The sequence below is a fragment of the Danio aesculapii genome, chromosome 23 (genome assembly GCF_903798145.1).
Source record: "Danio aesculapii chromosome 23, fDanAes4.1, whole genome shotgun sequence".
NCBI classification, from domain to species: Eukaryota; Metazoa; Chordata; class Actinopteri; order Cypriniformes; family Danionidae; genus Danio; species Danio aesculapii.
The window spans coordinates 36,642,035-36,714,123 of record NC_079457.1 but is presented as its reverse complement, the minus strand read 5'-3'; the positions used below and the strand labels follow the sequence as shown (position 1 = coordinate 36,714,123).

General features: G+C 35.1%; 1 long non-coding RNA gene across 1 annotated transcript; it reads left to right on the top strand.

The window, feature by feature from the left end:
- Window positions 1–18,256: 18,256 nt before the first annotated feature.
- Window positions 18,257–55,080, top strand: LOC130216957 (uncharacterized). The gene is made up of 2 exons (XR_008835846.1): window positions 18,257–19,005; window positions 54,479–55,080. It is a non-coding gene; the product is annotated as an uncharacterized LOC130216957 (long non-coding RNA).
- The last annotated feature ends 17,009 nt before the right edge of the window (window positions 55,081–72,089 follow it).

Here is a 72,089-nt window from a genome sequence, read left to right as displayed (position 1 = left end):
CTGGGGTTTTGTGCTCAAAGCACCCACTGACTGCCTGGAGCTCAGACACGCACATATGCTGCAGTGCATGCTAAAGTGTGTGTGGTCACGTGATGTGCGTTTTCAGCATTGTAGTGTGGACAGAGATCCATTCAGAAATGCTAGATGAAAAGCCAGTGTGGACGCGGATTGTTTTCATTTTAAAACGCTGTTTTAAAACTAAAACGTATTAGTGTAAACGGGGCGAATCTAATTCAAACATTAAAATTCAATTTTATTAAAATTTTTTGTAAAAAAAATAATAAATGATTTATAAGAAACCAATTAATTCGATTATGATTTGATTTCAAACTGTAAAACATTTTACAAAGGCAATTAATTGTTAAAATACTAAATGATGTTTATGTGAATATGTAAATATGTAAAAAGGTTTAATCCAGATCATTAAAAGAAATTACTATTTTTTTTCAGAATAAATAATATAAAAATGTATCAAAAGTGAGCTTAAATACATTTGTAATAAAAAAACTTTTGCTTTCTAAAATAATATTATCACTATTTATTATTTAAAAATAAAATAAAATAAAATAAAATAAAATAAAATAAAAATAATAATAATAAAAAAAATAACTCTAAAGCATGTATGAAAGATTTCTAAAGGATCATGTGATGCTTTATCATGACAGAAATTAGTTTTATAAATACATTGATATAAATGGTTTACAACACATTTTTAAAAGTGTGAAAATATTTCACAATATTGCAGTTTTACTGTATTTTTAAATAATTGGTGAGGACTTCTTTAAAAAAAATTAAAATATAAAAAATAAAACAATCTTACCAACTATAAAATATTGAACAGCAGTGTACAGTAAATTAATAAATGACCTTTTTGTCTGGATATTTTTAAACACAAAATAAAAAAAACACCCAAGGGTATTTATTTGTAGAGCACAAAAGAAGATATTTTGAAGAATGCTGAAAGTGATTGGGCTCTAAAACAACATTGAGCCCCACTTACTTCAATATCCCAAGTTCAATTGGTCAGCTGTTTTAAAATCTCTCTCTCTCTCTCTCTCTCTCTCTCTCTCTCTCTCTCTCTCTCTCTCTCTCTCTCTCTCTCTCTCTCTCTCACACACACACACACACACACACAAATCCATAGAGCAGTAGTAATTCCTTGCTTGGCCGTGTCCTCTGGTCCTGGATCATGCCCAGTTTGGAAAGGCACCTGCCAAACCTCACTAAAGGGCAGTGAGACAGTGTGACCGTGGGCTATTTAACCTCCACTGTACCCAATCGCTCCTGCTACACACACACCAGCTGTTTCCTCAGGATCACCCACTCTGACAGGAGTCTGGTGGATTCTTTAATTAAAGTTTGACTAAGAGAAAAAAGATCCAACCTGTCCCTGTTGCACAATACAAATTACAGCATATTCTCTTTGCGGACCCACTTCTGTCAAGTGACATCACATGTCACCTATTGAAACAGAAATTTTGGGTTGAATTTGTTCATTCTAGAATTTGATTGGTCAAAATCTGTGTGATGCACAACAAGGCCCAATCCCAATTACATTCTATACCCGTACGCCAATCCCTTCTACTTGGCTCTTGATTGTGAAGGGGTAGGGATAGAAATATTATCCTAAAAAATAAGACACCACTACTACTACGCACACACAAACGCCATCATGTTGTCACTATGGCATGCTGCATGTTATATTTTACGTTCTGTGTAAAGCACTTTGACAATTATAGTTGAAGGCTCTATTGAAAATTCATTCATTCATTTTCTTTTTGGCTCAGTCCCATACGCAGAATGAACCACCAACTTATCCAGCATATGTTTTACACAGCGGATGCCCTTCCAGCTGCAGCCTAGTACTGCAATATCCATACACCACCCATACACTCTCACATGCACACACATTCATTCATTCATTTTATTTTCAGCTTAGTTCCTTTATGGGGTCGCCACAGCGAAATGAACCCCCAACTTATCCAGCATATGTTTCATGCAGCGGAAGCCCTTCCAGCCCTTCTAGCTGTAAACCAACACATGCAACCTCCACACAGAACAAGGGTTCTACAAGGGTTACAGCTGCGGCTGGAAGTTAGCGAGAATTATTTATATTATTTATTGAATTACCCATTAATTGTATGTTATTAACATCGACCACCACCCCAACCCTCACAGTAAAGTAAAAACAGTAATTATACAGAGTATTATTCATATTATTTATTAAATTACCTATTAAAATTGTATTTTAACATTTACCCCAACACTCATAGTACTGTAAAAAATAATTCTAGTTGTACAGTTTCACAATAACTATGCTATATTGTTGTGAGTATCTGCAACTGTATCCCATCTAGACTTTACCCATTATACAACATGGAAGAGACCAGATCAAATTTTAAACTGCTCTGTGTTCATTTGAAAGAAGAAAGACATATACAGCGAGGACAACTTGAGGGTAAGTACAAAGTTTTTATTTATTTCAAATTTAAAACATTTTTGGGTGAACTACTCCTTTAAAGAGCCCCTATTATGGGTTTTTAAAAATGTGTAACACAGCACTAAGTAAATGAAAACATCCAGCTGAGTTTTAAATCTGAAAGTGCACAGTGTTTAAAACAACTGATTCTTTAGCGGAATAGTTCACTCAGAGTCGAATAAATGAATCAAATTGGGTTCGGATCTTTTGCTTGAACACATCGACACGAAACATCACCAAATATGTAGTTCCAGATCTGGTAAAATGTGAACACGCTTTCCATTCAGACACTAGCTGAGCGTGGGGGCAAGGGACTGATCATGACGCGAAGATGATGATCACTAACTGAGATTCGGCGGCAGGGAATAAAGGGTTAAAGTTAATTTTCACAACGATGACATAGTTTAGGCAACCCAGTGCTGTGTTTGCTCCTGTCATTTTTCTGATAATTGATACAATAACCTGAGCTGCAGCACAGGATTTGCTGGCTGTTTGCTATTGAAGGAAGAAGCAGCAGATACTATTATGCATGAGACTTTGGTCCAATCCCAATTCTATTTTTCTACCCCTACCCCTTCCCCTTGGCCCTTAAAACCGAGTGTGAAGGGGAAGGGCTTCAAAATTAACCCTAAGAAATGGGACAGCACTACAACACCTGCACGTCATCCTATGTCACCGCAATCTCTTGCTTCATATGAGATTAGACGATCGCGACTGCTGTAGTTATTCCAGTTGCGTTTTTTTTTTTAGTATTTATCTTCAGGAAATCACCGAAGGTAAATAATATGTTATCATAATGATCTAATGTGGCAATAAGATAGTAACTATCCTGCGCATTTACACAGTGGCCATTTTCATCTATGTAAACACACCAAAAACAACATTAACATTATAGCAGACACTGTAAAAAGCCCATTCCCAGCCACTAGACTATTCTGACAGGGTATTCGAATTTTATTGAGTGTCAGAATGTTGTGGGACTGCTGTAAAAGAGTTATTATTAGGGATTATAAATAGTGAAATTTAGCAGTTTTTATTTTAGCAGTTTTTTTTAAAGCATGACAGTAAAACACGAACGTGGTTATGTGAGTGCTTGTTTGTTGTAAAAATTCAAATAATGATAAAAAAATACTAATTTGTGGATCTCCTCACTTACAGGTGCAGCCAGGTGTATTCTGGGAAATGTTCTTACCCCTTGGTTTCGAGTGCGGTCCTGAAAAATCTCTCTTTCGAGGGATATCTACCCCTTGCCCTTAGCCGTACGCTAAGGGCAAGAGAATTGGGACACCCTACCCCTTGTTTTGCGCGTTCCCGTGAAGGGGTAGGGGTGTCCCAATTCTCCTTAGCTTGAAAGTGTAGGGCTTAGGGGTAGACTTGGGATTGGGCCTTTGTCAGACATTGACAGGGACTTTGTCAGTAACTGTTACAGTTCAAATGGACCAGTTTCTTCTTCCTCCGGATCATGTAAGTGTAATTAAAATTGTTGCCTCGTTTTGATTAGTTTGCAAAATATGTGTTTGTGTTTTATAAGTTGTAATAGCCCCACGTGGCTTGCAATCACTTATCTATTATAGATCAGTGCTTGTACTGTATCTCTCAGCTTAAATCTTAACAGGCTATTCACATATTGTGTCAAAAAAACACGTTGAAAACATGACGCGTGCTTCTTCCTTTACCGATTTAAATGCATTTCTGAACTCGTGATCATCTGCCATTTGTCTTTGCTATGGCCACCATCAGCTGTGTATACACACATGCGGCCCGGTCGATTTTCAAAATAGTTCAACTTTTGCCACTGTGTGAATTAATACTGAATGTGTGTTGTTGTTATTACTTGGGGTTAGGGTTAATAGTAGATTAATATGCTGCTGTTTAACTGCATCGCTTTATTGCATTCCTCTCACATACTTTCTGCTACTTCATACTGTGGCCATGGTGGGCATTTCTCTCTTTCTCGCACTGTCTCACACTGAACACAATCGGCCAATCACAACAGACTGGGTCATTGGTCCAATCAGCGCAGGTTAGCTTCGTGCTAAGGAGGGGTTTGGGAACAAATTAATCACTGAACAAATCATATGGCAGTCGATGGGATAATCAGGTAAAAATAAGACAATGAAAGTGTTTTTTGACCTTGCATATCAGCCTGTTGCTGGAGACCCCTAAAACTTATAGAATAATAAAAAATAGGGGCTCTTTAAGGAGAGTCCTAGACTATTTAGCAGGTTTGAGTTTTCTTAACTCAAATAATTTGTGGTGAGATATCTTAAACTATGTATGTAAGTGCCATTATTTTATGTTTCATGTGTTTTAATAAGACATTTTTAACTAAAAGCTGCTTAAAGCCTTTAAAGGGCACCTGTGATGAAAATCATCTTTGTTTGGTTAAAATAAGATCCAAACCCCTCCCATTTTGAGGCTCATAGTAATGCTTATAATCCTACTAACAAGACATTACATGCGCAAAGCAACTGGGGTTAAAAGATCTGTTCAGCTCTCTGTGATCATCAATCATCATCAAATGTGATCAAGGATGAGTTTTACAAGTTTAAAGCATTGTTAAAACAGTGCATGTTTTTAATAAATTACAATGATTTTACCATCTTTACTTTATCACCATTTCCGCATGTCAGTACAATTACAAAAGAAGATACTTCAATTCCAGTTTGCGGATTAATTCAGGGTTATTTTGTACATCAACATAACGGATGTCCATACAGCAGTGAATATTAACCTGTATCCTGTCACATTTGCCGTTCAAAAACAGTGCAAAGTTGAACGCATGTGCTGTATGTGTGTATGTCCGCTGTGTGTATGCGTAAACTTTGTAAAGACATTGTGTGTGACTCATTGCTGCTGAAAGGCTTGCATTAACTCCACTCCAAATACATCAAATAATCATTAAGAAAGTTCTTACTGTATCACAAACGTTACATATGATCTGTTTCCTTCATGTCTGTCACTGTGTGGTTTATCTGACACAGCCGGATTTGGAGGCACACTCTGACATGGAGGCATGTGAAAATAAGAGGGGAGGGGGGGCTAACATTAAAGGAACAGGCAACAAAAAAAGCTGTATTGTGTTCAGGAAGATGAGGTATGTGAATAACCTGTATGGCTTTCCTCTTTGAGTAAGGTCTTGCCGTTGATCGCAACTTGCCTGCGAAGTAACAAAACGTTCTGTAATGTACTGAACCATACTGTATTTAAAACAAGGCATTATGAAGCTAAACGTCTGACAGCATGCAGTTGCTTCACTGCCGCAACTAAGAAGGGTTTATTTAACAGAATGTGTCTGTAAAGATTCAGTTCAAAATTTCTCACAAATCATATAGGTGTACCATATGATGAAAATACAGTATTGTCATGTCTCTTTAAATGCAAATAAGTGGCTGGTCTCTCCTTACAGCTTGTGCCATTGCTACTCCAGCAAAACTGAACACCTGCATTTCTTTAAAAGTCTGGTTCGTTTAAACTCATACAGTATATGATGTTTAAAGTATGCAAAAAGAAAGCCAGCTGCCAGACGTGAGTTTTACTAAAGTTCTCTTTCACATCAACTGTCAAATACATGCAACATTGTTTACATTATGCTGGCTGTGTCTGTGAATTTTTCAACTAGGGAAGAAATCACATCAGTAAATTAGATCAGTGATACAGCATCTCTTGGACATGAAGACAGTGCTAATGCAACGTAACCAGGCTGAGTTCCATTGGTCATGACTTGATCAGAAATTCTTTAAATCAGAGAATAACTCCCACTGGGGTGGACTGACTGTGTGCTTTCTTACTTTGTAAGAAACAACATCATTCACTAAAGAAAATACACTAAAGATAATTGAAAGTGTAAAAAAAAATACTAAAATTGAACCCCTTCAAATGCTCAAAACATGATTTTTGGCAGAATAAAATCAACATAAAGTACACAACCACCCTGTAAATTTGCGAAGCCTGGGCTAATGACCCTCTTTGCATATTTATGAGGTCAATAACATTGATTGGACAAATCCAGCTTGTGACAGGCATGTGATCTGTTTGATTAACTGCTTGTTTATCTGTAAAATTGCACAATGTAAGCCCATATAACCTTTTCTTTTTACAAAAATGTACAAAAGCCCATGCATATAGTAACTCTTATTAATATATCTAAAAATTCAAACCAGAATACAACTGAATCCATGATGCCAGTATAAATCCGGCCTTCAAATCAACACACAGATTGATCTTTTTGGCACAGACAAGTAATGAAAGTGACAACTTATGAAATCTCTGCTGCAAAACACACAAACCCTCTCTCTGAGATTACCCCAGAGGTGTGTGTGTGTGTGTGTGTGTGTGTGTGTGTGTGTGTGTGTGTGTGTGTGTGTGTGTGTGTGCTCTGTAATGCAGAGAGAGCATTCATCTCTTAGACCATTACACACCGTCACTAAAGTGACATTCCCCTGGGAAAGTTAACTGCACCCTGTACACAAACACACACTCAAGCATGTTGGAAAACACTTTGTGTTTGCTTCCGTCTCTGTAGTTTGTCTCTTTCACTGCGAGAGGCTGCAGCTCTGAAGATTTGAGCATGTCTCACCCTTACACTCTCCTTCAGAGTTTTAAAGACATGCACACACACATGCACAGGCAGAGTCAAGTGCACCTCACATTCACACGCAAATACGAGCATGTCACACAGAAAATATAAGCGACGCTCCATTTATTTACACTTACTTTATTAGATACACCTGTCCAACTGCTCGTTAACACAAATTTCTAATTAGCCAATCACATGGCAGCAACTTAATGCAATTACTGTAGGCATGTAGACATGGTCAAGACGATCTGCTGCAGTTCAAACAGAGCATCAGAATGGGGAAGAAAGGTGATTTAAGTGACTTTGAACTGGCATGGATGTTGGTGTTTGAACGTGGTGCCAGATGTTGGTGCCAGACCGGCTGGTATGAGTATTTCAGAAACTGCTGATCTACTGAGATTTTCATGCACAACCATCACTTAGGCAGTTATGAAGGCAGGGGGTCCAACCCAGTACTAGTAAGGTATACCTAATAAAGTGGCTGGTAAGTGATCATTGCACATTCAAGACTTTGGAGCATTCCAGTGCTAACCTACATCAATTTGCCTAAAAATGGGTGGTAAAAACAGATATAAAATTTGATTTTACTGGTTAAAAACATTACTGAGAAACTGTTGCCATCAGTATGGGTAACAGTTCAATGATATACCTTCATTTACTCAACCTCCATTGATTCCAAAGCTGTTTTCACATTCTTCTGTTGAACACAAATGAAATATTTTGAAGAATGTTGGAAACATAGAAATTTTTCTTCCTATGGAAGTCAATGGCAACTAGTTTGCAACATTTTTCAAAATCTTTTATTTTGTGTTCAACAGAAAAAGAATCTCATAAAGGCTTGGATCCACTTGAGGCATAGGAAGTGAATGGGAAGTGAATTTGCATTTTTGATGGAACTAACCTTTTAAGCAAAAGCTTGTAGAAATGATCTAAAACATTTGGTAAAAAGTGTAATCGTTTTAAAAAGTTATAAAAGTTTTCAATGAAAAAGTAATATCGAACAGACTCTCTAATAAAAAGAAAAAACAAATATCCATGTTTTCCAAAAAGATGACACTGTCTACAAAACATTCATATTTTTTTACACTTCTTCTGAAATGTCCTATGAAGTCTTAAGGCTGGTTTATACATCCATGTTGAGCGATCACCGTGATCCACAGCGCATGCCTTGCATTTATACTTCTATGTGCTGTTTGTGTTGCTCTGCAATAACACTTCCGAAATGCTAGCTGGCAGTAGGTTATGTTATGCTCCTCTATATTGAGTTTCTTCACAGGTGTTTTGTTTCAGAACGCTCCCTTAATGCACAAGTAGTTAAAACTCGACGACATTAATAATTAGGTAAACACAAAACATCTGGAGCTCCTTCATGGGACTCAACACTCGTAAACACTCACGTCATTGGGCTTGCAGCTCTGAGCGCTGCCCACACTTGGAAAACTTGCGATGTGCATCGTTGCTACGTGTAGTTACACTTTTTGAGAGTTGCGCATCAGACCATACGCATGTGCTCGATGCAGAAGTATAAATCAGCCTTTAGTTACCAAGTAGTGAGTGGTGTTTAAAGGGTTAATTGTGATTCTACTGTACATCAACATTTAAAGATGAAATGACTCAAGCTACATTTATTTCTATAACACTTCAGACAATATAGAGTGTCAAAGCAGCAAAACCACACCATGTACTCATTTGATCCTGTCAGTCAATGTGATCATTTCAATCCACTGCTGAAAATAACTGACTTTCAGACCAAAATGAAATAAACCAGGCTTAGTTGGGGAATAGCTCTTCTTCAACCTATGTGTGTTTTACAACAGGTGGAACGTAAAACCAACCAGATGCAACATAATAAGATTAACATGACAAGTAATTTGACTGTCTGTATACAGTGGACACACACACACACACACACACACACACACACACACACACACACACACACACACACACACACACACACACACACACACACACACTCACACAAATCTAAATTCACAGCCAACCAGAAGAGTATGTGGGTGGATTCCCTAAGCAAGAGCTCACTCACAACAAAATGTTTTTAAAATCTTACTAATTTGTTACCTTATAACCCATCAAAGTTTACAAAACACAAGTCTTGCCATTTTCAACATAAAGTATAATAGACACACAAGATGACAGCAGCTGTTTATTGAAAAAACAGAGAGAATAAGAGCTCATAAAATAATTAAATAACTGTACATATGTTTTTTTCTTTTTAAATATGAGATATAAAGATTCTGCAAAGGAAACAAATTGTCCGTGTAAATGTACAGTGCTTGGTAATCACGTTTTACCAGTTGTTATCAGGGAATAAAACACATTCTAAAAGTTGTGATGGACCAATCAGAATCAAGTATTCCAGAGAACAGTGCAATATATGAGCAACATAACACAAGTAGCTGTACAATAAGATTCTATTCCCATAGGCTTCCCTAAAAATAAACGACATAATGTGTAAACATTATAAAGACATGCAAAAGAGTCAGTGGTAGATTGCAGAAAAGGCTGCTCTCTGTGGGTAGATGTGTTGTGATCGCTGGCGATCTGGCAGTTGCAGATCGCTGGACGGATGAACCGACGGATGGACGGACACACACACACCCACAAAACAGTTACAAACTACAGCTCCCAAATGCACTGCACACACACAACAGTTACAAACTACAACTCCCAAATGCACTGCACACACACCGGTTTCTGTTTCCCACTGAGTACACTCACACAGCTGGCAACTTATCACAGACTGATAACTGGACTTTATTTTCACCACACACACACACTTTACGGAGTCTTGTCTCTTGAGAACATTACATTGTCTAGTCTTCCTGTGTTTTGACCATTTTGTTTGAGTACCATTGTTTAATTCCTTGCCGCCAAGCCTGACCTTTTGCTTGTGCATTTTGATGACATTCTTTGGATTTCTCTTATGCTCTTGTTTGCTCCTGTTCCTGATCATTGCCCGAATGACTTTGCTTTATTTAACTGCATGTGAATCCCTCAACTCCGTTGTGCACCGTACTAATGTTACAAGATGGGTGCTAAACACCACTGTCGCCCAGGAGCTCAAATTTTCTAAAACTGTTGAAAAACATTTTGAAATACAGTAGGTGTCATTTTCACACACAAAAAAAAAATAAATCCGGCATATTTAAAGTCCGAACAACCACTTTCTCATGTTAAAACAATTAAAACTACAATATGTAACACAAATACAGCCATACTTGTAAACTTGAATGCTGAAAACTATAGTCTAAAATTCCTTTGATGCATATAGCCTTCATGGCTGGTTACAACAAAAACTTTTGATTAACAGCATCATGTCTGGTTAGGACATGTTGCAACAGTAGAGTATTCACCTTTATTTTTCACCATTTACAAACAATAAAAAAAGACTCTGTGATACACGGTCCAACAAAACAGCAGATAAAAGATCACTTGAAATACACTAACATTACCAGAGTCAAACTCAGTATAAATGTAACATACAATAACGACAGTGAATGTTTGGGATGTTTAGGGCACTTTCTTTAATAAACAATATTTATTCATCAATAATTTTTTCATCTCCTTTAATCTAAGACATTGGGAAAAACTGTAGGGGTTGGGATTATAATGGTATGAATTACTATTCTCTTAAATAAACTAATAATATAAAAAAGTTGGTTAATATATTACCTTATGCCTTAAACAAGTTCTCTCAAACTGTAGCAATTTGATCTTAACAGTAATGTATGGCTTTCCGATTATCTCTAGTCCACAGAGCACAAAGAACAAACACAGAGCTGTGAGCAAATCTTTGATGTACTGTATTATTATGGAAATGCTCAGAGTGAAAAAAAAAGGCATGCACAGAACATACACAAATTTCAGAGCTGCTGATTTGCTTACTCGTTTAGGAGAGCCTTTTATTCGATGTGACTAACAGGACACTAATTACATAGACAGTCACCCCAGAGCAAACCAGGATTGAACGCCTCGCTCAAGGGCACAACCGCAACAACAATTCTTTGGTAAAACTCCAATTCATGAGTCACTCACACCTAGAATCGAACATATGATATTTGCATTTGTAGCCCAGAGCTTTAACCACTACTTTATCGTTATCTAACACACTGGAGGGTTTGGGAGAGCTTAAGTAGTCTCAGAAGAACAGAATCAAGGAGATAAACTTGTGTGCACCTTTAACAACACTTGGTGTTGTAATTTAAGACTGGTGATTACAGAGGCTGGGAACAGAAGAGGCACGCTGTGTAATAACAAGAGCAGGAATAGATACTGGCATTGATGCACATCCATCCATCTCTCTCTTTCTCCGTCACTCTTCCTCTGCCTTGATTTTTTGTATGGTATTATTAGACGTTACTCTAAGTCTGAGTCATGCTATTGACAAAAAAAAAAAAAAAAGTCCCATGCACAAGAGGACAATTTTTGCTTGTACTTACCACCAACACAAAGATACGAGTGTAAAAATAAACAGGGAAAACACCACACTGTAAACCCCACTGTTGTCATTAATAAAGACATTAAGTTAATATAACTTGACATTATACAAAATACCAAGTTTTGGCATCAAACAACGCGTGTTATACTCATTAGGCACCAAAAAAACTTTTAATTAATATTCTCTGAATATTCTGAAAGTTCTCTGAACTTAACATTTTAATTTCTTTAAACGATTCACCACGTCTCTGTTTTCAAAATGATTGGTTGCGCTTGAAATTCTGCCTAGACAACTGCGCTGATTGGTCTATATATGTTATTTAACACAAGGTGGTCATTTCGCTTGTGATGCTGAATTTTGAGCACAGCAGGACAGAGGCACTACCTAAACCCATCTGACAAAAGAGAAAAGTTAAAATTACTGAGAAGATATTTAAATGCTTATATAAATTTTTCTTAATTTATATACACACAGTGGCGACATGGTGGCACAGTGGGACGGGACTCACAAAAAAAGGTTGCTGTTCTAGCCTCAGCTGGGTCAGCTGGCAAGTAAGTATTAAAATATAAAAGCTAAAAAAAAAATAATTGGAAGTTTAATCTATTAGCGATTTTAAGTTATCTGTACTAAAACATTTAAGTTAATTCAATGAAGAGACCACATTTGGTCAACTCAATTAATTGAGTTGTCGATTTCCCATTACTCAAACAAACTGAGGGAATCACTTTCCACAAATCATTTGAGTAGTCTCAACTTAGTAGAATTTCCAGCGCGGGCATTAAAAAATACTGGTTAACCAATCAGATTTGCAATTTGTTCACATACCTTGATTCTGAATTTACAGTAGCAGAAGGGCTAGATAGCCATTGAAACTGAGATTTTTCAGGTTCACACTCAAAACCAAGGGCTAAGAAAATTTCTTAGAATACACCATCTACAATGGCAAAAAGGCTGCACATGGAAGTAAGGAAATGCACTAATTAGTATTTTTGTCATTATTATGAATGTTTACAACAAACAAGCATATGTTTTAAAGGGCACCTAGTTTACCCCTTTTTTAAGATTTAATATTAATATTATGGTTCTTCTGAGTGTACTAGTTTAGGTTCAGTTCAAAACACAATTCAGATTTTTTTATTATAATGTGTTAAAAAGTGTCATTTTGGGGGTGTGTACACAGGTTGCTGTTTTAGGGGTGTGATGCATCACATGAAAATTAGTTTCGACTTCCCACCCAACGTAACAAGGGGGTGGAGCCAAGAGCTCCCCCACTTTGTGTTTGGCAACAGACAGGCAGATAGAGAGAAGCAACATGGGTGAGAGGACCAGCATTCAACCGTTCATGTACGACTCGGACACAGACCAAGCAGAGACTACAAAATCATTTTTGTTTAAAGTTCTGAGCTTGTACACCAAGCCTAATAACCACGCACACTGAATAACTTTGACTGAGGCACTGGATGCGCCACTCAGAGCCGCCACACGGTACACCAGATTCGCACATTCGCATGTTATTTAAAATGAAACTATTCAGATGGCGCTCTGTGGCACAGCAAAAATATGAACAGTGTTCTGAGTAATGGCTGGGCACCACGGATAGCCAACGACTTGAGGCGCCGTTGTCTGTACCCTGATAGAAACCTATGTTTAGAATTCTAAAATGCATTGTGCTGCCTGGCGTGACGTTGTTCGTTGCAGAGTGGCGCTTCTGGTGTGCGATCTGCAGGCTAGTTCGTTATTTTATTTCTAGCTGCACCTAGTTAAGATCACAGGGAGCTTCTGTGACCACAAGAAATGAAAACGGCTGATGTTTAAGACAGATGCGATGAAACCCACCTAAAGTTACCAAAAATGGCGCAGATGAGAGAGATCATGTGGTGAATGTTGATCTTGTGTTGAGCCCAATGAGCCTTACATCTAAAAAAAACTCACACACTGAAAATGGCGGACTTGAAACAACAAACTGAGGATGTAGTATTGCGCGCCTGTCAATCAATATTGGTGGGGGGGGGGGGGGACTGCATGCCTACGTCAAGTTGCGGTCGATCTAAAAACTTCTCCGGTTGGTCCACCATTGTTATGTTGTTAAATTGAAAAAAAGCAATGGGTGTGTTTATATCACCCCAATATGACGTTATACACACTATACCTACACACATGTCTGTCCAAACAGCTTGAAAAGTAGATTTTTCACCATAGGTGCCCTTTAATACATTTATAACGGCGTTTGTGTATTACCGTCATGCTTTTAAAAAATCTATAATCCATAATAACTCCTGTATAGTAGTCCCACAACATACTTTCACATCAGTCACTCGATGACACTCGAATACCCTGTCAGATAAGTCTAGTGGCTGGGAATGAGCTTTTTATGGTGTCTGGTATAACGTTAATGTGATGTTTATGTTGTTTTCATGTATCTAGATGAATAGGGTCACGATGTAAATGCACAGTATGTATGCCACATTAAATCATGATGATAACATTATATTATTTGCCTCCAGTGATTTCCTAAAGATAAATACAAAAAAAAAAAAACGTAACTGGAATAACTACAGCAGTCGACATCATCGATCTCATATGAAGTAAGACATGATGACTTATGATGACGTGTGCAGGTGTTGTAGTGCTGTCCCAATACTTAGGGGTAAAATTTGAAGCACTTCCCCTTCACACCCTGTTTCAAGGGCAAGGGGAAGGTGTAGGGGTAAAAAAATATATAGAACTGTGATGGGCCTTGGTAGTGCACAAGCACACAACTGTCTGGCTGAGCACACAGGATTAGCAGAATGAATAAGATTTAATGGTGAGTTTAATTTCACTTCATTTTCCTTTATGGCTAGCAACTTTTTCCCGCAAACTTTTGGTGTTTGTGTACTGTAGTTGAGGAGGTTATACAGAAGCGGAAAAGCTTATAAGATAAATACAGAAGAAAAAAAAAACATGAGTGCTGATAAACTCTTGAAAAACACTTAAAACTGAGTGAAAATCATCTCATTGTACTCGAGCCTACACAACAAAGGCAAAAAGACAGCAAACACTTGAAAAAACATGTGAATGAAAGTACATTATTTAGTATTTTAACTGCCAATTAATAGTGTTAACCAAAGCCAAATAATTCTTAAGAAACTGGGTGAAAGTTTCAATGAACAGTACAACGGAAACGGCAATAAGCCAGAAGATAAATGAAAATCAATATGAGCTTTTGATAAATAGAAGAAAAAAATGAAAGAAGGAAAGATAGAAAAAACAATTGAGCAAATGAACTAACAAATAAAAAAGACTTCAGAATTGTAGAATGACAGATAAAACGCTATAATGATTGCAAGAATGATAGCTAGAATGGATGGATGAATCGCACCTTCATAACACAGTCAAATACCCTAACACGCATTAAGTCACACAGATAGCAGTAGCTCATACACGGTGTTTCCCCAAGAGCACTTGTGTAGAGATTGCCTTTTTAAGGTGGAAATCAATAGTTTTCTTTTCTTTACCTCCTGCTGCTGTCCTCCTCAGTTGTGAGAGGATCATCCCTTTTGCTGTCTCCATTCATCTTCACCTTTCTCTTTCTAACACTGTAGAATTAATCAAATAAATATTGCATGATTTAATTTGTGTGTATAGTGTATACTGTATTCACAACAATTCATTCCTCATGCTCATACCCATTTTTTTTTTTCTGTTTGGATTTAACTTTGACCTGGTCACACAACCCAGCACATCCCTGCCAGTGGAACCGTGGACATACAATCATCGGCCACTTTATTAGGTACACTAGTTTACACTATTACTAGTACCCCCTTTTGCCTTCAGAACTGTCTTAATCCTTCGTGGCATAGATTCAACTAGGTACTGGAAATAATGTTCAGAGATTTTGGTCCATATTGACATGATGGCGTCATGCAGTTGCTTAAGATTTGTTACACCACATCCCAAAGGTGCTTTATTGGATTGAGATCTGAGGACTATTGAGGCCATTTGAGTAAAGTGAACTCATTGTCGTGTTCAAGAAACCAGTCTGAGATGATTCATGCTTTATGACAAGCACGTTATCCTGCTGGAAGTAGTCATCAGAAGATGGATACACTGTGGTCATAAAGGGATGGACATGGTCAGCAACAATACTCAGGTAGGCTGTGGCATTGACACGATGCTCAATTGGTACTAATGGGCCCAAAGTGTGCCAAGAAAATATCCCCGACACCATTACACCACCAGCCTGAACCGTTGATACAAGGCCGGATGGATCCATGTTTTCATGTTGTTGACACCAAATTCTCACTCTACTATCCTAATGACTCACCAGACCAGGCACAGTTTTTCTAATCTTCTACTGTCCAATTTTGGTGAGCCTGTGCGAATTGTAGCATCAGTTTCCTGTTCTTAGATGACAGGAATGGCCCCCGATGTGGTCTTCTGCTGCTGTAGCCCATCTGCCTCAAGGTTTGACGTGTTGTGTGTTCAGAGATGCTCTTCTGTATACCTCTGTTTTAGCGAGTGGTTATTTGAGTTACTGTTATCTTTCTGTCAGCTCAAACCAGTCTGGCCATTCTCCTCTGACCTCTGGCACCAACAAGGCATTTGGACCCACAGAGCTGCCGCTCACAGGATATTTTTTTCTTTTTCAGACCATTCTCTGTAAACCCCAGAGATGGTTGTGCGTGAAAATCCCAGTAGATCAGCAGTTTCTGAAATACTCAGACCAGCCCGTCTGGCACCAACAACCATGCCACGTTCAAAATCACCTTTCTTCCCCAGTCTAATGCTCGGTTTGAACTGCAGCAGATCGTCTTGACCATGTCTACATGCCTAAATGCATTGAGATGCTGCCATGTGATTGGCTAATAAGAAATTTGCGTTAATGAGCGGTTGGACAGGTGTACCTAATAAAGTGGCTGGTGAGTCTATATAGAAATCCTTATTAGCAGAACATCATGATCTGCAAGTGAAAGTTGCATAGTTAATATTTATGACTTTTCACTACCATTGAGTCTGAAACGTCTTTGTTGTTGATATCAGAATAATCTCCATTCTCAAAAACCAAAGATAACAAACCATTGATGTTCATTCTTTTCCAAAACACTCTTGGCATCTACAAAAGCTTTCTTTGCTATAACACCATCTCCTGCTTTAGTGCAACTGCAGCAGCTCTGCGTATTTCATCTAATGTAAAGATCAAACCTAACAAGGTGGCCCATTTCATTACAAAGCTATGGGGTTGGGGGGTCAACATACAGGTAAAAAAAAACACTTTGTCAAGCCGTGATTGAGTTTAGAGCAAGTCATACATTTGCACCATTAAATCATGACCTCAAAGGGCCTTTAAGGTGCGGTCACCTTCAAACTAAATTATGAATTTGTGCAACCAACTCAAAAAGAAACAAAATCAGAGTGGGAAAATCACATTCATAACAATTGACATGCCCACAAAATTCCATACAGTAATAGTAATTGTGATGACGAGTTCCTGCTTGGTTTGAGTGGTACATAATCCAATGTGACCTAGAGTCCTAAGACGATCCCATGAGACCAGCGTAGAGGAGTTGTGAATGCTAGTGGAGAGAGACAACTGAGGCTAGTAGGCCACATGACAATGACATCATGGGGAATGCACTAAGTCCAGAATACAATGTTTACTCCTACTCAAACATGGTACCTGTATAGACACAATTCTGAAAACAGTGATTTTTAAGTTCAGTAGCATTTAAGTAAGATTGCCATTAAAGCATTCAGGATAATAATACTGCACCGGAGCAGGACTGGACACTCTTGGCCTCAGTCTGGTATAAAAGACCATTTAAGTCATGTGATGAATCTCTAGAATCTTTCAGTATCATTCTGACCAGCAACAAGATAGAGACGTTTGATACTGTAGGTACACCGATATCACACAGTAAGCACACTGAGATTCGAGGCGCTAGGGAAAATTGAGCAAAACCCCTTGCGAGGAACCAAATCTTTACAAACACACATACACATCTTAACTCCTCTGTTACAATCAAAGCACACACTCCAGACTACAGAAAATCGCTGTGTAAATGATTCAACACTGCATCAATCAATTATTCAATGACTAAATTAATAAAGACCCAAACAAGATTCAGGGGGGGATGACTCTCGATGGATTATGTGAGTCTATTTGACTCACTTTTCCTAACATATCAACTAAGACAAATAAAGAATTCCATTCCATCAATGTGATGCACAAAAGCACTGCAGTGACTCTCTTTACGTCTGTGGCTCTCTCTTCAGTCTCAGTGACTCTGACCATAGATAGCAGAGAGCATGGAACTGCTGGGTGGTGCAGGGTAGGGCAAGGCTGGAACTTACACACCTCTTTATTTGGCCTGCCTAAAAATACCAGAGGCCAAGCTGTTGTAGGTGCGGGGAGGCAACATGGGGAATTTAAGGTGTGCTGACGAAAGGAGAGGGTTTTTTTTGGTAAGGACATGGTAGTTATAAAAAAGAATGGTAGGTAAGGAGGTATCTGGGTGACAAAGGAAGATACGCAATTCCCAATAGGCAATAAGCCCCTCCTTTAGCACAAGCCCCTCCCTCTACAGATCAGAGCAAGCCAGCAGCACTTGAGGGGCTATTTTTTACCCTGCTTCACTAAATAAGGCCAGGCAGTGTATGGGAGTGGGTGCAGAGCCAGGGGGGCTCCTCTTTGCCTTGACCCTCGGGGTATAAAAGCTTCGGAGCAGTGGGAGGCTCCTCCGACCAGCCTCTTCGCAAACTTCCCGTCAGTCCCGTCAACACGTTTGGCGTAAAATATGTCTGAATTCAACATTAAGTATTTTTTAAGCTAACATTTGTTGTTTTCGGTGACGTGGACGTGTATATCGGTGACGTCATTTTTGCCCTTAATGGCTACCGTTTCTCATGTGATAGGACAAGGACGTTTATTGGACAAAGTATGGACAGGATTGTCTGTGAGGATGGAGTATACAGTAAGGGTAAACGAGAAGAACAAGAAAAAGGCTGCATCATCTGCGGTGCTTCTGTTTAACAAATGATCCGATCTTTGGCTCTTTAACTCACATTGACTTCCTCCCTGCTCCGTCTTTCTCATTCCTTTTCCGTCTCTCATTTAGTCCTGTCAGCATACTGTCCATACTTTCTCCTACTCCTGTTTCAGCCGGTATTGGGGCGTAGCGCTATATGTAGCTCTCTTTTTTTTCTTAGGACAGGTGGGGAGGTGATAATCGTAGGTCTTTGGGGTCGTTTTATCTTACCTGGTCTCATTATTTTTGTAATAATTTGCTATCCTTTTTTTGCGCCATGAAGAACTGAGGACACTCTGGTATTGACAGCAATGCTCTGCATTTCTTTTCATCCCCATCTCTTTCTCATCTGTACACCCCCCCACCCTCTCTCGCTCCCTCTCTCTTTCCTCTCATCCTCAAATTCTCAAACGCTGAATCAGCTGCTTGGGAATGGACGCTCCCCCTGCATCTTGGATGCACAAGCTGCCTCTCCCCGGTGAGTATATATGTGTGTGTGTGTGTGTGTGTGTTTGTGAGTAAATACATATACATGCACGTACTGTAAGTGTGTTTCACACGTTTCAGTCTGTCCGCGCTTCTGCTTTTTCTGTTGATGTATTAGTGCGTGCGTGAGGATAAAAGAGGGAACAATCATAGACGGGATGTGCAGCCATCCGACTCCTGTCAAAGTAGTTTTAGCAGCAGTGTTAGCATGCAAAGCTAGCAACTCTACACTGCATCACCCTAAGAACTGCGACCTTAGCTAAAAGGTTCTTTATTAGATGACTTGAGAAATGTGAAATATCTTTAAATATTGTTTTTTACACCCTATCTTTTCTTAACTTTAAAGTGTGTACTGTAGCTTCCTCCACTTTTGGCCCCTGACATTGATATTTAGCCCTGTGGTGGGCCAGGGAGATGCTTACTTTTCTTTTTCTAATTTTACTCTGATGGCTGGAGGACAGACATGAGCCCCCGGGCTGTCAGTCATGTTTAAATGCGGAGCGGACAGAAGCTGAGATGGATCAGGTGACATCAGGATGGCAGCAGCTGTTGCTGGTGGCCGGAGCTTTGTGAAGCTCTGGATGTTCAGTTAGACACAGGAATGGTACACCTGCTTATGTGTATGTGCACCGATTGGTGTTCAAGCCCATTTCCTGGTAATGCTGCTATCTATGGCGTTGAGCTGCTAGGGCGACGACTTGTATGAGGAGCCGGCCATGACTCTGTGTGTGTGTGTCAGTGTGGGGTCATAGGGGTCGATTTACACAAACCACAGTCTGATATCCTATAAGGAAGGGATGATGGGAGAGGTGGGTTAAAACAGGAGGAGTGTGTTTGATTTATGATAGGGACTTTTAGTTTAATTACTCAGAAGGCAGTGCTGATGCAGAAAGAAGAGCCATAATTTGCTTAGCTATTAGCTGTTAGCAAGCAAGTGGTGCCTCTGTCAATGAGCTGTTAAGGCAGCTGGACAGAAAATTTAATTTGAAACAAAGATTTTTATTTTTTTTTTTACTACTGTAATTGTTTAAGATCCTCACCAACACATTTTGCTTAATTTAAAGTCTATCTAACAGTTTAAACGAAAATCAATTGTACTTTGAATGTGAAACAACAACATCTAATCAAGTGTATTAAAACGTGCTTATTTGTTCTGTTGTATTAAAATACAGTGAAAAGTGAATGTTCAAATATTGTTTAATTAGTCTAAACTATACATATTTTCTCAACTGGATCTAATTGTGTCTAATGTAAAAGAGCCACATGCTCTAAACTCATTTAAATTCAGCCTTAATTAAATCGAAATGAACAGAATTGAACGTAATGAACAAAACAAATGCTTGTTTCTATTGAAATCCCAGTCTTTAAAGCAGCTTAATTTAAACCGAACTGAGCTGAACTACACTGCAACACAAAATGATGTGTAATGAATAAAAACGAATGCTTTCAAATTTAATAAAATTTGAATTGTTTAAGTATATTAAAAGGTTTCTGTAGCTTCTATTAAACTCTGTGCTTTTAACAGTGTAAAAACTGCAGAGAAACCAATGTTATGCAATAAATAAGCATAAATATTCTATAATAATAATAATAATCATAATAATACTTATTATTATTATTATTATTTAATTCTAATAAATTATTTTTTACTGTCATCAACCAACTTTACTGATCATTTATTATTATGTTGCTCCTACTAAAATCAGACTTTCAGCAACAGCCTAAACTGGTTTCAGCTGACCATTGTTGTTTGAAAAGGCATTTCAATCCAACGACAGAGCAAATATACCATCAACACTCAAGCGGCGTATTGTGGTCTCATCGCGATGACTGTGTGAGCATAAAACAGACAGTGTTGGATTGTGGGACATGCGGAGTGTGATGGGAGAGGCTGCTCTGATCACATGCATAAATATGTCCTGCTCTGTATGCGCGCTAAGACTCGCCTTGCGCCTTTGAATTCTCATCTACAGCACGCGCAGCATGTAGGCTAGTGTGTTTAAGATAGTATCAGATCACTCACAATCCCCACCTCCTTTTTTTTATATAGAACTATTCATATTTTCACACTTTTGCTTATCTATCTATGGTCAAAAAGTAATTAACGCTCGTTCCATAAAGGAATCAGCCGTCTGGTGTTATAAACCACATGGTGGCTTTGGATCAGAGATGTGGTCTGTTCCTCCTCTGACTGCCCTCTGCTGTAATTATCAGTCACATATCATTCACACTATCACACACACACACACTATCACACACACAGAGAGAGAGAGAGAGAGAGAGAGAGAGAGAGAGAGAGAGAGAGAGTAAGACTGCTGCCATCATATATTCTTACTGTCTCGCTTCTTTTCATATTTTACTCAGGTTGGACTGGTAAAACCTTTTTTTTATACTTAAACAGTCACTCTGCCCCACATATGCAAAATAAACCTGGTAGATTTGCTTAACACTCATGAGAAGGGCTTCATTAGTAGAGTGGCATCAGCAATGGTTTAATTCATTAAAGGGACGATGTCAGCTGAGCAGCATTTGCTTATAAATTGGTATTGATCAGGGAAGGAAAGAGCAGAGGGGATTTTCAGGTGAAAGAAGCTCTCCGACACACAAAAAGACATACATTTCTATTTAACACTACATGGACATCTTTTTTATACACACATCATATACATATCCTTTATATATATATATATATATATATATATATATATATATATATATATATATATATATATATATATATATATATATATACAGTGTGTAAATATATGCAGTGCTCAGCATAATTGAGTACACCCCATTTTGAAAATGAATATTTTTATTCATTTCTCAGTGAATACAGTCAGTCAGTTTTGGTGTATTTAAACAAAACTGATTTATTAGACAGATATATTTATTAAAACCAAACACATTGGGAAATTGAAAGTTAATACTATTAAATTCAATCAAAATATTGCAAAAATAAATTACAACCTAGACAATTTCAACAAAATGTTTCCATTTTTGCTTCTCTTGATTTTTTCTCTTTTTTAAATTTGTATTTATTATTTTTCTCTAACATATACTTTTGGGTGTTCTAGTTTTTGGACTGTTCTTGTAAGTTATTTTGCTAGATTAGCTCCAGATTTGGCTTCAGTACTGACTAATCTAGTGTATATGCCCAAATATAATATTGTATAGCTTCCTAATAACAACTATGGATTTAAAAGATAGATTTGAGAGGGGTGTACTTACTGTACATATGCTGAGCGCTGTCTATACAGTATATCAAATCTTAGATATTCTAACTTCAGATCAAACCTTCAAGGTCAATTTGTGAGATTGTGAGAAATATTGGAAGCTTTTGTTTTATGTTTACTTATAAATTGTATATTTACAGTATATACAGTAAGAATATGCCATTGATGTCTACTGTTACACTAAGAAAAGTCTGAAAATATGTATTTATATGCATATTATTCATAATATATTATTCAATAAACTGAAGATAATTTAATTATAAAATAAATATTTTAGTGAAAAACATAGCTTATTTTTATTTACTTATGTGTTCATTTATAAGTATTTATACTTATACTATAATTTATTTATATTACATTTTAATTTGAAATTGTAGTAACATTTAGAAAATAATACAATTACCATAAACCAGACCCCAAAAACTTTTATTTTACTATTTTTTTTAATTCCCTCACTTTTATTATCAATTATACAGAATTAAAAAAAATTATTTTATTAAATTATTAAAATTGGGTTACACAAGATGTTAGGTGCTTGTGTTACGACTTTTTAGTTTATTTAAGTACAAAGGAATATAAATATTTTCATTCATTCATCTTCTTTTCAGCTTAGTCCCTTTATTATTCAGGGGTCGCCACAGCGGAATGAACCACCAACTTATCCAGCATATATTTTAGGCAGCGGATTTTACATTTTACATTCACACACATACACTACGGCCAATTTAGCTTATTCAATTCACCTATAGCACATGTCTTTGGACTGTGGGGGAAACCGGCCCACCCGGAGGAAACCTACGCCAACACGGGGAGAACATGCAAACTCCACCCAGAAATGCCAACTGATCCAGCCGGGACTCGAACTAACGACCTTCTTGTTGTGAGGCTATCGTGCTACCCACTGCTCCACCGTGCTTGTTTTTATACAATTATGGTTAAGAAAAAGACTTGGTTTTGATATATTGCATGTAACTACCATAACTAATGATCAATACTAATATCTAAGCAAAACTAATATCAACGCATAACAAGGACACCAGAAAATAAAGTGTTACCTTTAAACACACACCCTGCTGCATACACAGAAGACAAAACAAATGTAACCTGCAGTTTACACAAACACACCCTGGGGTCACCTATCAGAAATCGTCAAGTGCATTCATTCATTTTCGACTTGATTAATCTGGGGTCGCCACAGCGGAATGAAGCCCCAACTTATCCAGCATATGTTTTATGCAGTGGATGCCCTTCCAGCTGCAACCCAGCACTGGGAAACACCCATTCCCTCTCATTCACACACATACACTAAGGACAATTACTCAATTCACCTATAGCGCAAGTCTTTGGACATTTGGGGGAAACCAGAGCACCAGGAGGAAACCCACGCGAACACGGGCAGAACACGTAACCTCCACACAGAAATGCCAACTGATCCAACCGAGGCTCGAACCAGCGACCTTCTTGCTGTGAGACGATCATGCTACCCACTGCGCCACCACACCTCCCTCAAGTGCATTGTGCCTAAATTAAACAAGGCACATCACATGTGGTGTATTTAGCCCAAATAAATTCTCGTCGAAACTACACCTGGTGTTCTTCAGAGCCATCACACCCTTAAAGACACGTTTTCCACACACACATATATAATCCCCTCACAATTGTATATTTTTCTTGCACCCAATGCAACCTCAAATCACCCCCCAAGCAACACAAATCTGCATGAATCCCCCATGCCTATAAAGCACTTCAAACAGCGAGTGAATGCAGAGTAAGAGACAGAGAGTGTCAGGGGTCAGAGAGAGGGAGAGAGAGAGAGAGAAAGAGGGGAGGGATAAAGGTAGCCAGTGAATTAGGAGGAGGAGTGTACTGGCTCTATAGGCTGTGCATTATAGATGATGAGAGAGAGAGAGAAAGAGAGAGAGAGAAAGAGAGAGAGAGAGAGCTGGACAAGAGAAATGTAGAGAGGGCAGGTCAGGCACGTTTATTCCCCATTCATTTGCAGACCTAAGAAGATCATGGCACGCGACAGTCCATACTCTTAACTTGCATATGTGTGTGTGTGTGAGAAAGAGAGATGGGGCAGAAGAGAAGAGGAGGGAGGAGGAGGGACAGAAAGAGTGTAAGATAGAATGAGAGAATGTGAAGTAGAGAGAGAGAGAGAGAGAGAGAGAGAGAGAGAGACTGCAGAGGCAGCACCTGGGACACTGAGAGAGGAAAAGCTAGAGCACTTCTTCCTGGTTGCCCTTTATTGTTTTATTCCTCCTCCATGGTGCATTGGCCCATCTGAAGCAGGGGGTGATCTACCTGACAGCCACTTCACTATAGGTAAGCGCCAAAATCTCTCTGTGCTTCTCTCTGCACCTCTCGGGCTGACAGTCAAGGTGAATCGTGTGTGGCTGCGCTCGCCGTAGACTAAGTGAAAAACTGCTCTTCCTGTAAAACTAGCACATGCTGCCTTGTGTGTGTGAGTGAGCGTGTGGGTGTGTGTGCAGCAATGCAGTTTCTGCAGGATGAAGGGGGAAAGAAGAAAAACTATGAATCTATAAATTCTGATATTCGCAGTTGCGTTTGTGGAGCGTCAAATACAACATGGATGTGCTTTTTTTGTATTGATTTGTCTTCTTTTTATTTATTTCCACATCCATCCTTTGCTGTTCAGTTGGATTATTGATGTGTAAAATCTCTTAACATCTGAGAATTTGACCTGTGAAGTCACAGGAGTGTGTGTAATTTCCAAATGTGATGAATATTGTAGTATAGTGTCATGCGGTGAGATTTAAAAGTTTCAAAAGTCGCTTAAAGACAAAAAAAAAAAAAAAAACTGCGCTGCTTCTTTGGCGGAAGAGTCCTTCATATTCATTACCTGCATCTGAATGCTCATATCTGAGGATTGTTACACTTGGAAAATCCATCCATGCGCCCATATATCCTGCTTGGTAGACATACTTCTTTATATGCCCATATGAACAAGAGCAGCTATGGAATGTAAAGAAGTATGTATCCCAGGTGAGAGAAAAACGGGGCTGAGGAACACGCACGCACACATACATGTTCTTGAAATGGTTGAAACCTTGTTCTAGTGTGAAATACAAATAAATCAGAATTTGTGTGATGCGCAGGCCTGATGGGGAGCGTGTGTTAGTGTTAAATTGGCCGTTAACTAAAGATGCGCGGGGTGATGTGATGCAAGGATGGCAGAAGCGCTTGGGTTTCTATGGAGTAATCAAAGTGTGGTCGCCTCATGTCGAAAAACACACAGACAGCAGTTCAGATGGTGCAGTGAACAAATGCTTACTAATGAATAAAATCGGGAGGAAGAGAGGGAGACAGTGAAGAAGAGAGAGAGAGCTTTCACATAGCATCAGAGTGATACTGATGAAGCCGCTGGGGTGATGCGCCTTTGAAATAATTTATAGCAAAAGTCCAGTTGCTGTGACTGCTGTGCGTTTATGTCTGTGAACACGAACGTTATAGTTTTGACACAACTGGTTATGATGATCTCCGCTGCTCGTTGGATAATTGGAATTGTGCTTTAGTTACGTTTCTGAATCAGCGCGAAAAGATATCTATGTTAAGCTAATTATTTGTTATTATTTTATTCATTCATCCCTTTATTCATTTTCTTTTCAGCTTAGTTGCTTTATTATTCAGGGGTCGCCACAGCGGAATGAACCGCCAACTTATCCAGCATATGTTTTACACAGCGGATGCCCTTCCAGCCACAACCCAACACTGAGAAACACACTTTTTCACAGACTATGGCCAATTTAGCTTATTCAATTCACCTATAGCGCATGTCTTTGGACTGTGGGGGTAACCGGAGCACCTGGAGGAAACCCACGCGAACACGGGGTGAACATGCAAACTCCACACAGAAATGCCTTATTATTTTATTATTCTTTTTTTTTTATTTTATTATTAAGTTTTATTAATTATTTGTATCATTTCTACTACAGATGTAATTACAAATCTCACAAAAGGTGGAAATATCTTGAGAAAAAAATTATATTTTTAATTATTTGCTTTTACAGAAGTAAAATGTAGCATTGAAGCTTAAGAGACCACTGATTATACTTGAATGTTTTCACCTATTAAAAACAATTATATTTAATATTTAAGTGATGAAATAAATATTGATTAATAAGTCATAAACATTTTTATAGCCCAAAAAATAACAAATATTAAGCAAAGCAATACATTTACATTTTTATTAAATATATATATGTAAATTATTATTTTATTGCTATATATATATAATAATATATTTAACATTTTTTTATATATTAAAATACTGATTCATGTTATTTTTTATTATTTCAAATTATTTAAAAAAATCTAATATAAGTAAAATATTTTATTACATTTTTAAATAAATAAATAAATAAATAAATAAATAAATAAATAAATAAATAAATATAAATATAAATATAAATATAAATATAAATATAAATATAAATATAAATATAAATATAAATAACTACACTATAGGCTACCAGTCGTCAAAAGTTTAGGGTCAGTTTTTTCCATTTTTTTTTTTAAAGAAATAATTCTGTTTATCAAGGTGGCATTTATTAAATGTAAAAAAAATAATAATAATATTTATACAAATTTTTTATATATATATATATATATATATATATATATATTCAACACATTTCTAAACATAAAGTTTTAATAACTAATTTCTAATAACTAATTTTATCTTTGTCATGATGACAGTAAATAATATATTACTAGGTATTTTTCAGACATTTCTATACAGCTTAAAGTGACATTTAAAGCTTCACTAGGTGAATTAGGTTAACTAGGCAGGTTAGGGTAATTAGGCAAGTTATTATATAATGATGGTTTGCTCCGTAGACTATCGGAAAAATATATAGCTTAAAGAGGCTAATAACATTGACCTTAAAATGGTTTTTAAGAAATTAAAAAAAACTGCTTTTATTCTAGCTGAAATAAAACAAATAAGACTTTCTCCAGAAGAAAAAATATTATCAGACACACTAAAAATATCCTTGCTCTGTTAAACACCATTTGGGAAATATATATATATATATATAAAAAAATATATTAATTCAAAGGGGGCTAATACATCTGACTTATATATATATATATATATATATATATATATATATATATATATATATATATATATATATATATATATATATATATATATATATATATATATATATATATATATATATATATATATATATATATATATAAAATAACGTGCAGAATAAATGGGACATCCTCTGTGAGGGTTATAAGCTCCTTACTTAAAACGGGAACACTTTACCAACCGCTTTGTCCTTTTAGCTCCTGGCAGTCTTGACGCTTCATTAATAAATGTATATATTTCATCTTCACAGAGCCTCTGTACTCACAAAGGGACGTAGGTACATTGATGAACTTTTGGATAGACAGGCCCAGCTGTCCTGCTTTTCGACCGTGTGTGTGTGTGTGTGTGTGTGTGTGTGTGTGTGTGTGTGTGTGTATTCACTTAGCCTTTAGCGGCAGGGCAGAGCAGAGTCTTGCTGTCTGTGGACTGTGTTACGGGAAGCTGTGTGATGGTCAGAGGTGGTCAGAACCCGGTAAAGCAGGTCCACTGAGACCAACTGATCACATCAGAGGATCCACTGCCCACATCAGTACACTAAAATCAAGCTGAACACGGCCTGACTTCCTCTGACCGGCGTCCATGAGTAAAAGAGTGTGGATGAGAGTTTAGAAATGCTTTGGAACAGAGACAAGATGTCCAAAAAGTGGAGAAAAATGGCTAGGGGGTCTATAAATGTATGGTCGGTATACTGTAGAGCTGCACAATTATTTGTTAAAAGATCTTATTGGCAACAGTTGTCTATTAAAGCTTTGACATGTATGATCACAGCGAACATTCACATCTGCATTTGCGCTGCCGCTTACCACCCATTCATCTAGTAATAAAATAAAATAAGTACATATGAATTACGCATTAAAGCAATCCTTTAAGAGATTTGTTTAAAAAATACTACTAATAATAATCAGTAATGAAACAATTTAAGTCCCTGTGGATGATTCACTCAAGCATTAATTCAATAGGTTTGTTTAAAAACACTGATTCATTGAGTAGTGCCACCAATTAAGTCCTTTTGAATCACTCACTGAATCATTCATTCAAGAAATGTGTTTTGAAAACATTTAAATTCACCAATGAAACAAGTACTTATGAATGACTCCTTAAATCATTTGTTCAAGAGATTCCAAAAATAGTGAATCATTAAGTAATGAAACAAAGTAAGTCCTTATTAATGACTACTGAAGTCAGTATAAATGAGTCCCGGAGTCATTCAAGAGATTTGTTCAAAAATGCTGATTCATCCATTATTGAAACAAATGAATTACTTGTGAATGAGGCGTTGAATAATTTGTTTAAGTGGTTTGTTCAAGAGCACACATTTATTCAGTAATGCCAGCAATGAAGTCCTTTTAAATCACTTGTTAAATCATTTGCTAAAGAGATTTGTTTAAGAAAAAAAATATGAATTAAATTATTGACGTCAGTATTAATGAGTAACTGAATCATTCAAGAGATTTGTTCAAAAACACTGATTCACTGAGTAGGGCCACCAATTAAGTCTTTTAAAATGACTCACTCAATCATTCATTCAAGAAATGTGCTTTTTTTAAGTATTAATTCACTAATGATAAGTCCCTTATAAATGACTCTTTGAATCGTTGGTCCATGATAATAAATTACCAAGAGATTTTTTTTCAAAAACACAGAATTATTAAATAATGGAACAAAGTAAGTCCTTACTAATGACTGGTTTAAAAATAAATATGAATGAAATGAAGTCAGTATGAACGAGTCACTGAGACATTCATTTAAGATATTTGCTCAAAAACGCTGATTCATCCAGTAATGAAACCAGTAATGAATTACTTGTGAATGAGTTATTACATTATTTGTTTAAGTGGTTTGTTCAAGAGCACACATTCATTCAGTAATGCCACCAATGAAGTCATTTTAAATTACTCGTTGAATCATTTGCTCAAGAAATTAATTTAAGAAAAATATGAATGAAACTATTGTATGAATGAGTAACTGAATCATTCAAGAGATTTGTTCAAAAATGATGATTCATCCAGTAATGAACATATAAAGTGAGTTTGAATCGAGCAAAATGATTTAAATAAATAAATAATGAAATAAATGCTACATATTAAAGTCATCAAAATATTTTGTGTAGTTGCTCATTCAAAGTATTTTGTAACTTTTTAATTTACAGGCTAATTTTGTATATATTTAATCTCAATTAAGTTCATTTTGTTCACGACCCTATGATAGTTATGGTTAGTGACTGAGTTATAGTTTAGTGCCCATGATATTGTACAAATTAGTCAATGCGTAAAGCAGTTACATTCTCCTGTGAAATCAGATGGAAATATTTTTTTTCGATAATTTTGACAATTTGACCATTTTTCTTTGAAATCTCTAGTAAATTTCACAAATAGTATAACATCGTCAAGTTAACACATTGAGTTAAATGTCAAAATGCTTAATTAGGAATTCTGTAACAGTGTATTTCCTTCTAAAACGTACTCTAAAAATAAAAATAAAATTTTTTTACAGCATGTAAATTGGTCTTTTGAGGCCTTTGGTGGGTCAGTGTAGGAGAAAGAAATGCGAGACATCACAAATCACAGATCACAAAAAAACTGGTCACAGGAATGAGCGAAAATGCATGAAAGTGGGATAAAGCTCCCATGGGACGACTGGAGAGCGAGAACGGGTGACCGAGATGAGGGAAGGGACGAAATATATACACAGACGAGACTTGTGCCATAGACAGAATGCGGCTCAGGCTGTGAAGTGTGTGGATGTGAAATAGCATGATGGCGTGTTTAGGGGCTGTGAAGCTGGCGGCCGCAGGACGGAGGGGGCTGGAGGTGTATTGTTCTGTCACTTTGCCTGTGTCAGCAGGTGGAAGCGTTCATCAGGACATTAAATATGCAACAATGCTGACTGAGCCAGTGAGCTGAGACAGCCAAAGCCCAGCACTGAGGGGACTGGAGGGGCCAAGGGGCCCACTAGAATCCCCACACACTTTATACCGGCCCTGGCTTAAATACAGGACAAATCCAGCCTGAGCGCCGGGTTTTCAACAAGCTATTTGTCGGTACATGCGTATGACACAATCACAGGCAATAACAAGATATTTGATGTGCAGTTATGAAGAGTGTGATTTGGGACTGGTGGGTTTTGGGGCTGCACAGCCCAACAAAAAAAGAAAGAAAGAAAGTGAGTGACAAAATGTCTGAGTATATTGCTAAATATTAAAACGGACACGGAGGGGAAAATGTGTCCATTGTTATGCCAGAATGTAGGAGCTGCAATTACATAATTTTTATTATTATTATTATTATTATTATTATTATTATTAATTCCTTCATTTTCTTTTCGACTTAGTCTCTTTATAAATCAGGGTCGCCACAGCGGAATGAACCGCCAGTTATTATTATTATTATTATTATTATTATTATTATTATTATTATTATTATTATTATTATTATTATTTCATCCATAACAATATGAATAACAATAATAATAATGATTATTGTTTATTATCATTATTATCAATAATAATAATAATCTAAAAATAATAATAACAATGATTATCATTATTACCAACAGTAATAATAATTATGATAATAATGATGATGATGATGATAACAATAATAACACCAATATTAAAATATAAAAAATAATTATTATTATTACCAATGATGATGATGATAATAATAATAATAATAATAAATTATTATGAACATATTATATATTTTTTCATATAATTAGGAACACATGGATATCAGACAAACACTAAATATTTCATACTCTTAAAAATAATAATCATAATAATATAAATAATAATAATAATTATAATTGTAATAATAATAATAATAATAATAATAATGATTAATATTATTATCATCATCCATAACAACAACAACAACAACAACAACAACAACAACAACAACAACAACAACAACAATAATTCTTATTATTATTCTTATTATTTATTATTGCTATTATTTTTATCAATAATAATATAAATGAACAATAACAATGATTATTATTTTATTATTACTGTCAACAATAATAATAATAATAATAATAATAATAATAATAATAATAATAATAATAATAATAATAATAATAATAATTAAAAATAAATAAATAAATAATAATAATAATAATTATAACAACAACAACATAAATAAATAAATAAATTAGGAATACATTATATAATGATGTTAAATAATGTTTTTGTTATGAATTAAATTAATTATTGTGACTATTATTAATATTATTATTATTATTTTGCTGAATATTATATAATGAATATCATTCCATTTTTTAAATTATATATATGATTAAAAATGCTAACTTAATATCATGACATACATACAAGGACACAAAAAGGTCATGGAGGGAGCTAGAATATAATGACTTAAATTGTAATGAAACCAAGAGAATTCTCAATGTCCAAATTCATCAAAAAAAAAAAAAAAGCAAATAATACATAAAATATGTTTCCGATAAAACTAAATGAGCAGCCAACAGAATAAAATAACCCGAGGAAAGGCCCTATGCTAACCATCTAAGAAGTACAGATTCAACCTAAAACAGCTTCAGAAGTAACAAATTAATTAATTAATTCAATTTTTAATTTAATTCAATTATTTAATTTAATTCAAGCCATTATATAAACAGCATAGCATACTGTTTAATTACACCATACAGTACATCCGCAAATGACATCTCACTAGAAAAACACAAATGATCACATGTGCTAAATCATACGTAGATACATAATCGTGCCGTAAGTTAAAGCAATTTGGGCGAATGATTCACCTGACGTGTGTGCAAAGCAGAAAGGCAATAACGGTGGAAGATAAAAAGAAATATTTCCGGGGAGGTTTGGGGATTTGTTCACTCATAAATCGGTGTCTGATTGGCGCGATTATGAAGCCTCCGTCAGGTGATGAAGTGCGGTGAAGTCCAGGACTGATGCGAACAGCCTGATAAATCAAGCACAGTTTATCAAGGCAGGCGATGAGGAGGCAGGTTACAGAGCAGAACATTATTAGTCTTCCTAACACACCAGGACTGACACTGACTGAAGGAAAAGCGCAGCGCAGGAGGAGATGATTTTCTGCTTTTTCAAAGGGTTTAATTTGGCGGTATGGTAACTACACTAATGTTTTAGACTTTAGTAATTTCACCAACAGAAAAAAAAATGGTTTTAAATTTGTTATATGTATGTTTTGGTGTGTAGTTTGTGAGTAGAAAATATCCATTTCTGTTTTTGAACTTTATTTTTGCTAATGATTGTTCTTAAAGTGTCCATGAAATCAAAACTAACCATGTTGATTTTGCTTACATTGCAAGTTTTGTTGTGAACAATTCATCTGTGCATGTCATTAAGAAAAAAAAATGGTTTGCCCCTGTGATCCAATATTGAAATCTGAAAAAGCACTTCCTGTTTGTTTTCAGTTCAATTCTCAGATTACATCTCTCTCAGGTAGTGGGCGCAGTACTTAACCACGCCCCTAAAACTGTTAGTTTTAGCAGCGCTATGACAACAAACAGAAATGGTGAGGAGGAGGTGTCTGTTAGGTTGTAATAACTGTCCCAAAATCCTTTTCCCGAACTTTCTCAATGAAACACCTACTTTAATCCATCCAATCAGCTCGCAGCAGAAAAAAGCCACGCCCACTGATTTTCATTTAATATTTCGTTTCTCTAGGAACTGCGTCACAATATGAAAAAAAAGGTGGCAGCTTCCAATTCATGTGGATTTTAAAGTCTGCATGAACTGGAAATTGCATGTTTGTTGATGTACTTCAATAGAAAATGGAATATTAAGTAGGGGGTGGGGTTTTCTTTTTGTGTATAATTCCCTCTTAGCAAATTAATGGTATGAAGGGAGCTCACATTACTTATTTTGTGGTGAAAAAATCATCTGTGCATTGTCATTAAGACAAAAAAATTGTTTACCCCTGTAATCTAACATTGAAATCTGAAAATGCATTTCCTGATTGTTTTCAGTTCAATTCTCAGATTACATCTCTCTCAGGTAGGGGGCGTGGTACTTAACCACGCCCCTAAAACTTCCCATTTTGACAGCGCCATGACAACAAACAGAAATGGTGAGGAAGAGGTGTCTGTTAGGTTGTAATAACTCTCCCAAAACCCTTTTCCCAAACTTTCTGAATGAATCGCCTACTTTACTTCAATCAGCTCGCAGTGGAAAAAACAAAACAAGCCACGCCCACTGATTCTCATTTAATATTCAGTTTCTCTAGGAACTACGTCACAATACGAAAAAAAAAAATGAAACGGTCGCAGCTTCCAGTTCATGTTGACTTGAAAGTCTGTGTGAACTAAGAATTGCATGTATGTTGATGAACTTCTGGAAAATGGAATATTAAGTAGGGGGCAGGGCTTTCGCGTTGTGCATAATTCCCTCTTAGCAAATTAATGGTATGAAGGGAGCTCACATTGCTAATTTTCTGGTGAAAAAAATCTTTTTGCATGTCATTAAGAAGAAAAAAAAAGTTTGGCCCTGTGATCTAATATTTAATTCTGAAAATGCACTTCCAGAAAAAAACAAGCCATGCCCACTGTTTTCTCATTTAATATTCCGTTTCTATAGGAACTGCATCAAAATATGGGAAATAAAATGATGGCAGCTTCCAGTTCATGTGGCCTTTAAAGTCAGTGTGAACTAAGAATTGCATGTTGTTGTACTTCTAATGAAAACGGAATATTGAGAAGGGGGCAGGGCTTTCTTTTTGCACATCACTCACTCTTAGCAAATTAGTGGTCTGAAAGGAGTCAAACAACAGAAAAGAAACACCACTCCAAATGTGGAAGCAAATGGTCTGATTTTGATTGGAAATTTAAAAAAAACTAACTTTTATTATTTTTCAGTGAATTAACTTGTACTAATTAAATGTTTACCTAAAGAATATCAATGTGCACTACAAAGTAAACAATTTTTATCACCATCCTCAAGAATTGTGGAAACATCTCTGAGACACTTCAAGAAAACCTCTTGCAAAGCGTCATGAAAAAAAGTTCGTTTTTAACACACACGCTGTTTTGATTTAGCTAATAGAAGTTAACTGATAAAGAAATTAATTTACTATTATTTTCGAAGCATTTTTGTTTTACATGTAAGTGCCTAAAACTTTAGACTGTAGTGTAGTTTTGCAGGCAGGTTTCTGGGAGATGTTTCTTCTGGATTTAGTCTGTTTTGCTTCTTCATGATGAATAGTGAGATCCGATCTCTGTCAAAAATAATGTTTGGGAATGTAAACTGGAGGTTTGTGGTTGCGAAAATACCAAATATGTAGCATATACCGTATGAATATAATGGAGACTGTTCTGTTTTTTCATCTAGAGGCCTGAAAAATATGAATGAATTTGCAGGTATCCAGTCATAAAAAAATACAATATGCAGAGTTTGGTAAATTTTGCATGAGTAAGTTAAAATCAAATTGTGTTGTGATATTTGAGACTTTGAATACTGAAATACAAAATATTAATTTGAATACAATATGAAGTCTGCAAGTGTTTCAGTGCGTGCATTTGATGCTTTCAGTCATCACATTATATGAGGACACAATTTCATCTCCACAACTGCTTTATCACTTCACAAACGATTAGTTTAGTTTGGTTTAGTTGAGTTTAGTTTAGACAGTTTGTGAAAACCAAACATTATTATATAACAGTATTATTATTATTCATTACTTTTCATTCATGTTTTAATATATTTTTAAATAACAGAAAGTTATTTAAACATGAATAAAACAGAATTTGAGAAGAAACCCATTGTAACGTTTTATTCCATTAAATAGGTTTCATGATTTCGATTATTTGATCACGCTTTTTGGTTACTTAGTCTAATGCAAAAAAAAAAAAAAAAAAGCAAAATAGTTCAGGGAGTTACGAGTGTCACATGATCTTTCAGAAATCATTGTAATATGCTGATTTACTGCCTAGGAAACATTTATTTTTAATCTAAATAAAAAAGTTTCGCAGCTTTATATTCTTGGGGATTTACATAATATATTTTCAGAATTGTTGATAGATTTTTTATCAATTTAAAAATGATTATTATTTGATTATTATTTTAAAACATTTGTTTCTTAAAAGTGTGCACTGATATATGCTGTATTTGGACTTTACTGAATATCGAACTTCATAATTTTACACAAACAAGGATAGATGAAGTGGGAGAATTATTTAATCTATCATCATGTATAAGATGAAACAAACTAAAACAATTTTGCAATTTGTAATGTAGGCTGTGCAAACACTAAACTTTGCTTTTGTCAACATTGAATGTGTTCTGTTAAGTCTGTTACAAAAATAATAATAATAACTTATTTGGAATACGTGCTATAAATATATTTACTGTCATTTTTAATCAATTTAATGCATCCTAATTCATTAAATTGAGATAAATTAAATAATTCTCCTACTTCATCTATCCTTGTTTGTCTGTGTAAAATTATGAAGATAGATACAGTCAATTCCAAATACAGCCTATATCAATGCACACTTCGAAAAAATGAAACTTTTAAAATCGCCACAATCTAAATTTAAATGAGAAGATGAGTTGACACTTAAAAGAGCATTTTCAGTCTGTAGTTCAGCAACATTGGGTTTTTAAGAGCTGGAGTACAGGTCTGTTCTCAGGACACCCTGGTAGATCAGTGTTTGATCCGAATCTCTCATTCCCTCAGCTGACCTTCATGTCCTGTGCTGCCGCTGGGTCACATCAAGCTGTCAATCAAACTCTGTGCCAGTGTGTCAGTGCCCTCTTTTTGGGAACTTGCGTGACATCTTTTAAAATCATATACAGTACTGTGCAAAGGTCTTAGGCCCAAAAAAAATGTTTGAATTCGTTTATTTCTATATTTTTCTGTCTCATGTCAGTTAAATATCAATTTACATTTCCAAACATTATTTTTGTAGCTTGTAATACAGGCTGTGCAAACACTAAACTTGACGTTGTAACACAAGAGTCAAGGACAACAAAGGTGAGGATCCACATGCTGTTTATAAAGAGTAGTCAGACAGGCAAGGGTCAAAACAGATACAAACTAGAGCATATAAAATAAAATCTAATAGTATTATAATAATGTAATGTTATGCAATAATAATATTATACAATAAAATATTATTATTACTACATCTGCACAAATTTGTCCACAACCCCCAATCATGGAGCAGTCCAGCAGTCAAAATCAAATCATTCAAAATGTAGAGATTGCATTAAGATAAAATGTAGAAAAGAAGTTTGAGTGATATATAAAAACACCTAAATAAGTAAAAAGTTTCAGTTACAGCTGTGTATCTGTGTGTGTGTGTCATCAGGGAAAACTAGAACAGGTGTGTGTGAGGTGCATGACAGAATCTGTAGTCCATTCGGTGGCAGATTTGTAGTTCTCCAGCAATCTGCAGTAGCTAGAACTCTGCTAAACTAGAATTACCAAAACTATATATATAAAAGTTTAATTAAAATGTGCTCACAAAGTAACAGTTAAACTAAAACTAACAAAACCAGTAATGAATGAAACAGTCTAGATCTAAACTGAAATTTCAACAAATAAAAAAATAAATGAAAAAAAAAGTATATTAAAAAGTATTGAAATAAAAACTAAATTTAAGAATGCAAAACTATAATAACCTTGGTGTACATAACATACACATTTGGTGTAAATTAACCATTTCTTTATTTTTTTTTACTATAATTTAAATGTATTTTTTGTTACAATGTTAAATAAATAAAATAAATAAAATAAATAAATAAAATAAAATAAATAAAATAAAATAAAATAAATAAAATAAAATAAATAAATAAATAAATAAAATAAATAAATAAAATAAAATAAAATAAAATAAAATAAAATAAATAAATAAAATAAAATTCGCATAGTTTATATATCAAAATTGCTGGCAGGCATGTTTAGAACAAAATTATTGGAATTATTCTTCAGACTAGGTTTTACCCCTACATTTAGCATGATTACTTATTCAGTCTTAGAAATAAGCGCACAAAAGCTGTCAATGGGGCAATGCCTTTTCAGAAGGCACATGTTTGTACCTAACATATCCACAATGGTAAGTTATTATAAGGTACATTTTCATACTTTTAACGTAGTATTATGCACTGTACCTTTAAAGAGCAAACGTGGACCTGTCAGGTACAAAAAATATACCTTTTAAACAGGTATTGCCCCAGTGACAGACGTTGTGCCTTCTATACTAAGAGTGTTCTTTTATATTTATCTTTGATATAACACAAACAAGTCAGAATGAGTATATTGGTTCATTTTAAATGAATACATTTTAAACTGAATGCCAAGACATTGATACAGTATTCACTAATACTTGTAATTGGCTAATAATTCAACACTTTAACATCATAATTTCATTGCGCTACAATTTGCTGCCTCGCAAAATTTCACAACAGTGTCAGTGAATATTTCCACAAGGCACCAATTTAAAACTATTAAATCAATTATGAAGGTCATTATCCGGCTGAAATGGACTATAAACGAACAAAAGGTTGAATAATCCTTTTTAAAAGAACAAATCAAGCTTTAAAATCTTTTTCAAATGCCAATGTCCTGTCAATGGATGCATAACAGCAGATCTCTGTGAACCGGAACAATTCCTCTGCACACACACACACACACACACACACACACACGCACACCTTGCTTCAGTGGCACTCGTATGAAACACTCGAACCGAGGATCAATGCCTTGGTAATTTGTTTCAATCAATTAAAGCGACATCTGCTAGCATTTAAACCCCAATAACAGTCAAGCTTATCTGGAACATGCTCTCACTGCAGAAAAACAGAGGAGGAAACAACCTAGAGACATGTTCAAATGTCCTGCGAATATAATTATGGGATATCCCAGTACAGCTGAGTATTGCAGATGGATGTATTATTATGGGTGGCAATTTTTTTTGTTGAGATAAGGACATTTTGTCTTATATGACATCAAAATAAATTTTGTTGGAAGAGCTCAAAATAAAATAAAATAAAATAAAATAAAATAAAATAAAATAAAATAAAATAAAATAAAATAAAATAAAATAAAATAAAATTAAAAAATTAAAAATAATATAAAATAAACTATAACGAAATAAAATAAAAACATTTTAATAAATATTTTAATTTTTTTTTTTTTAATTTTGATCTTGATTTACAGAAAACATCCTCCAAAAACATCATTAAATATAACAGTAATTTACATCCTAAAAAATCTTCTCAGAAAGGATATGTTGATATTCCTTTAACAAAAATGGACAGCTAAGGGAAAAAATTAAGGAACCACTTGAAAAATTATACATTTATTTTGATTTATTCCAAATATTATTGAATAAAATGTTAATATTTTCTATAAATATTGTAATTTATTATATTATATTTTATATTTATTACATTAATATTTTGTATTTTATTGTCATTTAGCATTGTATTTTCATTTAGAGACAAACATTTAGAAATGTTTCTAAATGCTTGTATTCTTCAAATCTGCGTCAGGATCTTCCCAAACACCCTGATACCAAATGGATGTTCTTCCTAAATATTTGCATGGTGGATAATTAAAATTCACTGAAGCTGTAAACCAGGAGGAAGTAATTAAAAGAACAAGAGCGCTCCGACGCAAAGCTTCATTCCATCCATGGCAAGAAAAACATTAATATACTTCCTGTATATATATATATATATATATATATATATATATATATATATATATATATATATATATATATATATATTTTTTTTTTTTTTTTTTTCTCTCTCTCTGATATGAAGAGGGAGTTGTTCACTGCTGCAAACTGCAGCAAAGTGCATGCAGCAAAGTGTCTGACGCTCAGCCCGAGGCTTCCTCTGCTTAATTGAAACAAGTTCATATTGCACAGCTACTGCTGTTTCATTACTAACATTAACTACACTGTTATTACATAGTAATAACTATGTAATCGTCATGCTAATGTGAGAAGCGGCACTGCAGGCTGTAGTGGGTGTGTGTGAGGATGATAAAAGTCTCCTGCAGTGCTCTATCTTTCCTCTCTCAGGACAAACACACTACCTGAGAGTCCAGCGCTCATTCAGCACAACTTCCTAAATCCAAACGCTATTGCAGTGACATTTACAGGCAGAATAAGAAGGAATATGTGGTAATAAGTATGAAGAGACACTAAAATCAGGTGTGGAGGAATAAAAAGAGTATTTTTGTAACATTAACACAAACCCCAATAAATCTTAAGAGCATATCTCAGTATTATATCATTTTTATTCAAACATTTCCTCATTTGAACTAATAGTTTGGACCTTATAATACTTGTGTATACAAGAGATTCTTTTTTTATTATTTACTTTATTGTAATTTACAGTACAGTGTCTTTGGTATAAATGTTATACAGTTTGTACATATTTTATACATATCAAAATTAAGTAAAAAAACTAATCATAAGCAAGTTATACACTACCTAACAAGGTCTTGTGGCCTATCCACTAAGTTTTAGGAACAACAAATAATAGCTTGACTTCTAGTTGATCATTTGGCTTCTAGATTACGCTTATTTTACCAAAATAAAACATTATAATGCCTTGATTTTTAATTATTTAATTGAAACAGTCTAATTTAGGTTAGATAAAATTCCTGTCACTTAACAGAAATAATGTACAGTATAGAATATAAAGTCATGGTGCAGTGAAAAAAAGAATTAATATTGTGTATGACTCCAATGAGCATGAACGACTGCATCCATACATATCTGCAATGACTCAAATCACTTATTAATAAAGTCATCTGGTCATCAATGACAAAGAAAGCATTCTTGCAGTTCATCAAGATTCTTTTTCTTTAATGCCTCCTCCTTCATCTTACACCAGACATGTTCAATAATGTTCATTGTCTGGTGACTGGGCTGGTGAATGCTGAAGCACCTTCTTTGCTTTCAGGAACTTTGATGTGGAGGCTGAAGTATGAGGAGGAGCGCTATCTTGCTAAAGAATTTGCCCTCTCCTGTGGTTTGTAATGTAATGGGCACCACAAATGTCTTGATACCTCAGGCTGTTGATATTACCATCAACTTTGCAGATCTCTTACATGCCCCCATAATGAATGTAACCCCAAACCATGATTTTTCCTTGACCAAACTTGACTGATTTCTGTGAGAATCTTGGGTCCATGCAGGTTTCAATAGGTCTTCTACAGTATTTGTGATGATTGAGATGCAGTTCAACAGATGAATCATTAGATCTTAAATCTACCTTCTGCCACTTTTCCAAATGATCAACTAGAACTCAAACTATTTGTTGCTCTTACAACTGACATCGATAACAAGACTTTTGTCAGGTAGTGTAATGTAAATGTAGATTTACATGCTTTTTTATATCTACTAAAAGTTTTGGTTTATTGTATGTAACTGTGGATATTAGTTGCACAGTTTTTACTATATTACATACAGATATGGTAACAAGGACATTGTAAAATAAATGGTTACACTTATTTTAAAGTGTTCTTGTTAGTGTAATTAATAGTTTAACTGATGAACACACTTGATTGGTTAGAGTTAATTGTTATCATTAGTTCACCAAAAAAAAGAAAAAGAAAGTTACTCATTATTTAATCTTCTGTTAAACACAAAATAAGGTACTTTGAAGAATGTTGGATACCAGTAGCCAATGACACCCAAAAAAATTTTTTTCTTGTACCATAGACATCAACGGCTACTGGTTTCCAACATTCTTCTAAATATCTTCCTTTGTGTTCAACAAGAGGAAACAAATTTCGATGAGTAGATTTCTGTCCTTTTTGTTGGTGAACTATTTAGTTTAATAACCCTCAATTACTGAAGCATTTAACTTTGTTGTAGGGTATATTGCAATATTGCAAATCTATATATGTATACTGCAATCAGTATACAGTAATGGGTCACTGGAGCAGGATGTGAACAGACACTATACTCACGTACATCCAGAGCCTCCATGATCACACGGGCCTTTAAGTGCACATATATTTAAGAGACTAGAGCCTAGTTAACATTCAGAGGCGCCGCACAAGAGCTGAGAACATTGGAAATGGAAAGAAATGAGGAGATTGAGTGATAGAAAGCACAGTAATGAGGAAGGACATTGGGGAAGATGAACCTAAAGAAGTTTCAGGATAAAGAGTTCCACGCAGATCTGTAAATTCATCATATGCATTGCGGAGGTTCACTGTGACATTACACCGGCCTCATTGCATTTACAATAGAGCTGAAAATAGAGCCGTAATCGCAAGACCTTGTGTGTGAATTACCATACAGTGTAGAACATATTGGAGGAAAATAAATCTGATTCTTTTCAATATGTCATTTGCAAAATGCAATATGAAAAGGGTAAAAGAAAAATCTGCATGGACTTACGAGGAAACAACAACATGAATAGTTGTAGAATCATCAATCTGTGAAAGAATAATCACAATTTAAACTTAAATTCAATTGAAAAACTATTTTTGAAACAAAAACTAAAAGAAAAAATATTTAATTGTCAACATGTGAAAATTAAAGCAAAAATGTGAAATTCGATCGATTTTATTTCTCAGTCAAGCTTTGTTTGCCTAATAGTACAATAAAATAAAGTAAATTCAAATCTCATACATAAAAAATATTATTATCAAATTCAGTTGAGATCAGAATTATTAGCCCCCCTGAGTTATTAGCCCCCCCTGCTTATTTTTTTCCACATTTTCTGTTTAATGGAGAGAAGATTTTTTTTCAACACCTTTCTAAACTTAAGAGTTTTAATAACTCATTTCTAATAACTGATTTATTTTATCTTTGCCATGATGACAGTAAATAATATTTTACTAGATATTTTCAAGACACTTCTATACAGCTTAAAGTGACATTTAAAGGCTTAACTAGGTTAATTAGGTTAATTAGGCAGGATAGGGTAATTAGGCAAGTTATTGTATAATGATGGTTTGTTCTGTAGACTATCGAAAAATATATAGCTTAAAGGGGCTAATAATATTGACCTTAAAATGTTTTTTAAAAAATTAAAAACTGCTTTTATTCTAGCCGAAATAAAACAAATAAGACTTTCTCCAGAAGAAAAAATATTATCAGACATATTGTGAAAATGTCCTTGCTCTGTTAAACATCATTTGGAAAATATTTAAAAGAGAAACAAAATTCAAAGGGGGGCTAATAATTCTGAATTCAACTGTGTAAAAAGCTCAATATTATTACAAAAGAAATATTATTTAATTTTAATTCCCATAAGATATGTAAAATTATACACAGTATGTAACAATTATAAAATAAATAATACATTTATACACAACTTCCCAAGTTAGTTTGTGCAAAAAATGTGAAATTAAAAAAAAAAACATAAGTTAGCCTAATAATGACTCTCATTATATAGTAAAATAAAACATATCAAAATTATAAAAGCACTATTCTGCTAATTAAAAGCATTTTCAAAGTACTAAATTGTTTTACTAAAATTTTGTTAAGTGGTTGCAAACTATTTATTTGGGCAGAATTGAAACAAAAGTTAAACATTACTAAATGCAATTTGTTTGTTCAAATTCAGCCCATATAAATTGTTTGCATCCTTAAAAAAAACTTAGTAAATACAATAAATCCTTTTTTAGTGCAACTATTTACAACAATCACAATATTTGTAAGTGCTTTCTCCAGACAGTATATAATGCAGCGATTTCTTTGCAAACATGCTCCACAACATTTCAGATAACAATGTGCTATTTATCATTTTATTTTAGAGAACAGTCTTTATTTATGGAACACAAAAACACCATATTCAAACTACCTCTTTGATTTCATCCATTTTCTTTAATATTTTTTTCAGTGTGATAGTTTAGTTTTTGATCAACGGAAATGTACTTCATTGCACTTTTTTCCATCTTTGAAGTCATCATTGCAGGTTGTCACTTTGTTTACCTTTCTTGTTTGACAATAATAATTATTTTTGTGTGTATCTGTGTGTTTGAGAGAGAGAGAGAGAGAGAAAGAGAGAGAGAGAAAGAGAGAGAGAGAGAGAGCGAGCGAGCATGTGTGCGTGTATGTCGCCATGAGCATCAAGAATATGAGTACATTCATAAATAGTTTATGAATTTACTTAGAACTGAATAAGCCAATTTATGCAAGAATGTTCATAGCATACAGTATATTTACCCAGGAATCTGTTCAGCTTGTGTCTCATGAATAAGACTAATGTTAAAGGTAAAAATATGCAGTACAATATGGTATAAAAACTAGATATTTTACTAACACTTATATTAAAATATTATAACCGTGCTTCCAAAGTTGACTGATTTCATTAAGAATTGCAAACTTTTTTTTACATTATAAATTTTCTAAAACATGATGTTTAAAATGGGCCATTATTTAATAAAATATGCACTGGCATACATACATTACAGTAGATTTAGTCAGGTTCAAAAGTCCTGTTACAGCTTTACAGAGATGTTAAAGGATTTTATAGGGAGTATTTTGGAAATCTCTTTTTTATCAGAATAATTCAGAAACTACTGCAAACCAGCAGATAATAATTACAATGTTTTGTAGCAAGGATGTAGAATTAGCATGGACAGAGGGGACGTGTCCCCACCAATATCCACCAATTACTAAAAATGTCCCTACCAGTAATCGAATCGACTTCAAGTGATCCTCGTCAACTCTGAACTTACACGTGCACCAAGTCAAGTTCACAACTAGTTCACCGTATTATTATTATTAATTAAGGCAGTGCAATTAATTACATTTCAGTTTTGATTTTGGCCTCCATGATTATGAAAAAACGATAATCAGGATAAAACAGTTAAATTGCGTCACACACATCTCTAAATTTCTCTACACTGATACCTCCCCAAAAGCCAGACTGCCAAAAAATCTTGTAAATTCACTTCTGCAGCATGGAACGCGATTGTTATTGGTATTTTAAGTGTTTATTTTATATTATTAAGTACTTTAATCATGTTTTCTTAAAGCGCAAAACAGAATTAGAGCTGTTCAATGCTTGCGCTCTAGGTATGTATTTCCCCACCAATGTCAAGAGTGAATCTACGCCCTTGTTTTGTAGTGTACAATGTGTTGTATAAAATCAGTCAAATAACATCCTTCAGTAAAAATAATCAGAATACAGATATGGATCAAACTGTGCAGGTTGGTTTACAGTAAGTGCCACTGAAGTAGAGATGTATGTATTAATACAGTATATATATTAAAAAATCAGCGTTTAAAAAAATTTACTTGAAATCCACAGCCACAAATTGATAAAGTGCACCACAATCATGGATGTTTTCTTTACATTCTACTGAAAAAAACACTTTAGTAAAATTCAAAAATCTCCAAAGCTTAAATTCGACAGCTATATCAGTAATATCAGTATTTTTGCCTGCAGTGTTTTGCCTTAAGCGTGTGCTTCTATGTGATTCAAACATGACACATACTGTATCCTCAGCTGTTTGTGTGTGAGTGGGTTTAAACATACACAGCTTAGCCCTCATCTGTTCACTATAGGCCCCTGTATGGCCTCAGTCAGGCTGTCACTGTTTGAGGTGGACACACACACATTTAACTAGTCTCTCTAACAGCAGGGTTTTGTCTTTGAAACCAGAGCAGACACTACACAGTTGCGCTACAGTACAAATCGTTTCTGCCAGATCACTTTTCCACTTCACTTCCTCTCCATCTTTTTTCTTTTCTTCACCTTTTTATTGTTCTGTCCTTCACTGGTGCACTTTTATTGCGAGTGAGTGAGAGAAAGTGTGTAACTAAACTCTTGTGGCGTTTCCACAATGCTTGTAAGTGGTGCTTCTGTAAGTCACTACTAATGAAGGGGTGTGAATGTGAAGAAAGGAGAGTTAGAGAATAAATGCGTTTTGAGGTTAAATAATTTAGAAAAAAAAAAGAGTTTAACATTAAAGTAGCAGCTATTTGTAATGTTAAAATATTACAATTTCAAATAAATAAGAATGATTTCTAGAGGATAGTGTGACACTGAAGACTGGGAGTAATGATGCTAAAAATGCAGCTTTGCATCACAGGAATAAATTGCTTTTAAAATGCCTAAAAACAGAAGAGTTGTTTTAAATTGCAATGAAGTTACTGTTTATACTGTATCTTTAAACAAATAACTGCTCTGTGAGCAAAAATAGATCTCTCTCAAGTTAAAAAAAGGAAGAGGAAAGAGAAAAATTTATTTTTACTGACATTAACGTTTAGAATAGTGTACATTCCATTTAAATAGGAGCATGACTTGTTTTGGTTTTTTTAATGCTATAGGATATTAATACAGCTGTTATTCATGATTTACTATTGTACATGGTCAAAAAAGAGGCACAAAATTCTATGACTGGGATTATATTCAGAAAACAAAAATGTACTGTCTTTCTATTAATATGCACAGAGTAATATGTTAATTTACTCATTATACTTACTCTCAAGATGTTCAAACCCCGTGATTTTGTCTCTTTAAATGAACACAAAAGAAGATATTTCGAAGAATGTTGGTATGGATTTTATCCACTGACTTCCATGAAGGAAAAAAAAAACAACATAAAACTCAAAGGCTATAATAAACTGTCCGGTTTATGACATTCTTTAAATTATCTTCCAATGTTCAAAGTTCAAATCCAGTGGATTAAATTTTCTCTAAATTATGCAGCCTTCAATATTACACCTTTTGAAGAGGTATCATCCCAGACAGTGACCTCTCTTATCTCTTAAGCTTCCATACCTATCTGTCAGAGAGTGGAATAAGTAGCAGTGTTAAGATTCCTGTTTTAAGAAACCATTTGATTGGACAAAAATCTGCTTAGTGCATGATGAGTCATCACATTTTATTTCTGTTTTGCCTAAAGTGTCCAACAAAATTTTAAATATGGATTCAACAATATTTTTTAATTATTATTTCGTTGGAAAACACTTGCAGTCATGCTTACATTACTGATTTTAGATGATAATTATGTGCATCAATTTGTACATATGCTGTATGAACACAATTCAAACAAACTACTAGCCTGTTATCATGTTACGTAGCCTATCACAACAGCACCTCATTTCCTTACTATACATCGGGAGAGTAAAATCCTTAGATGAAGCGTAAACATCACAGAAAGGGGAATAACTGCTGCGTTTACCAGTATTTACATTTTTCCCCCAACAACAGCTAAATCACTTTGTTTTGTTGTAGTGCTACATGTATAAATAACCTTTATTAACCAAGGGTTGCCACAGCAGAATGAACCACCAACTTATCCAGCATTTGATTTATGCAGCGGATGCCCTTCCAGCTGCAACCCAACATTGTGAAACACCCATACACTCTCGCATTCACACACATACACTACGGCCAATTCACCTGTACCGCATGTGTTTTGGACTGTGGGGTAAACCGGAGAATCCGCATGAAACATGCAAACTCCACACAGAAATGCCAACTGACCCATCCGAGACACAAACCAGCAACCTTCTTGCTGTGAGGAAGCTATTGATCATGCTATACCCACTGCGCCATCGTGATGCCCCGAAGCATTTATTATTTATCCTAAATTCTAGTCTAGATAGTGCCGTGGATGTTTACGTGTTTGTCAAATAACGAGTTGCTATGTTTTATCCCTATTTTAATATCTTCAATACATATCAGCCTTAAAAAAAATTTTCAAAATCATGTACGTGATTCGTATTCTTTCCGACAACAAAGCACTTCAATGTGGCAAGCTTGTAATCACAACTTCATAAGTGAGAAGTAGGAAACTTCTAAGAGCATATGACGGCAGCATAACTCTTCCACTGCCTCACTGAAATAGTTTGGATACTTTTTATGAAATCTGCACATTAGGACACACTCATTCGACATACAGCTTTTCACATGCTTAGTCTTTTTTCATGTCTTCTTTTATCAGCTTAAATAAATCTACAAAAAAGCACATTTCATACTTTAATCACATTATTCTATGATGCTCCTCTATCATAGTTATTGTAATATTATTTAAATACAGTTTATTAGCATTTTTAAGTGGCTTTTCTCTATTTTCAATGTTTATGCCATCTCTAAGCAGGATTAAACAGTATGTGTAAAGATACCTGCTGCTTAAGAAGTGCCCTTGTGCTATTTTTTTTTTTTTTTCAGTGTACAGTTTTTTTTCAGTGTTTTCAGTTTGGTAGTATACAACATCATAAGCAGATAGGAAAGAGTTTCCTACTGTTTGCCTGTCAGATTCTCATAGCATAACTTTTACATCATTGCTTTATTTTCCCTCTGGATCCTTTGGCATCCATGCATTTGTTTTTATTATTTTATCCTTTAACTTTTGAGTCATCTAAGATATTATTGAGGACATTAGGACATGAGAAGTTCCATTAGTACCTGTGGATGAATGGTACCAGTATGGCCGGCATCTATCAAGAACTTGCTTTTGCAGCCGTTTCTCCTCCTGCAGCTGTAAAGATTTTAATGCTGCTCCATTCCACATTCATGACTCCTCCTGGTGAAAAATGGTCAGACAATGTGATAAAAGAGAAAGAGAAAAGAGACAGCAAAAATACCAGTGCTGCAAATTAGAGCGGATAAGAACTTCCATGCAACCACATTTTAGATGCTGCAATTAGATGAAAATGTTACACCCTGGAGTAAAAGCCTCTATTAAACCAGATTACAGCAGCCCAAAGGTAATAAGAATTTTAGACCCCCTACAGTAACAGAGGAGCAAATGATCTAGGCGATTCCTACTGATCCAACATCTGCAGAGAGTGAGAAGTAAAAAGGAAATAAATAAATAACAATAAAATAAAATCTAAGCTGCTATCGATTTCCTTGAAAGGTGGTATCGTTAGATTAAAAGGTTGGGATTTAAACCCGCTTTAGGGATTACATCTTTCTGAAAATTAAATGAGAGATTTACAAAACAAAGATGCTATTAATCTTAGCTTAACCAAAATAGGATAAAACAATGTTTAATTAGATCGAACTGTCAAAGCTTATGGAGCTGTGCTTAGATGTGAAGTTTCTATTCAACGCTCTTGATTCTTCTAATAATAATTTAAAAAGAATAAAATGCCATGCAAGCTCATGATTGTTTCCCAGAATATTCAGAGAATGTTTATGAAGCACATATGTTTATGAATGTGGATTTGTGCAGTGATGTTTTTGCACTGCACCGTGTATAATTTTGATATATCAGTCAATATGGGAATTAGGCCACTTTCTGATTAAAGATCAACGCCTAAAGACCACAAGATTCAAAACTAAAAACGAAGTTCAACGAATGGTGAGTCACCCAATTTCTGACAAAGGCAAGTCAAAAAGCTGACTACGGTCTACTGTATTTGTAGCGGTCTGCTGCCTGGATCAGCCAATCAGAGCCAGAAATAGTGCTGAGTAAGGGCCTACGCTAGCGCTCACGTCCGAATGCAGAGGGAAGAGAGAAGCCAGCACTGCAAACACACTGCAGCATGCTCTGCACCTCTGCCTACATCCTCTGCCTAATCTGAGGGCACCTCCAAAACTCTAGCCCCAGGCTTTTGCGCAAAACTAGGCCCAAATCACAAACAATAAAGTTGGCAGTTATGATTGTGTGATTTATCTAATTTCTGAAAGTGGAAAATATAAACACAAACAGCTAAAATGCTGTTGTTAAAGTTTACACCAAACATACTGGTCAGTTCAGTGCGCTACTGCAAAGTGAATTAACTTAATTAGCAGGCAAGCTAATTAAAATGTCCACAGAGGTTTTGCTGTGGCATCCACAGCGTGTGTGCCTGATGGGGTCAGGCCTGCTAAATAACTCCATTACCACAAAATCCTCAGCTGCTGGCTTTTAAGAGCACTTGAGGAAGCACTGCCGCACACAGGGTGGACAGCGCAGTAAACCTTTTCAGCCATTTTCTGCTTTTTTTCTTTGTGTCTTTCTACAATCTAAATGAGAAAACTTTATTAATGAAATTGGAACGGCTTGTTAATCTCTGTCTTTTATTTTTAAGCCTCTAGTTTATAAGAATTTGTCAAATAAATAATAAGCTGGTAGCGACAGATGATCACACTTTTAAATGGTTACTTATTATTTCTTACTTTCATGTCATTCCAAACCCGTTTTTATTTTCTAAAACACACACACAAAAAAATTTTAATTACTAAATGTTTTTGTCTATATAATGGAAGTCAAAGATCACCAAAATTGATTGACTGCCAACATTCTTCAGAAAAAAAAAAAAAAAAATTATATATATATACATACATATATATATATATATATATATATATATATATATATATATATATATATATATATATATATATATATATATATATATATATTATGTTTCATCTTGCAGAAGATGCAGTCTTCAAATCTGACTCTTTAGCTATTAAATCGGTTAAAAACAAAACATGTAAAGTAACATTGATAATATAAACTCAAATTGGTGAGAGTACACCAGTTCAAGTTTTAGTATCACGATGGATAAACAATAGCTTTACACACAAACTGACTTTTTTTTGTAGCTGTTGTTCTGTACTTTATCATTCTGAGCATGAATCAGGTCTTCATCTTATCTTTGTTTTGGACAGTTGTGGAACATTATTGTCTGACTAAACTTTCAATTAGGCTCAGACTGAGAGCAAAAATATTTGTTGTTGTTATTGTTTTGTATATTTTTTCTTTTTTCTTTTTGTATGTTGCATATTAGGAATAAATCCAGATGGGCCTTTAAAAGTCTGTATTGCAGAAAAAAGAAATGGTGGCTTGAAATCTGATTCCTAACACACACAGATGCATCTTAGTCTGAAAGCTCTTAAGGTCTGAATTTTACAGTTTTCCCCCCTACATTTGATACACAATGATAACATTAAAACCTGTGATGGAAATGCTGTAAGTTTTCCTACACACAGAAAAGCTGGTCATAACAACAGAACAGAACAGAACATCACAATATACACCTGTCTCTGTTCAGCACTCCTCCACTGTGCAAGAATAATGCAGTGAAAAAGGAGTTCTGCACAGCAATTTGACAGGGCTCTTATTTGGAGAGCAAGATAATGCATCTCTATTGTCCCTGTGGCCCAAAGTCTTATCAAATATGTGAGTCTACTTAAGGTGGACAATTAACCTACAATTTTAATCACTTTTGAAGTCATTCAAAGCATTTTATTAAGTATATTTTATGAATTATACTATTCCGAAGCACAAAGAACACATTACGGGGTAAAGATCTGTATCTTAGCATAGAGTTTCTCGACATTTATGAGAATTTGGACTGAAAGCCTCTGCAGTGAGTAAACTTTTCAAGCACACTAAGATTAAACGAACCTTTTCTGAAGAACATGTTGTGTGGACAAATTACTGCTGCAAAGTATACTTCAGTTCTGAAAGCAAGTTTCATTTATTTCTCTAATTTTGACCTTCGCTGTAGATTGTTAACAAATCAACCCATGTAGATAACACCACAAATAACTGTCCAATAGTAAATGTTAATGTATTTACTAACATGTACAATACATCATAGTATTTATTCACATTTGTTAACCTTATTGAAAATACAGTTGTTCATAGTTAGTCTATGTTAAATCAAATTGCACTAACTAATGTTAACATGATGCACAACGTTGGATTTTAATAATTCATTGGTAATTATTTGAATAATAGATGCTGTACAAGATTATTCATATTCATTGTTCATAGCTCATGTTAGTACATTTTCTAATTACAGTAGGTTACTTTTTATTTTTAAATTATTAGTCAGCCTAAAAAAATCTGATCTGAGATCTTTTTTTTTAAATCTGAGTTATCTGCTGTCTGGCTTTCTTACCACAAGCAAACTGCTACAGAGTTCAATTTCAGTTAGGCAGGACAGGTCTTGGACTATTTTTTGCTCACACCTGCTATACTCATCTATGCCTAAATGAATAAAACTAATAAAGAAAATGCATGAGTTTTGAAGGAAATGATCCAAACAAGCCAAGTGTGTAAACGCCTTCAAGTGTACCTTGTCTTTCAAACTACACTTATATGTGTTTTTAAACAAGACGCATTAATAAATGGCATACATCACGTATGCTTTACACAAAACACACCCTGGCTGCTTTATAATAGGCTTATCAAAGTGTATCTGGATAAAGACACATTTATTTATTTACTTTAATCTACAAAACTATATATTAAACGATAAGCTACTGGTTATATAGTTTGTAGTTAATAATATATGTGACGATCATGTCTCTCCATATGCTTTCAATTATTCCTCTGTGTGCACAGACAACTGAAACGAACTCAGCTTTACACATAAAGCCCTTGTTGTTATTTAGATGCTAATATTAGCATTTAAATGTAGGCTTGCAAAGGAGGTTGTGAGTTTATAATTGCACACAAAAGCACAAGGAAAGTTCAAGTGAACAATCGTGCTGTGATTCTGCAATGGGGTCATGCATTGACTCTGTCCTGCCTTGTGTTCCACTTCCCGTTTTCCTGTCCTGCTCTTTTCTCTCACAGTGTCCTAACTAAGACTTGTTTTGTCTTTTGTCACACTAAAAAAATGTAGTTGAATTGTTAGGAGATGATGTTAAAATACACATAGTGTATGTGCGTATAATAACTGGTCATAATGAGACAGAAAAAAAATGCAATTACAATACCATGTGACAATCCACACAGCCCTATTTAGGGAAGCAGTAAGCTGTGAAACTGTGACCATCTTGATCTTCCATACGTCACTCGTCCTCAAATATGAATTGCAGAGAAGTGGAGAAAGAGTGGAAGTGAAGGGAGGGAGAAGTGTGTATGCATGTGTGTAATTTGTGGGTTGCTCTGAGGTATAAAGCTGGATGCTGGAAGAATGAAACAAATAGCCCATCATTATATATAGTATATTCATATATATAATGCCACCATTTCCTTGAGCCGGTTCAAGCACACACTTACAATGTGAATACTTTTTTCTTCAGGCTGTCTAGCGAGAATGGCAGCCAAGTTTCCTAATGGCAAAATTATTAGCTCATGCTAATTTAAAGACCCAGGAAAGGAGCCTGAAGGACAAACATAAAGAACCGAACACAATGAGTTGGCCTAAACTGCAACGAGCTGCCTTGTAAAAGCACAGACTTCAGACAGAATGAGAAAACAGACAGAGCGAGCTTAAAAGGCAACGAGGGAGAATGAGGCATTTAAAAAAAAGACAAAAGGACGAGTGGAAAATACGGGGGTAAATGGAAGTTAATTCCAGCAGTGTGTCGTCTTCGGGCTTCATTAGCTGTATTGACAGGCCTGTGATGAATTTATTTTCTTGAGATTGACCGCAGTCATCATTTACACGGTCATCGGTCCTCACTCCCTTTTTCAGCTCATTTCCTGCACTTTCTCAATGAGCGATGCATGCGGCTCTATTCTACATTCCTAAACCAGCTTTATCCTGATCCTGACTGCATTAATTCTTGTTTGCGTGTGTTGTCTAAACTGATACAGGCTGTAATCGAGTCTCTAAAACGCGAGTGTCAAACTCATTCTAGGTCCTGTGTTGAACTAAAACGCCCTTTTAGAACTGGCAGTTTGGATGGTGGCAGCACTAAATGGATGATCTAGTGTATTTAACTGCATTAGAAACCTTCAAACAAAATGCTAATAGAAATTAAAAGAGAAATACAATAGAAAAATCATGGTTTTTGACTAAACAATTTTTGCCATTCATATCTGTATGAATTCAAAATATGCTACAAAAGAGGAAAAAAAACTAAATTTGTATTCATGTACAGTGATATTGTATAGCATATTAGCTGTATCGAAGCATTGCATTACTAGTAGTGGTGGTTGTGGTAGTAATATTGTAGAATTATTTATTTATTTAGCTTTTTATATTTTATGCTTTTATTTTTAAGTTTTGCAATGAAATTCAATTAGATACTAAGGCGGCATTTCCGGATTTTTACAAATATTTTGTGTCTAATATTGTATGTTATTATTAAATATTTAAAATTATTAATATATTTTATTTTAAACTTTGTTTAAATAAATGGTTTCTTTAGACTTAAAATAACTCATTTTAGTTAACCGATACAGTGCTATTTTAGTATTGCTAATATTTAAAGAATTATATTTTATATTATATTTTGCTTAACAATTGTATATATTATTGTCACAAGGGAGACGCTGACAACAGAGGTGCGGATCCAAACGCAGGTTTATTAGAAAAGTCAGGCAAGCAACGGTCACAATCAGGAGCAAACAGATGCAGGCAAATCCAAAGTCGTGGTCATTAAACAGGCAAGCTGTCGGTCCAGGTGTCAAGGTATCAAAATGAGAAAACAAAGCAGAGATCAAACATAGAAGGACAAGACCAGGAAAACACGTTGAAGTGTTAACAAAGACAGATAAACAAGACTCAGTAATGATGTGTGTGTGTGTGTGTGTGTGCTGTTTTAATAGTCCCTGTAATTAGTTCATGAGCAGCTCCCCGGCATAAGTGTGTGTAATCAGCGGAATTTGGAACAGGTGCTTGTGAGTGGTGCATGACTGGAACTTGTTGTTCATGTAATGGCGGATTTGTAGTCCGTTAGCAATCTGCACAGGCTGGATTGTGAATATATATGTATTATTATTATTATATTATATTATACTAATTATATTATATGAATACATTTTACATTATATTTTACTTAATACATATTAGAATTATTAATAATAATAATTTTAATTAAGTGTTGCTTAATTAATATTTTAATAGTTAACATTTTAATTAAAACATAAATTATTAAATATTTCAATTAGCTTTTTTTAATAATTCCATTTAGTTACACTCCAAACACCTTTTTTTGCATCAATCCTATAACTGCATTGCTCTGGGATAGCGGTGTCACCCACAGATCCAGTTTCAGCTGAAAAGTGCAAATTTGTGCATGAGCGAGTGCTGAATTCCGCACCGCAGCACATATAGCTTTAAGATGGAGCCATAAAATACAAATTAAAGACTTCCCCTGACCTGCAGTATAGCTGTACTCAGTATTAGACACCCCTGCTCTACGCTTATTTCTGTGCAGTGGAGTACAAATCCGTGTTGCTTTATTTGCAAACATCAAGTAAATGTTTCATATTTTAAAGCAAAAACTCAATTCACTCAACTGTCTTGTTCTTCCTCTACAGGTTCTGCTCTTGTCCTGCATTTGGGATTCTGGTCTCCCCCTAAAATGCTTTGCTAAAGCTGGTAAAATGGAACCAAATCAACTGTTTTATGGATTTGGTCCCCTTCAACCAGCTGTAGCTGTGCATTGATCACCCCGTGGAGCTCTGATGAAGAAAGCACAATATTTGCTCTGTCTGGATCACAATGCAAGACCGGCTGTTGAATGAATGTCCCTTTAAGCACTAATATCATGATTAAACACTCTTTGTCCTCTTAAGACCCAGGTGAGTATTATATATGTCATGTCACATTTTTTATTTATGAGCTATAATTGTTGATTATGTATTCAAGCCAAATCACTATCATTGAAAAGAGGCTCTGGGCTCTTTATGGCCTGCCATTGATTTCTTGTCTCTGGGCTGAAAGAGTGAGAGCGGGGGATGAGCCAGGTTGGATGGATGTAGGGAACGAAGGAGGGGTGTGTGCGTGCGTGTGTGTGTCAAAGCTGTTGAATAAGTAAAACAGTCGTTCCTTTTCTCTCTCTCCCTCTCTTGCTTCTACACTTGTCGTGATTCTTAATGCACATGCTTGATCAATAAAAGCTCATCCTGAAGTTCATAAACTGCTGAAGTGGTTTTTGCTTTTGAAGTGAAACAGACTATTCAGCTGGAAATAATGTAGGGTGGGGACGTGATTTCATCCATTGGGATTTGATTGGACTGAAATGCACTGCACTATACGATATTATTGGCTAGTAGTGTTTCCTCTGTTCACATGGTCGAAAAATCAGCAGAAAAGTTTTTCAGGTGTGAAATATTATTGTTACAAACAACTTGTAATTTGATTTAGGTGCATTTTGAAGATTGAAATTAAGATACAGCAAAAGACGTGATTCTCATGCACAGCATATCTTGTCAGGGAAACATGGCTCTGTGATTACTAGCAAATATCCTCTAAAAGCCAGAGGGCACTCTCGAGCAGAAACTGCAAATATGTCACAAAGACGAGATACAGGAAATCAAACTGAGAAGATGATTGAACTGCTTTCATTGATTAAGAAATGACTAGTAAACACACAACTACAGAATCATCTCACTGATGGATTTATTTCAGACACTCGACTAAAGTTATGAGGTGAGTTTGGAGTAAAAATGCATGTTATTTAGCATTAATTAACATACTTTGTGTGTATTTGCTTTTTGAAATCCAGATAAATTGAAACAGACTATTTAATTGGAAATAATCTAGGGTGGGGACGTGATTTCATCCATTGAGATTTGATTGGACTGAAACGCACTACACTATATGATACAATATTATTGGCTATTAGTGTTTTGCTAAGTTCGAAAAATAATCAGAAAAGTAATTTCAGGTGGGACATTTTGTTGTTACTTTAACAAGTTGTTATTTGATTTATGTGCATTTTGATTACAAGACTGAAATTAAGATCGTGATGCAGCAAAAGTCATGATTCTCATGCACATCTTGTCAGGGAAACACAGCTCTGTGATTACTAGTAAATCTCCTCCAAACACCAGAGGGTGCTCTTGAACAGACACTGCAAATTTGTCACAATGAAGAGACACAGAAAATCAAACTGAGGAGAGGATTGAACTGCATTTACAGCCCATTCACACGGGGCGTCAGTGTCAACACTTCCAATTCACTTTGAACGGGTGACGTCCGGCGTTGCCGAACTGCATTGTGGACCCGTCTGCGCTGCTTCAGTGGTGTTGCTTGCTGCAGAAGTTTGGACTTTCTCAACATTTTAAGTGCCAGCAGAAGCGTCAGCCAATCAGATCACTTTATGCAAATACACCAGCTCAGACAGTAGACGATTGCGGAATAATTTCAATGGCTGACGCTACTATGACGATCGCGTCAGCCTCAACTTTAGACACACCCTCTGTCAAGCATTGACATCGGGCATTATAGGGTATTTGCAGAGCTAGTGTTGTTCCCATACTGATAAACTCCCGGTGACCTGTTATTGTGAGTTTTTTTCTATTTTATACGATTCCTTTTACAGCATCGATGTTGTAATGTAATTAAAATACAATCAGTTAAACAGACTTTGGCATTCATTTACTTGCTCAAGCGTAAAACGAGACAAAAAGCCGTTTACTAGCACGCGCCTGTCAGAATCGGCAGCTAGCGCAGAAGCTCCATTGAATATACTGGGGTAAAATAAATGCTCATATTATAAAGACATGGCAGGGAAAAAATGTAATTTAATGCAGTGCTTCATGTACAATCTGAGACCCACTTTATATCGGATATCACTCAGCCAGTAGAGATCGCTGATTTTTAAAGAAAATAGACCGTAAACACGCAGATTTTGCAATTGCAAACAGTTCACCGGAAGCGCTTAACCCAGGTTACTGGGAAATTAAAAGTCCTATTAGCATGCTTCGGCATATACTCTATTGATTAACAAATGACTAATAAACACACAACAACTACAGAATCGTCTTACTGAAGGATTTATTTCAGACACTCAACTAAAGTTATGAGGTGAGTTTGGGGTAAAACTGCATATTGTTTAGTACTAATTAGCATAATTGTGTGTATTTGCTTTTGAAGTGAAACAGACTATTCAATGATTTCATCCATTGGTATTTGATTACTGGACTAAAACGCACAACACTATATGATATGATATTATTGGCTATTAGTGTTTTGCCATGTTCATACGGTCAAAACATAATCAGACAAGCCATTTCAGGCAGGAAATTTTATTGTTAAATTAACAGGTTGTAATTTGATTTAGGTGCATTTTGATTATTCAATATTAAATCAAGATCACGATGCAGCAAAAGCTGCGATTCTCATATACATCTTGTCAGGGAAACACACCTCTGTGATTACTAGTAAATCTTCTCTGAAAGCCAGAGGGTGCTCTTGAGCAGAAACTGCAAATATGTCACAATGAAGAGACACAGGAAATCAAACTGAGCGGAGGATTCATCTGCTCTTATATATTAAACATGAATAATAAACACAAAACAACAGAATCCTGTCTTTGGGATTTTTTTCAGACACTCGACTGTTGGTTAAGAGGTGAGTTTGGGGTAAAAATACAAGTTATTAAATGTGGTATTTTCATGTACTTTCAGACAGAAGCAACAAAGAGCCATACTTCACTGAGAAACTGAATGAATCTGTATTTTTTTGTGTATCTTGTCAGTGAATTATGGATCTGTTTAGTAAACACTGCTCCATCTGAAAGCAGCTGCTGGAGATTTACTGCTGATTGCAGAACCAGCTTTACTGCAAAGATGCAGATGAAAATCACCTTTGATTAATTATGCTTCCCAACAAGTAGTGATGCTAAAAGGTCTTTTTTATAGGTGTAAATGTGTATTTTGTGTCAATGTTAAAGTATAATCTGCATTATTTTTAAAGGGTTATATGTAGAATTCATAAATACTTGTTATTACTGCAGCCAGGAATGTATTTAATACCTACAAAATGTGTACACATAATTGATACACACTCATGTGAAAAAAAACTTTTTTGTTCTAGATTAGATGCCGTTAAAAAAACAGCAATAAAAAAGGCATTTGGTCATATTTAGATATGCTTGCACCAGCATTGCAATTCATCAGCATCATGTTGACAAATGAGGTCAATAACAGTACAATGTCAAGTATTGTTAAGCATATCTGAGAGCATAGATCTGCTAATGTGGAACTATAGTTTAAATTAACTGCTTTGTTTTGCATAACTAATTGACTTCAAAGTACAAATTGGCTCTTGTGCACCATCCTGCAAATTGTATAAGCATTAACTAAAAAGGCTTAACATAAAAATTTGCCTAGAGGCTTCCATAGGCAGTCTGAGAGAAACGTATAACACCAGATGTTCCAAGCTAGCATTTTTGTGCATTTAAAAGAAGTCTAATAGACGTCCAAAAGTAGATAACTTGGCTAAAACAAGACTAAACTTAGGCTGTCAGTAAAAATCTAATAGATGTCTAAAATCCCAAAAGTAGGAATGAAAGACAACAGTCTGTCTATTTAATGACTAGTCTGGTTTTGGGCTATTCTTAGACATCTATTGGATTTTCACTGACAGCCCAAATTTAACTAAGCCATCTTTGCCTATTATATGTCTATAAACACAAAACTGCACGGTGGGGTTAACACAATAATAATAAAAAGTGATTAATACATGTGTAAAAAGCATAGTATGCACTTCTTCTGTATGTTTTCTGACATTTTTATTTTTTTCATCGCACAAAAAATACCAAATAATTTTTACAACAATTAACAATTAACAATTTTTTTTCCTGAAGTCATGTGATTCTCACAGGCCTACAGCATTATCAAGTAATCTCTACTATGAGCTGTTCAGTTGTGTTAATAGTAATAAAATGTCTGGATGATAGGCTGGATGAAAGACTGGATGATATCCCTTGATGGATGACTTAACAGATTTATAACATTCCTTTAGTATATTTCTTTTTTATCACATACTAAAAAGAGGCCTTTATAGAATAACCACAGTATGTGCTGCAATCAAAGAGAAATTGACACACTTCGAAGGACAAGCTGGAAAAGATCAAGAACAAGACTGGTTGCTTTGGGAGATTTTACAAACAAAACTACATAAGCAAACACTGCATGGCACTGTTGCATCACATTATTTATATGTATATATAGTATATATACACACACAATGCCATTTACACTTATAAATATACCAAATTTTTACTGTTCAGATGTACTACTCTTTCATTATGTTTGTGGCTGTTTTTACCACATTGACAAGAATGCATGATTATACACTCACCGGCCACTTTATTAGGTACACCTTAGTACTGGATTGAACCCCGATTTGCCTTTAATACTGCCTTAATCCTTCATGCCATAGACTTAAAAATGTACTGGAAATATTCCTCAGAGATTTTGTTCCATATTGACAGGAGAGCATCACGCAGTTGCTGCAGATTTGTTGGCTGAACATCTATTATGCGAATCTCCTGTTCAGTTACTGTTGCCTTTCTATCAGCTCAAACCAGTCTGGCCATTTTCCTCTGACCTTTGGCATCAACAAGGCATTTGCGCCCACAGAACTGTCGCTCACTGGATATTTTCTCCTTTTTGGACCATTCTCTGTAAACCCCAGAAATGGTTGTGCGTAAAAATCCCAGTAGATCAGTAGTTTCTGAAATACCAGCCCATCTGGCACCAACAACCATGCCATGTTTAAAGTCACTTAAATCACCTTTCTTCCCCATTCTGATGCTCGGTTTAAACTGCAGCAGATCGTCTTGACCATGCGTAATGCATTGAGTTGCTGCCATGTGATTGGCTGATTGGAAATTTATGTTAACGTGCAGTTGGACAGGTGTACTTAAAAAGTGGCTGGTAAGTGTATAGTTTCATGGCTTTGCAATAAAAAATGGCATTATAATAAAAGTCAATGGGGCAAAAACAGCCACGAACATAATGAAAGGGTAGCAAATTTGCCCGGAGTGTATTATTGAATTTTTGAACAATTTCAAGACATTTTTTCTAAAATATGCATGAAAATAAGATTTGTCACCAAAAATTATTCTATTTGCTGAAGCACAGAAAAATTAAGACTCAAAATCACCCCAGAGTGGATAAAACATCCCTAACAGCACGCAAGGGTTAAACCGAAAAGGTTTATAGATGCTTTGATGAATAGAAACATTTACTTAGAAATTGTTTGGAACATTACCAAAGTATTTAATGCTACTCTTTGGTCAATTCAATGCATCCATGCTTTAATTAATTAGGTTTAAATTTGATACATTTTACAGTACAGTTTTATAGTAATCACCAAATCTTACTGACCTCAAACTTTTTTCAAACAGCAGTGTACATATACTAGCAGTTCCTTCATACTGTAAAAAAAGAGTAATAATTTAAAAGAGAATTTATTATTTTAAAGTTTAACCTCAAATATTGCCACCATAAGCAGGAGCCCTCTGGAGAATACATATGCCAGTGGTCTTTTTAATGCTTGAGAAATCAGGACAAGCAACAAAAACAAATAGATTGCTATATAGACTGCAGGTATCTCCTCTAGTTTATTCCTTTAATCCTAACCCTAATGCTATCCTACCAGTCTCCTTACAATATACTCAATATACTGACAGTTAGTTTTAGTAGCAAAGTTACTTGCAGTCAAAGGAACATCTAAATTACTCGTATATATTTCATAACATATTTTATTATTAGCATAATCAAAGTCATAAAGCCCAAAATAGCTCTCTTTAACCTCAGTATACAACCAGACACTACACTTACACACGCTCGCAAATGCAACAACTCAGCCATAATATAATATGATAAGGCCGTGCTGTGCAGAACATGGATTTATGTAGCGGATGACATTGAAGAAACCGGGAGCACTATGCCAAGCAACATAAAACAATAGCAGACATTTTAATATTGAGATTGAGCGGAAGGGCAGGGTGCAACGAGACATGGCGGAGAAAAACAAAAACGTCGGCACGGCAGACTGAAGAGTCCGGCCTAGCTACTCAGACCGTATTGATGTTTCAATATACACTCATCACCTGCATTACAGCATGGCCCAGTGCACTACGAGAGCAAACATACTGTATAAAAGACATGTTTACTGTCCCTCTGGGCTCACATATACCCCATTTCATAACTGGTTGTATGGAAAAACACACATTTAATTATTAAAGTAATGTTTTGGATTAGTGTCTCCTAGCAGAACTACAATAATAAAGCAGAGTTACAAACAACCTTTGAAATACTAATGTCCCTAACACTCATAACATCCTCTCTCTTAGATATATATACACTCACCAGTCACTTTATTAGGTACACCTGTCTAACTGCTCACTAACATAAATTTCTAATAGACAATCACATGGCAGCAACTCAATGTATTTAGGCATGTAGACAGGGTCAAGACGATCTGCTGCAGTTCAAATCGTGCAACAGAATGGGGAAGAAAGGTGCCACGACTTTGAACGTGGCATGGTTGTTGGTGCCAGACCAGCTGGTCTGAGTATTTCAGAAACGGCTAATCTACTGGGATTTTCATGCACAACCATCTCTAGGGTTTACAGAGAATGGTTTGAAAAAGAGAAAAATATTAGGCAAGCAGTTCTGTGGGCGTAAATACCTTGTTGATGCCAGAGGTCAGAAGGGAATGGCCATGGTTCCAGCTGATGGAAAGGCAACATTAACTCAAATAACCACTCATTACAACCAAGGTATGCAGAGTGGTATGTGCGGTTCTCTGAACGCACAACACGTTGAACCTTTAGGCAGATTTCTGCTGTGACATTCGGATGGTAGGGTGAGAATTTGGAATCAACAACATGAAAGCATAGATCCATCCTGCCTTGTATCCATTAGTACCAATTGAGCATTGTGTCTACGCCACAGCCTACCTGAGTATTGTTGCTGACCATGTCTATCTCTTTATGTCCACAGTGTAGCTATCTTCTGATTTCTACTTCCAGCAGGATTACGCGCCATGTCATAAAACGTGAATCATCTCAGACTGGTTTCTTGAGCATGACAATGAGTTCACTGTATTCACAGGGCCTCAACAGTCACCAGATCTCAATCCAATAGAGCACCTTTGGGATGTGGTAGAACAGGAGATTTGCACCATGCATGTGCAGCTGACAAGTCTGCAGCAACTTCGTGATGCTATCATGTCAATAAGGACCAAAATCTCTGAGGAATATTTCCAGTACCTCGTTGAACCTATGCCATGAAGTATTAAGGCAGTTCTGAAGGCAAAAGAGGTTCCAACCCAGTACTAGTAAGGTGTACCTAACAGAGTGGCCAGTAAGTGTAAATTCGTAGACTCTAAAAAAAAACTGGATTAACTCAACCCAAATTTGGACCACAAAACCTGTCATGAGTGTCAATTTCTTGAAATTTAGATTTATACATTATCTGTATAGTTTGTTAGAATAGGAAGATATTTGGTTGAGAACTATTTGAAATATTGTGAATTTGATGGATAAAAAAAAACAAATATAAATACTGAGATGATCACCTTTAACAGATTAACCACATAACAGAATAATAAATCACCTTTAACAGCATAACCGAATTTATATATATATATATATATATATATATATATATATATATATATATATATATATATATATATATATATATATATATATATATATATATACACACACACACACACACACACACACACACACACACACACACACACATACACATATATATATATACACTTAATAAGATCACTTATCAGCCCCCTGAATTATTAGCTCCTTTGTTTTTTTTCTTTCCCAATTTCTGTTTAAGAGAGAGCAGATTTTTTCAACACATTTCTAAACAATAGTTTTAATAACTGATTTCTAATAACTGATTTATTTTATCTTTGCCATGATGACAGTAAATAATATTTTACTAGATATTTTTCAAGACACTTCTATACAGCTTGAAGGGCACCTATGGTGAAAAATCTACTTTCCAAGCTGTTTGGACAGACATGTGTGTAGGTATAATATATAGACCGTCAAATTGGGGTGATAATAAACACACCCAGTCCTTTTTTTTTTAATTCAACATCATAAAAACGCTAGACCAATTGGAGCGGTCTTTAGATCGACCGCAACTTGACATAGGAGTGCGGTCCCCCCGCCCACCAATATTGATTGACAGGCTCGCATTACCAGATCCTTAGTTTGTTGTTTCACGTCCGCCATTTTTAGCGTGTAAGTCAAAGCGATGTCACCAAAGGAACACCCTTGCTCTATTTTTAGATGTAAGGCTCATTGGACTCAACACAAGATCAACATTCACCACGTGGTCGCTCTAATCGGAATTACTGTTAGTTAGTAACTTTAGGTGTTTTTGCAAACATGTGTACTTTTCATTGCGTCTACCTTAAACTTCAGCCGTTTGCATTTCCCGCGGTCACTAAAGCTCCCTGTCATCTTAACTAGGTGCAGCTGGAAAGTGCGAGCGCTTTGCCTCACGTGCACGTCTCTCCATTGGAAATAAAATAACGAACTTGCCTGCAGGTCGCACACCAGAAGCGCGGCTCGGCGACGCGCAGCAACGCGCCACGCAGCGCCATGCATTTTAGAATTCTAAACATAGGTTTCTATCAGGGTACACACAATGGTGCTTCAAGTCGGTGGCTGTCCGCAGCGCCCAGCCACCACTCAGGACACTTCATATTTCTGCCGCGCCACAGAGTGCCATCTGAATAGTTTCATTTTAAATAACATGCAAATGTGCGCGTCTGGTGTGCCGTGTCGCGGCTCTGAGCGGCGCATCCGGTGCCTCAAAGTTAATTCAGTGTGCATGGTTATTAGTCTCTGTGTACAAGCTCGGAATTTTAAACTAGCACACAGTTGGCTGTGAAACTATAAAGACACAAATGATTTTGTAGTCTCTGCTTGGTCTGTGTCCGAGTCGTACATGTACGGCTGAATGATGGTTCTCCCACTCATGTTGCTTCTCTCTGTCTGCCTGTCTTTTGCCAAACACAAAGCGGGGGAGCTCTTGGCTCCGCCCTCTTGTTACGTTGGGCGGGAAGTCTAATTTTTATGTGAAGCAACACCCCTAAAACAATGACCTGTGTACACACCCCCAAAATGACACTTTTTAACACATTATAATAAAAAAATCTGAATTGTGTTTTGAACTGAACCTAAACTAGTACACTCAGAAGAACCATAATATTAATATTAAATCTTAAAAAAGGCATAAACTAGGTGCCCTTTGAAGTGACAATTAAAGGCTTAACTAGGTTAATTAGATTACCTAGGCAGGTTAGGGTAATTAGTAATTATTGTATATTGATGTTTAACGTTTGTTCTGTAGACTATCAAAAAAATATAGCTTAAAGGGGCTTAAATAATTTTGACCTTAATATGTTTTTTTTTTTTTTTTTTTTTTAAATACTTTTATTCTAGCCGAAATAAAACAAATAAGACTTTCTCCAGAAAAAATATTATCAGACATACTGTGAAAATTTCCTGGCTCTGTTATATATATATATATATATATATATATATATATATATATATATATATATGTATATATAATTTTGACCCAAATAAAAATGTGGATATTGCCGAAAATATATCTGTTGTTATAAAATGTTATTTTATTTACTGATTTGGCTTGAAATATTATTAATAATTTTCATCTTCATATATTTTATATCACAGTAAAAAGCCAACATGTGACATAAGTTTTAGTTGTAATGGCCTGTTGAGAAGAAACTCCACAAGTTTGACTTCTCATCTGAAATCTTGAAATCTTGAAATCTGAAATTTTGCTAAAGCTCCGCCAGTTTATGTTTGTTTTACTCTGTTGTGTTTCTCATACTTTGGCCAGTCTTCAGAGATTGCACTTGTAAGCAAATCTGAACGTCTTTTCTAACATGTCAAGCATAAACACAGTCTCACCATGTCTTACTGTCTCGCTATTAGTTTTGCTTGAAAGCAAATTGTGGTTTTAAGTTTCCTCTCAGGATACAAATGAGCATTTTAGTGTGTGCCAGGGCCAGTTGTTTCCAATGTCGTATCCAGGGCTTGATTAGGCCAAGTCTGAGTGTCCTCAAGGCCAAAGACCTGTGGTTTTTGGCCTGTCGAAAACCATGGTACAAAGCAGAGCAACTGCTTGAAGAGAAGTCATGGACAAAAATTTATTTACCCTATTACAGGGTTATCAACGTTGTTAATTCACATCATCATCAAATCAGGCTACAACCTAATATCAACATTCACGTCACTTTAAACAATAAAAGAAAACACTTTTGTTAACCATGCAGTGACTGTAATGTATCAAACGAATATGTACTGTAAGTTGTTTATTTAAAAGCTATGTAAAAAAAGTCCCATCTTATTGACCCTATTCTGCGATGCAAAAGTTTTTGCGCTTTTGCGATTGTTTTAGAACTTCCGATTCAGTTGCCTATGGAAGAAATAACTAGGAATAATAAACGGCAGTCAAACTACTTGCTCAACAAACAAGTGTGTTCATGACTATACAGACAAAGTAGAATATTATATTAAGAAAATATCAGTTTGCAACATCAAGCTGTTTTTAACAAGCAAATAACAAGCTGTTTTTAATGTCTAAAGTGAATGGTGAAAGTCTGGAGCCAAAGAGATTCAAATGGCTGTGCCCACTCGTAATGAAAGAATAAGGTCAATCTTCTAAAGAATGAAAACAAAGACTATAGAATACACAAGACATGTCCCTCATATAGTTTTGAATGGTGAAAAGTGTGACGGTCAATATGGCAAATGAAGCCCCGCCTACTAGTACAGGAGCCAATCAGCAACATAAGAAATATATCCACATAAAGCTTGAAATCTGTGCATTTAAATGAACCAAGTGCACTTGAAAACAACGCGAGGTACAGTCAGTCCTGTCAAATGCACATCACAAGACAGCAACTACTCAAACACCCACAAACGTGTAAACAAAAAGCCGCTGTCATTTCTGGAGGAGATTCTCCATCAAGACTAAGTTGTGGATTACTTCAGAAGACATCCAGAGAATGATAATATGTAGAACGGCCAGAAATGAGGTTGGTGTCATGACTAGTTCCTTTCAAGTGTGCATGTGCAACCTGAAAAATGCAGATTTTGTTTGATTCAGTTGTTTAGAAGCAAAACTTACGAGACAGATGTAGTTTAATTTTATTGGTGATTCCTAATGTAGTCAAAAGCTTGGCAAACAGCTTGGGAGAATTTGATGTTTCCCTATTACTTGCTCTAAAGCAGTGTTTCTCAACCACGTTCCTGGAGGACCACCAACACTGCATGATTTGGATGTCTCCTTTGTCTGTCACACCCACTGCAGGTCTTCCAGTCTCTGCTAAGGAGCAGATGATCTGAATGAGGTGCGTTTGGTTAAGGAGACATGGAAAATGTGCAGGGCTGGTGCTGGTCCTCCAGGAACCAGCTTGAGAAACACTGCTGTAAAGGGACTTTGATCAAAATCAGACCTTCAAAGAATAAACCCATATTAACCTTTCAATCCACTTCCAGAGAGACTGAGAAGTGGTCTCTTAATTTTTATTCCTATATAGCTGTATGTACATGTATTTACTGACTGACTGGTTGATTGACTGGTAAATCAGCATTTATACCATGCTACAATAGCTGTTGATGGAGCTTCACTGTGACACAGAGGTCTGAGCTGGTCCATCCTCCTTTCTCTCCTCAGTAATTTCTTTACTATGTATCTGTCAAAACGCGATGGCTGGAGCGCATCCTCATGGAGAAATGTAGTTGTCAGCAGGATCTGATGTAAGAACTCAATTATCTAGAAGTCTCTCTCTTTCCCACAGCTTCCTCAACAGCTCAAAGCTAAAGCGCAGCACTTCCACTGTCATAAAAGCAGGCCTGCTAGAGACCTGATCGACTGCGGCACTGACACACCACAGCAAGACAAATCAATGGAGTCAATGTTGTCAGAAGATCTTCTGTGCGTGTCAGCTCATATATGCCGCGTTTTCTCTGTTCCTCACTCTCACATACACTCAGTGTCTCTCTCTATGCATATTTCGTATTCCGCTACAGTTTGCTGCAAGCTAATGCATACCATGAAGCAACAGCTTAAAAAAAAAGTGTTGCAAGAAATCAAACAATTATTCTTAAGGCAAAATACTGCTGGTTATTTTGTCATGCACTTATCAATTTGGAATTTTGGGCTTTTTTATAGCTTTTTTTAGTTTAATATGAAGAAAATATATTTTTTAATTATTTTTAAGTGGGTTTTTTTTGTTGCACTTTATGTCTTTAGATTTCAATCACAATACATCCTATTAAAGGCACACATCATTTCTCAAAATGTGTGTTTTTCCTCTTGTCCCGCACTTATATACACCATTGTCTAAAATAAACAGCTTTATTCAATATTTTATTAATATCTAGTTATTTTATTGAATTTTAATAACTTTTATTAATATCTATATTGTGAATATGTTTTGACATAGGCAATATATGTATGAACAAACCCCTTTGTTATCAATCACATTATGCTACCAAAAATGTGGATTATTTTTCTGTTTACACTTCCTAAAATATAAAGTGATGAAAAGAGCTTCCTAAAATCATTCATTTATTCATTTTCCTTCAGCTTAGTCTCTTTTTCAGAGGTCACCACAGCGGAATGAACTGACAACTAATACTGCATATGTTTTACGCAACAAATGCTCTTCCAACCGCAAATCAGTATTGGCAAACACCCATACAATCATTTACAAATATACTACAGCCAATTTAGTTTATTCAATTCACCTATAACGCATGTCATCCAACGCTCAAATTTTTGTCATAGAAATGTATGAAAAAATGCTCAAAAACATGTACATCACACTAAATGGGTGCTCAGCCAAACCGGAAAAAATGCAAAAATATATTCAAAAAGGTGGCAACACCAAAGCTCCAAAATTACTAACTTGTTAAAGGTCTAAGACAAAACATGTAATGTTTCAAGCACACCGCCTCTTCATCAGACAGTATTCATCACAGCATGTTGCTCTTTTTTTGCACTTCCAGAATACATGATCTCATACATTAATCTTGCAACAAAAATAGAAAAAAAATACACATTAGTAAATTACACAATTTACATATTCAAAAGTAAAATACAAAACAAATCCTAATTATACATCACAAATAAAGAAAAACATAACAGAATATAACAAAAAAATGCAACATAATATAGCTAAAAACCTTTACCCAAAGAACTAATTAAACAAGAAAGGGCATCTATGATAAAATCAATCATCATCAAATGTGACCAAGACTGAGTTAAACAAGTTTAAAATGTTTTTAAACCGGTGAATTTTACTGTCTTCACTTTTTGTAACGACATTGTGTGTGACTCGTGGAAAGGTTTAAATTAGCTACACAACAAATACATCAAATAATCATTGGGAAAGTTCTTACTGTAGTATTTCTCACAAACATTATGTGCTTCCTTCATGTCTGTCGCTGTGCTGTTTATCTGATGCAGCCATGGCCAAGATTGAGGTGCACTCTGACAGGCACATGAAATGGTGGGTGGGGAGAACTAACATTAAAGGCACAGGCCACAAAAACAGCTACAAGACGGTCATAGCTGAAAATTACAAACTTCTGAAAGGTATAAATAATCTGATGGGTGTTCTGAGCTGAAACTTTACAGACACATTCTGGAGACACAAAATACTTATCTTAAATCTGGAAAAAGGGGTCAAATATGTGCCCTTTAAAGAAAAGGACAAATATCAAACTCCTCATTTAAACCTCTTGGAGACAACATATCTAGAGTGAAAATACAAAAGGCTTCACGTTGTAACAGCAATTTATTGCTGATGTCTTAGAAATGTATGCATATTTAATTAAATAATGCCTTTTTGCATATTTAAACAATTTTATTTTAGAAAACCTGTAAAACTAAAATGTATTTTCAATTCTTCATGTAATTAATGAGCAGGTGAAACTATTGATAACTATTAGTTGAAATGTTAACCCTATGCACCTGCATTGTCTTGCTTTAGTAAGTCATGAGAAAATCAATGAAGAATCTTTCCCGTAGAGCAGAAGATCATTAAGAAAGGACAATGCTGATATTATAGTACGCTTGTGCAGTGGTTAGCACTGTCGCCTCACAGCAAGAAGGTTGCTGGTTCGAGTCCCGGCTTGGCCAGTTGTCATTTCTGTGTGGAGTTTGCATGTTCTCCCAGTGTTCGCGTGGGTTTCCTCCAGGTGCTCTGGTTTCCCCCACAATCCAAAGACATGCACTTTAGGTGAATTTAATAAGCTGAACTGGCCATAGTGTATAAGTGTATGTGAATGTGTGAGTGTATGGGTGTTTCCCAGTACTGGGTTGCAGCTGGAAGGGCATCCACTGCTTAAAAAATATGCTAGAACTGTTGACGGTTTATTCCGCTGTGGCTACCACTTATAAATCAGGGACTAAGCTGAAGGAAAATTAATAAATGAATGAATGTTTGACTCAAACACAAGCTACACTTGATAGAAGCTCATAATAAGCACAGATCTGCAAATGAAGATTTATACTGGGATGACAGAAAAAAAAGATTAAGAAAAAAGGTAAACTGTTAAAAATGACAATCTTTTATAAGGGTATTGCTGTCAGTGTTGATGGCAGTGTTTTTTTTTTTTTTTTTTTTTTTCAATTCAAGGATCAAATATCATCTGCTGTGTCTCCCATTCAATCAAAGGGATTTTTTTTCCCGTTCGGCCAGCACTTCATTGGGTCTGCAGGGAAACATGAAGGCAACGGAAGTTTCAGAGCTCACCCAATGAAACAGGGCAAAGTTGCTGATGTGGCAATGGTCAAATGCTCTGGTTTGATTGCATTGGGGTCCTCTGATATTTGAAGGTACGAACACAGTGGTTTCATAAGTCTGTGTCACATCAAGATGAGGAAAACTTCCCTATTTCTGTAAAGTTCACTTTTTTGCCATTCAGCAGAAAATGTACAGCATGGAGAGGCATGTAGGAGGTGGTTGAAATAATTGAAATAATACAATATACAGCTTTACACCATTATTGCTACCACATTTCTATATCTTTTACAGGAGATCCCTAAGATACACCATTGCTTGGCACTATTGTATCCCTACACTATTGCTTGTATTTTTGTAATTATTAATATATTTTGCTAATATTATTATAATTTATTATTATTATTATTATTATTATTATTATTATTATTATTATTATTATTATTTTTATTATTATTATTATCATTATTATTATTATTATTATTATTTTATTATTATTTTATTATTATTATTATTATTATTTTATTATTATTATTATTATTATTATTATTATTATTATTATTATTATCCAAATCCTTGACACACTATTTTTTGTATTTTTTTGTTCATGCATAAATCTATTAAAATATTTTCTATATTTTGTTATTTGTTTGAACATTATTATTATTATTATTATTGTAATTATTATTACTACCCTGATAATGATGAAGATGGTGATTATTATTATTATTAATAGTAATAATAATTATAATAATATTAATAGTAATAATGAAGATAATAATAATAATATTGTTGTTCTTATTGCTATTCTTATTATCATTATTATTATATATTATATATATATATATTATATATATATAATTTATATGTATTATATATATAATATATTATATTATTATTATATTATATTATATTATATATTATTATATATTATATTATTATATTATTACTATAGTGCCAAGCAATAGTGTACCACAGTGTAGTTAATGGGATCTCCCATTAAAGGTATAGCAATGCGATAGCAATAAATGTGGTAAAGCTGTGTATTGTATTATTTCAATTATTTAAGCCGCCTCCATGACTCTCCATGCTGTACATTTTCTGCTGAATGGTAAAAAATAAAAAATTAAATATAACAAAAATAATAATAAAAATAACAACATTAAAGCTTTTTGAATTTTTATTTTCAAATATAATTAATTACCATGTCTCTTTGCCAAGCCATTGTAATATTTCTTTAAAATGTGTCATTCTCTTTTTGTGCAGAAAGTAATATTTGCAATGTTTGTATTCTACTTATTCTACTGTATTTTCATTGCATTTGCCTGTTATCCAATAAAAAAAATTAATTACTATGTCCCTTTCTTTAATAATAATAATTATTAAATATAAACAAAAATATTAAATCATTGAAATACTTAAAAATTTATTTTAATTACCTTTAATTCTTTTAACTTAATAACATTTTCAAATCACTATTCCACATTCTACATTTAAATAATAAGTGTAAATTCAGTACATCTTAATACATGCAATTTGAATACATTTTAATACATCTAAAGATTTCACAGCCAGGATATAATATTATACCTAAAACTTTTTTTTGGAACTCATTAAAAAAATGTTGATCTGACAGTTCAGAATCCTTTCAACTGTGCTGCCACACAGTATGGGTGTTATCACACATTGCTAATGTCATTATAGTTTTTAGCTGCTGTGGTCTTTATAGTTACTCGTTCATTAACTTCATGAGAGCTTCTTGGTGATTTCTATGCACCTGAATATGTCCCTGAGCTATAAACAAACATTTACAACTGCTAAATGGGGTTTATAGAGTCTTCCTTTACCTCATAGTCATTTGGGGTTAAGTACGGTCCCATTGAGACTCTTAAATATCCCAGAGCCAGGACTTTCCTAAAAAGCCTGCTGGCACTTCATATAAATGGTATAGCAAAAACTAGTATGCAAATCTTATAAAAGTGTGTTTGAAACCAATAGCAGTAAATAGAAAAATGACTTCCTCTTGGCCTGCTTTAATTAGCATCATTAACATTTCCTTCAGTCAATTCTGTTACTGTGATTAACCTGGGTTCACTCTCTGTGTGGCCTGCATGATGCTGTGGTGTAATTTAGTACACGTACACTTTTTTATTTTTTGCATGCTAAAGTAATTGAATGGTAATTGGAGTCCATATTAATTAATTGGGCATTAGCTTAATGTGAAAATAAATGAGAAGATTTAGAGGATGGATACAGCTTCTATGACTCAGAATAAATGTGACAGAGAAAAAAAGAAAAGAGAAAATTAGAAAAATAAATAAATAAATAGCAACATGACAGCAAAGACATTTA